Source organism: Corvus hawaiiensis, chromosome 5 (genome assembly GCF_020740725.1).
Source record: "Corvus hawaiiensis isolate bCorHaw1 chromosome 5, bCorHaw1.pri.cur, whole genome shotgun sequence".
Lineage (NCBI taxonomy): Eukaryota > Metazoa > Chordata > Aves > Passeriformes > Corvidae > Corvus > Corvus hawaiiensis.
In genome coordinates this window covers 32,485,510-32,557,598 of record NC_063217.1, presented here as the reverse complement: position 1 = coordinate 32,557,598, position 72,089 = coordinate 32,485,510, and the positions used below count along the sequence as shown (strand labels likewise).

General features: G+C 36.7%; 1 protein-coding gene across 1 annotated transcript; it reads right to left on the bottom strand.

Moving 5' to 3' along the window:
- Window positions 1-18,051: 18,051 nt before the first annotated feature.
- On the bottom strand, window positions 18,052-71,043 carry MTNR1A (melatonin receptor 1A). Its single transcript, XM_048304328.1, has 2 exons — window positions 70,591-71,043; window positions 18,052-19,255 (listed from the first exon to the last, which is right to left on the bottom strand). The coding sequence occupies exons 1-2, from the start codon at window positions 70,781-70,783 to the stop codon at window positions 18,387-18,389; spliced, it is 1,062 nt and encodes a 353-aa protein (XP_048160285.1). The 5' UTR covers window positions 70,784-71,043; the 3' UTR covers window positions 18,052-18,386.
- Between the last annotated feature and the right edge of the window lie 1,046 nt (window positions 71,044-72,089).

Genomic DNA, 72,089 nt, shown 5'->3' with positions numbered 1-72,089 from the left:
GAATGTTCCCCCCTTTCCTCCTTCTTCCCCCAGTTTTGTATGCTGGGCATGATGCCATATGGTCAGTTGGGGTCAGATGTCCTGGCTGTGTGCCCTTAAGACTCACAGTGCACCCCCAGCCTCCTCACTGGAGGGGTGAGGTGAGGAGCAGAAAAGGCCTTGACTTTGTGTAAGCACTGCTTAGTGAGAACAGAAACATCCATGTGTTATCTACACATTTTCCAGCATAAATCCAAAACATTGCTCATGCTAGCTACTATGGAGAAAATTAACTTAATACCAGACAAAACCACCAGAAGGCGATTGCCAAACTCATTTCCTACTTCTGTAGGAAACAGTTTCACTGGTGTGATTCTGGCAATCTGTTTTGGAAACTATCAGTCCGTCTGGCTTAACTGACACTGACAGAAGTGGCTTAGATAGCATTTCAAGACCATTAATTTGATATGGAAAACTGACATTTTGCAAATCACTTTTCCATATATCTGTTAATTCACTTGAGTATAGAATCTTGCCTCATCTTATATTTTCATACATTTTACATTTTTATCATCTAAAATGTACTGTGTGTTTCAGAGAGAGAGAGAGTGATAGACAGAGAAAGCAGTTCTTATATAACTCCTTCAGTCTTACTTAGATAAGACTGAAGGAAGCGTTATTGAGGAAAAAAGAGTTCAGGTTCTGGAGCCATACATTCTTGTGAGGTTATACCATTCATTACTTTAATGTAGTGATACATGGAAATGGTGCTTTCCTGGCATCTTAATTTTTTCCATCTCTTACATTCCATATCTTCCATTTCTGTCATGCTGGTGTATGGATCCTAAAGTATGATCACTCTGTAGTTAAACTGAGACTTTAATTCCAGTGAAGTTTTATGTGTTACACTTAGGCACAACTGGTATTCATCACAAACTATTCAGCAGACAAAGAGCTCAAAACATAAGTAACAAGTTTGCCTCAAGATCTACCTAATGAGGCAAATGTTATTTATTTTCTCCCAGAGACTGTTGTTGCAGTAGTCATTTGACATATGGAAACTGAATCTGAGCTGGCTTCATTGAGGTAAAATGCAGAACCCCCACAAGTGCAAGTCGCCATTACTTTTTTAATATCTGGGAAGGCTTCTGGGAATTAGACCAGGAAATCAGAGGCCAAATGTGTTGGTTCTTATTACACTGCAGGTGTAGAGAAGGTTAAAATCTAATGGTGATGAAGAAGAAAGAGGAGGCAAGGTGAAAACAACCTTCTAGAGTCTGAGAGGGAAGCTCAAAAACACTTTTGAAGAAGGCAAGAACATGAAAATAAAATCCTGCTTTAGAGTTGCAAGGGAAATGGACGATCAATTAACACTATGCAATTTGTATTTGGATTCTGCTGCCTGATTCGTAAATCATGTTTGCAGTGTGATTCTCCTCCTTTTGATGGAGAAATCAAAGCCTCTTTCATAACTCTAAGAGAGAAACATGGTGTTTCTCTTAAGCCAGGCTCACTGCTGGAAGCTGTGCAAAGAACTTGTCATAAAACTCTGTAACAAAGACATGACTGAATCACTAAACATATTAAAGAGCATGAGAAAACTCAGCATTCCTGGAAACAAATGATCTGTTTTCTATTATATCTATTTTTCATTAACTCCTAGTATATGATAAACAACCTTTTCCTTTAAGACAAGAAAGGCTCTATAAGTAGCTTTTTATTTCTAAACTATGACAGACAGAAAACATCCTACTGAGTATTGATTTTATTGGATGGCAGGACTAAAACCTACTTTCAGATAGAAGTAAGGAATGTGAGCTTGGAGTCACATGCAGGGGCTGTTTGACAGAATGACGCGATGGATACGTCCTTTGGTTGCTATGGTGATGGCTCATCTGCTTATATGTCCAAGAAGCAGGGCTTTTCATTATTTCCTCTAAGAAGAAAAACTGCTAACTCATAATAACAAAGCGATTTGTTTTTGCACTAAAGCATAGCTAATGCAAATACCATTGCTCAGTTTTAATTTGGACATGAAATTAATGTCCTAGAGCAAATAATGTGAACAAATAACTTTCCCACTCTCTACCTACTTACTCCCATAGAATTTTTCACCGCAGCAACTGTTTTCCTCTTCCCTGAACCTCCAATATATCTGCAACAAATTGGATTTCTGGAATAACTGACACGAGCTCCCAGAATACTGTGGTAACTTTAATAAATTTATTTCAAAGTAGGATTTAATTTTATATTTTTTACCCAAGCCATCCAGATGTTAGAGCTGAACAGATTCTACCAGCATTTTTTATCAATAGTTTCCTGAATATTTAAGTGAATTCTGTTCAGCTGTGGCTATACTCTATTTTTGTTTATTTTCTTCAAGTGCCCTCTGGCCTGTCTCTATTAGTGGGAATGTTTACAAGAAGCTCATACAAAAATGCATGGCTGAAGCTCCTGAAAATAGCATTTTTTTTAATGTACACAGGGAATATTTTTGTTAGGATTGCCTGCATTCACATTCCAGGATGAGCAACACCAAGATGTGACTAATCAGATAAATTTCATGTGTCAACCATAAGTAACTATTTGATATCACTTGATATCCTAACTATTCAATTTGAGATGCAACACTATTTTTCCTTAAGCAGTAAAAAAATCAGTAGAATATTAAACAAAAAAAAAAAGCCAAAGGAAATCAATCATGTTCTGTCTGCAAAAGTTCCAAATGAAAAATTAAATTCTCAGTTAAGATTATTTGCAGATACATCAGTCATGCCTTAATTAAATGTAGCTGTTGTTTCATTGTAGTAATCCTCATGCTGTTTCAGAAATCCAGCTAAAATAAATACCAAGAACAACATGATATGGAAAGCATTACAGAAATTACAGATATATCTGTGAGGCATTGAAGTCATCCTCTCATTCAACTCATTTAAAATCAGAATGCATGACCATGTTATTTTATCAAATGCAGTAAGGGGCTCTATGGCCTCCAAAATGTATTTTTGTAGGTTACAATATCAGTAATTGCAGCGTGACACTTATTTCCATGTGATACTTATTTCCAGATGTCCCTTTGATGAGTGTGCCAGATAGAAAAAACAAAAAATCTAAAAATATATTTTAGTTTCATGCAGCATCCAATCTGCAGGTACCTGTTGAAGAATAAGCCTGTTTGCTTTGAATTAAATGTGATATTTGTTTTGAAGAGTTTTTCCCCCAGACATATTGCATTACACAGTACATTTTAAATACCCTTGTTAGAGCAATGCATTTAGGGCTATACATTTTTAATAGCAACAGTCTTTCCTGATATAACAGGAATTACTTTTTTTAAGAGGAAAATAGAATGAATGAGTTTTCACAAATGCCTGTGAACATGAACCTCCAAATTATCATCTAAAGTCCAGAGATGCATCCTTATGTGTCTTCTATAGATGGTCCATTTTATTATAATGATGGTTCTGGGGTTGCAAAAAATGCAGCAACAGCTTTTTGCAAGTAGTAATGGTGATAATCTACACCAGGAAGCAAGGACCAAAATTTGCGGAAGCAACCAATTATGTTCTAGCAGAGCCATTCCCACTGTAAAACATTTGTACAAATTCTGTGACATGGTACTTTCTCTAAAGTGTTAGATAAGATCTCAATCTCTCTTCCTACTTTACAAATTATATTTGTATTATTTATAAATTAGTGTTTATAAATTTGGGTTTTGTTTTCATTAAAATTTTTTCACCCCAGATTTTTAAATGTTGGTATAAGGCTAATAATACAGGTATGCTGAGTGCATGTTTTCTTTTTTCTTTCCAGAAATAAAGCAGATTAGCCACAGGTAAACTAACCATCTGCTTTATGTTTGAGCAACTATTTCCCACACTGCAGTTCCTATAAACTCACCCATTTTAACTCCACACTAGCGAATAGCTAAACTGAAGTGAACAATTCTAAAGGCTAAAAGGTCCCTTGCTGTCCAATTGATCTGTCTCATACAGGTCTAGGACCTTGCCAGTACATTTCTCCAGTCCATATCCAGTTACCTTTGCATGTCATCACTCTCTGGCTACATTTCAGCTGTTAGTCTGGAAGCCGAGCTTCTGATCTGGCAAGGAAGTGCTCCTCACCACACAAGATACTGACACCCTCACCTTGGTGCTGATGTTAGCAGACACACACCAGGGACATGCTCTGTGGTGTCACTTCCCAGTGCTGAGAGATCTGTGCCTGGCTCCCAGCTGTGACGTTTCTGTTTCTAATCTAGCCTCAGATCCTGCTTTAGCCAAGGTGATGTTGATCACAGCTGGCTCATCAGAGTGCTTCTGGGCTGCAGCAGCAGGTGCTCTGCTTGGTCTGCCATGTTTTGCCTGGAAGAATATGCTGAACTTTAATTGAAAATTGCCTCCCTGTAACAGACATAACTTACCCATTTTTCTGTGATCCACATTCTTCTTAAGCACCCCCACACACCCAGCACTCCACAGAAAATATCTATAATTAAGATATTGCCTAGCCTGTGGCTTTGATCAAACTGAAACCCACTTCCCCTTTGGCCATGTTCTTCACTTGCTGCTTCTCTTCAGCAAGTGCTTGTGGATGCACACCATACTTTTCCTTTTGGGTAGAGTGCACCTGCTTTAGCAGTCTGCAAAACAACCTTGGCCAGGTTATTTTTAATATCCTGATAGACTCCTGCTGCATGCAAGCAGTGGCTGTACAAGACACCACACAGGAGCATTTTTCAGCCATCTTGATGACGGAAAAAGGCAAAGGTCTGGTGCAGAATCATGGCATTGCTAGCTGAAGCCCAGGTATTTGGGTGGATTGTGGAACCAGGCACCTGGAAATGGGGTGAGGTGATGATGTTCGAGGACAGCTACCCAGCAGCTGGATGCCAAGGAAGCCCTGGCCCCAAGCCCTCTGAGGGAAGACGTCTTGCTGTTCTAGTTACCACAGTGGCAGGGGATCCTGGTGGGTGGGACATTTCACCTGGCTTTTGGCTTGTGGAGGGAGTTGTGGAGGGAGTTGTAGCCACACAGCCAAGGTACCAACTTAGATAATGTTTACTTAGATAATGGCAAAAATTTATATTCTGCTGGGTAGAAACTGCTGTTAACCACCTACACAGTGACTGAATTTGGCCTCATCTGCTACCTCAGCATTGCTTTGGTATAAAAGCAGGGGATGTTTCAAGACAAAACAGTTGCAGAGCATTCCTTCCTACTGTGTTTTATTACAGTGCTTCCAGCAGTTTCTATGTGTGTTTCACCTTATGACTGAAAGTACAGCTATAAATAGGTTTCTGTGAGATCTTATCCAAGTTTGGTTCCTTGAGAGGGGCAAGCTCATCAAACCTTACTATTGTTATAAGTATCTCAAATCTGGAACCAAATGTATGCAGTTACAGGCAGACTGATGGTGGCAACATTTTCTGTGGCCTCTGAAAAGAGCTCTAGCAGTTTAGATAGCTGAGATCTTTCCAGTGCTCTTTTGAAATTAGCTCCCTGGAATTAAGAAAATATTATACAATTTAATTGCTATCCATTAGATAAAAGTGCATTCTGAAGTCAAAATAACTCATCCCTAGACTCAAATAGAGAGAGTTTTATTATTAATTCTGAGGAGCACATTTCATTTTTAAAGTGTCTCGTAGAAAACAAAACCTGAACTATTTACACTTTTTAAAGAATTTTACTTTTTGTTCAATGTATCTTTAAGAAAAAACAAAGTAATACATATGTTCATTATTTGAATTTAGCTAATTTTCTTATGGAATTTAAATCAGAAAATTTCAAACCTTGTGTTTAAAATTACCAAGTAATTTATCACAAAGATTTTTTACTATAACTCAAATAATCTTATATGACAACATTTCTTGTGTTACATTAAAAAGTAGAATAAAATACCAATCCAAACTGCATACACATTGTATTGTCCTCTGCATTCTAGTCTGTATGTCATACTGTGCTGGAAATATAAAGTGCTAGAATTGCACACTGGCCAAATACATTGAAATAAAATTAAGAAAAATCACTTGAATTGAAATAGGGAACAGAATGCAACTTACATGACAAGTTTATTATAATTGAGTCTCAAATGTAAATTTACAGAAATTTTATCAGCTCCAGTATGTAAAATTTCTCTTGGAGACATGTCTCTGCCCTTTTCTACCTTAGAAATACTCAAGTTATACAGGCTCTATAAAATCAAAGAAGGTTTTAAAAAATCATGTGTTTTCATGTAACCACAGTGGTGTTCCAGTAAGCCAAAATTTTTCACTACTCAAACACTTGACAAATCTATATCTCAGTTTTCACATAAATCAGCTGAGAATCCTGCATATTATTCTAACGACTCAGAAAATAAATAAAAAAATCATAGCTGATCTTGTGACCTGTTACAGTGTGACAGGAAGAGAGATCGTTAGTTATGTGCAAGGATAAGATTGCAAAAATTACAATTTTAGGCTAATAATGTTGAAATTTTTAATTTTCATTTATTTTATAAAGTTTTGAGTGAATGTTCGATAATTTATATGACATGTTTTGTGACATATTAACATTTTTTATGACATATTAACATCTTTTGGATAATACAGTCAAATGGATATTTCCAGGTTGATGCTTTAGTAAAAAAAAGTCATAGAATGGTATGTAAGCACCTTTGTTTGAGTATGCTGTGGAATTCATTGGTATGTTAGCAAAAAGAAAAAACAAACAAGAAAAAGGTTTTAGTTTCATACCAATAGGTCTAAGAAGCATTCTATTTGTGGGGTTGTTTTAGAAAAGTTTAACTTCCAAATGGGCACCAGATTAGTTACTCCTTGTACCTTGGATGTCTCCAGCCTTGATTAAGTTGATTTACAGTGCAAGAATCTTACTGAGTTTAGTGCTTACAGCATTGTGTGAGTAGATACACATTTACCAGGTACAAGAATGAGTGCACATGAGTCATATAATAATTTCATGTGCAGTTCCATTCTGGAGAGGCTGCACTTGAGGGCCATATGCCCGAACAATTTACTCAGCACATGGCTTACTCCCTTGTTATTTCTGGATAGGTCCTATGCAAGAGTTTGGAGGGTTCTCATCTGCAAGAGGCACAGGACACAATTATCCATGGGAATTTGAGTGGATAAAAGCAGTGTGTAGTGCTTCCCATGAAGGAAAAAAGAAGGCTAAGAAAATTATCTGAGAGTTTGCTTAAGGCTAGGAAAAAATTATACTACCTCATGAGTACAGGTAGCTGGATCTTAGTTCTCAAGAATTAACCAAAAATTGTATATCTTAGGCAGGTTACACTGCCCCCATAGCAGAATTAAGCTTTGTCAAAACCAGACTGAGCAAAATGATAATTTTTTTATTCATGAAGGCATCTTGACTTTGGTTTAATTTTTTTTGAATTCTTGCTTCAGTTCCTCTATTTTTAAAGCTATTTCTTTTAAATGTCTTTTTTTTTAGGATTGCAAAAGTTTATCCAATGATTTTTATGCATAATTGAAATGACTGTGCATTATTAGGCTAGTTTGGTTTTAATTTTCAAAACAATAATTTGGGGACAATTTAAAGGCAATCAAAATACTGAAAACTTTAGAAATAATTCCTAATCCTAAAATGGTTATGTAAGTACAGATGGAATTTGTCAAGAGTTGTATGCTGCTGTAAAATCCTGAATGATGCTATTAAACCAAATCCACAAGACTTACTTATTCTACTGGCACATATATCTTCTCTGCTGGCTACCACTAAGGACTCTTGCCTGAAGTACCCTTATGCTCCCACAGTCAGACCTCTGGGTTTGACTTGCAATAAATACTTCCTAAAAGGGAATTTAACCAGCTGTCCCTAGCTGCTGCTCTAGATTTGTAAAAAAGGTTGTACGGACATGTGCAAAAGGAGCGTTTCATCAGTATTTGCTCATCCAGATATGCACATGTGCTGGAAGTGATGTATAAGCTAGCTGAACTGAAGCCTTTCCTCCAGGTCTTCCAATTGGCATGCACTCATGATGCCCTGAAGGCCTTATAGGATCTATAGGATCAATAATCAAAATGAGTGAATTTTGTTGTACAATTGTCTCTATTTTAAGCATTAAAAGCATTTAGGGTGGGGGAAAAAAAGGATTAGAAAATTATCTAATGGAAAAAAAGCCCTGAATACTTGGAATAATTAGCATCTGTGTTAATTTTTTATGACAAAATGTTTTTGGAATATGTGTCATGTACCTGATCCTTAGGTCACCATTTCAGTAGTAGTACTAATTTTTTTTTTGTGTATTTTAATATATAAATTTTCATCAGTACTGAATAGCAATAAAAATATCAGTACAGATATTATACATGCAGTTCATTTACTGTGCTTTCTTCACACTGCCTGATCCTACCTAGGATTATTTGCAAATAATAGAGGAAAAGACTGGCAGAGTGGAGGTGTTAAGTAATAGTTGGGTGGTTTATCCACCCAACTATTCACAAGCTTTTTTTGCGTTCAAGTGATAAGGAATACTGAAGCTTATTGGATATTCTTGTGCTGTTGAGCATGGGAGAAGTACATGGAGACTGATTTTGCCAGTTTTCAAATATGTATCATACTATTCACCTTCTAATTTCCTCATGATTATGATATTTGGTGTTTTTCATTTACAGTTACAGGAGACTATCACTCATCTGAAAAATTCTGTCTTTTAAAGAAGGATTGAAGATATAAATATGGTTGCATTTTTAAGACATGAAAATGGAAGGCAAATTAAAGTACTTTATTATTATTTGAAATCACATTTTTGTTTGGTGCTATTCCTATTCCCAGGTTTTTGTGTGCTTGATTCATGGTTTGTGAAGGATTAGGGCTGGCAATTCCAACTTTCAAAGTGGTTTAGGGAAACAACTCCAGTCTATTTCTTTTAATTCTGAATAAGTCTAACTCCTATTCCAGAAAGAAAATCAAATTCATGGTGTGGACTTGAGTGGGGAGAATTTATCCTACTTTATTTGCAAGTAAAAGCATATATGTGTTTGATGGCTGGTTAAAGGAACGATTTGTGCTGCCTCTGTCATTTATTACAGAAGTATAGCCATGCTGGGAGTATAATTCCTGTTGCCATGGAGTAGCAATGCATATCAGTGTTAGACAAATTTTAGAGTATGAAACAAAAAATATACTGGGCTAGCTCTAAAACAGAGAAGGGACCTTTAAGCAGAAAGAATATAACTCAGTCTTGAATTTGCACAAAACTTACCTTTCTTTCACAGTGTGTCCTTTAAAAAAAGACAAATAGTGGTTTCCTGTTGATACATTTCATCTAAATGAGATCACAGTGTCCTCCAATTTTCCATAATAAAATTGAACTAGTATTGACTCTCATGACTGCATAAAATTCACTGGTAACACTTGAAAAGTTCAGATGTCCTGTTCAAAGACCAACCAATTCACACTGTCTCTACCTGCAAGATATGCTGACATAAATGTGAGAGAGAAAAATTGAACAAAAGGAATGGAGGTGTTTTAGTATAAATTACTTACATTCTATTTCAGTTTATCACCAGTTAAAATACTTGCTTTTTCAGAAGCAGAAAACTCAGAAAATTCTAGATTTCAATATCTGAAAACTAAAGAAAAATTACTGCCAATTAGATTCACTTTCTGTTGCTGCAAGCTTTGAAAATAAGAAAAAACTTCACAGTATCTAGCGGCACGACTCAGTTGAAATCCATTAATACCTTGATCCCTGGTATTAGTACTTGTGCTCTCTGTTGCCTAGGGAGGAAAAAATAAGGACTCGTGGGCAGTAAAATGAAGCAGTAATGGCTTTTACTAGCATGGTCTATGGCCACCAGAGCTTCATAAATACTGGCAAAACCTTTCAGAGGGGTTTCCCTCTTGCAGTACTTGTGTGTGGTGCTTCTGCCAGGACCAAGCCCAGCACAGCAAAGCATCACATCAGGAGGTATGACCCAGAGTGGGAAGTTTGCTCTGCCTGCAGAGTAGCCACTGTGGTGGTCACTTTGTGTGTTCCTGAGCTGGCAGAGACAAACATATAGAAAATCAGGCTAAGAGGGAAGGAAGACCCACTGCAGGGTGATTTAGAACAGAATAGCCATTCATTCACACACAGAGAGACGTGCAGAGTGAACTCCAGAATTCTCTGTTGGCATCTCCACCACCTAGAATACATGATGGTTAAATGAAATTAAATGAAAAGTAGGATAACAAGGGAAATGTAATCCAATGCTTCACTATAACTCAGTTTGTTGACATTTGGTGTTGACAAAACAAATGTAATACATATGATTTTCAAGGGCTTTAGTCATTCCCTGTGACTGTTACATTCCTTACTGAAGGCAAACTTAATTTTCATAGCTGCCTACAATTCTGTACGTGCAGCTGTATCCAAACATATTTGGAACGTATTACCAGTGTTCTCCTTGAACACTTTTTTTTTTCCTGAAACAGAAGGAAGAACTGAAACCAAGAATGTCATAGACAGATGGTAAAAAGCTGTTCTCAGTATCATGGAACACTGCACAAAAGTTGGGATGTTGAAGAATAAAACTAAAAAAAAAGTAACTGATGAGGCTGAAACTGAACCCCATTTTTAAGAATGCTATTATGTGGCTACAGACACTACTCTGAATTTCCTTATTTGTGTACTTTTGCAATGAAAGGAATGTTTTTCATTCCATCTGCCCACACTGGCATCATCCTGCCCTTAACGATGATTAGATGGTGAGTTGGCACTACCTAATATTCATCTTTAGATGTGACCCTGCACTGCAGTTATTTATGAGAACGTTCAACACTCTCTTGGCTCTTTTTCCTGAATAGACATACTCATCTATGAAAAACAGTGAATTTGTTTTGGGTTTTTTTGTTTGGTTGTTTGGTTTGGTTTGGTTTGGTTTGGTTTGGTTTTTTATTAGGGTATTGGTTTTTATATGCCAGCAATATCCTAAATAAGAAGAGTTGAATGAAATGAAATAATGAAAAATTATTTTTTGAAATTTATACTGAAGATTCGATCATAGTTTACTTCAAATTTCAATAGAAATGTTACATACGATGGATTCTGTCTTTTGATTACTGCTTTCCTGGACATCAGCTTGCTAGGAGTATGTGTCAAATGCAAAGGTCTGCATAGAAGGAGTAAACCGGAAACAATTTAAGAAAGAAGTAGGAGAGTCCTGTTTAGGACCAGCCTGACTGCCCAGTCCCGCTAACTGCAGACATCTGTGTAACAGGCCTTGAAGTCTGTTTAGGATGACAAAACCCCTACCCTCTGTCTTCATGTTTCATGGACCTTCCATTACAAAAAAATATCCCAATGAACATTTTGTTTCACATGCTGTTTCCCATAGGATGAGGGAGTGACAGTTTCACTACTCCTGTCAGATATGCTGTTAAGAATCACAAGAGAATCATAAGAATATTATAAACAAATTTACACAAACAGAAGCTGCACCCATGCTGGTCCTTTCATTCAGGCTTGGAAGTTTCTGTGGCTTTATAGCTTTACAGTTCCTTTATGGCTTCCTTATCTCAACAAATAGGAGCATAACAATACTCCAGAAGTACTGAGAAAGGGTGAGTGTTAAAAGAGGAGGAAGGGCTAGATGTTAGACGCTATGTATAAAACTATATTTCACATGAAGTGAAGTATATATACATGACCTGAATCTTGTAATAAATATTTTCTTTAATATTTAGATGGTTTGTACTTCAAGTGTTTATTTAATTGTAACTGAACTAGAAATAACTTGCACTTTTTAAGTAGACCAATAAAACATTAGTTAGACTAGCAGTAAAATCTTGGTTCATATATGACAGGCTCCCTTTTTCCCCTAACAGTCTTTTGATGGCAACATCAGGGGTGATTTCTTACTAACTGTTCCTTATTGCTGAGCTCTTCTTGAAAGAAGGTCTATTTTCTTTCTTTAAAATCTTGGTTAACAGACACTTAGTTTTTGTCAAATGCTTCAATACTGAATTTGATTTCCCTTCCTTACACAGCCCATAGGAGACTTCAGGTGCAACCCTTATTCTAGCGACTGTTTAATTCCTGCCTCTGCACAGAAGCTGGGTTCTTGACATGTGGAGAAAAAGATAGGGGAGAAATGGGATTAATGAGCACCTAAAAGAAAAATATAAAGGTTAAAAGGTTATAAATCAAAGTTTGTATTTAAAGATTAGAACCCCTTGGGGTTATTCACGCTATAAATTTTTATGCTTGTATTAAACCAGAGATTTTTCAGAGTGACTAGAACTGAAACTATTGTATTTAATTTGTCTGTAAGACAGTATTTAATTGATATCCTGCTAATTGATATCATGTTAAAAAACATGAGTGGTCATAATAGATCACAATAGGACAGGGACATTTCAGAGTCAAGAGCGCTATGGCATATGTTCACTGGTATGAACAGGTGGAAAAGGGACAGCCAAGCTGATAGCATGGTCAGAACCGAGGAAGGAAAACATGTTATCTGGGATTGAGAGGAGAAAGGATTATTTTTGGAAGGAGATGTATTTCTAGGAGTTGTCCTGAAAAATTGCATTTACATCAAAATTGGGTGGGAGAGATGACTGGTATAAACATAAATATTAATGAAACAGTTAGTATTTCTGCTTTCAAGCTAGGCAAAGTTTACGGTGAGAGAGATGTTGCATATTAATAAACTACCAGGAAAGACTAGAACAGAGTGAGCAAATTATTGACATATTAGCTTTTCAGACAGTCTGCAACAGAAGTTTGGGGATATGAGGGCTTTATAGCTAGTTTAATGTGCCTGTAGGAGCTATGTTTCTTTACGCTGGATGTAAACAACTATTTGAATGTAATATTTGGAGGACATATCTTTTTACATGACTTGAGATTTCTAAAGTGTGCATATATAATCCATAGATCTAAAAAATATTTTTATGTAACTTTTTAAATTATCGCGAAGGGCTTAGTGAATTTTTTCCATGTTAATTTTTAAGCATCTGATATTGTACCATTAAAAAGTGAGCAGAATCTTCTTTCTGTTAATCAGTGCAATTGTGTTTTTTGTACCTCTTTGGGGTTTGTGTAGGCAATGCTCTGTGCTCTGTGGCAGAACATTTCACAGCCTCAGTTGTGTGGAATAATACTTTGGTCTCAGACATACACCTGATAATATCATTGTATTTCTCTGACTTTTATAAATTAGCTGAATATTTTTACATATTGAAGAAGAGTATGGAGTATGTATTTAAGTCTAAAAGGTTTTAGAATCTGGAAACAAACGTGCAAAGTAAAATTCTTGTGATTAAATGAAATCCGTGTGCACACATGCAATATAAGCAGAAAGAAAAATGGCAAGTAGACTTCCTGTCTCTATATCTCTTAAGTTTGGTATAATTTTCTGCTAAATAGTTGCTACTTCTACAATTAAGAATGAAGCCACATAAAAGATTGCTGATTTTTTATCTTTACTTATAAAAATGACAAATCAGAGAGAGAGTTCCACTGGATGAGGGTAATTTTGCAGATCATTAGCAAGCAAATTCACATTCTACCACAACCTGTACATCTGACAGTTGAGGAATTTCAAATATATAAAATATATATTGCTTGTGTAATAGTGTAAAATAGCTAATTTTTAGATTTATGAACTCCAATGTACCAAAATCCTCAGCTGACATGAATCAGTGAAGCTATACTGGTTTATGTGAGATGAAACTCAGACACCGTGTCTCAAAGGCTGTTTGGGTATAACTTTTGTAATAATCTGTATATACTTTTATGAATAACATGGTTCCCAAATGTGCATACTTTGGTCAGTGTTTGGTAGTTTGGATGGTTTGAGTGATGAGTATTTTATTCAATTGGGAAAATATTTTCTATGACCATTATTAATAGATGTATTTCTTTGCTGAATTTACTTTTGTTTCTATTAAAAATTGTAAAGGCTATTGACTTATAGTGTGAGTCTTTTCCACCCTATTCACATTGCAATCTCTCAGACACATATTTGAGGTAGGAATAATATTTTTAATAAGTAAATTCATAAAACCACATAATGGAATTCTTATTACAGGCAAAAATTTGAGATACAGTACATGGGCTATAAACCAGGCCACTACTTGAATATTTTTTCTGCTAAGAAAGTTGGCTTTAGCATGTGTGATTTCCCAAGCCTCAGTGACAAAATCGCAGACATTTTCAGTTCTTAATTATTCATAAACCATATTAATGATACTTAGAAAGTGCAGTTATTAGAAAATAATTAAAGAATAACCATCTATATTACTACAGTTTGCAAACAAGTTATTAAAATAGAAGGTATTTTTGAAATTATATTTTAAATTGGATGACCACATATATTTATGTACTTGCGTGTTACATTTTAAGGATCTTTTTTTATTTTTTTTTTCAGTGTCATGTAATGAAAATAAAAGTTCCTTCAGTGTATCATAATTAATCAGATCTAATGTGATAACATTTCAAAAGTGATCAAGAAGAAGAAAAAGATATGATGATCATAGAAGGATGCACTATACACTGATACAGATTGTTCATGATAGTCTGTTTATTATGGATGATCTATATGTCTGCCTTCTAAAACAAATTAGAAGAAAATGAAGTAAAATCATTGCTACATATTATGTCTGTTGAAATAACATATGCTTGTTTCATATCTATGCACTTGTACTAGCTCAGTGGTAGAAGAAAATGTGCAAAGAGAAAATGTGCAAAGCTACTCCAAATGAAACTACATTGTTGCATACAGTTACAGTTTAAATACAATAATTACCCTGTTTGATATTAATATATTCATTAAGATTCTCTTTGCTGGTAAATATGTAATAATGCCAAGCTTCTTTGTAAGCGTGAGGTTTGCAGTTTAGATGACCACCAATAAAACTATCTATCTGTAAGGGTTCAAGGTGTGTTGATGAGATCCTATTTAGATTCTCAACATAATCAAGACTGTGATACAGGAAAGAAATTCTTGTAGGATAAGGTAGAGGTCCATAAGGCTGTAAGTCTTCAGTGTGTTGCATACAGGGAGGGGGACCAAGGTGTTTCACTGCTCCTTCACAGAGGTCCTTTGGCTTCACTGGGGCTCAGAGCAGAAATGGATAGGAAGTAGGAAAGGGATGGGCCTCTGCAGACGCGGCAGACTCCCAACACTTGCATTTTAGGAATAAATCTATCCAGGCCTGATGACTGCTATAGGACAAGTACACTAGCTACACCACCCAGATAGAACTCTTATAATGCAGTTGTGCTATGCTAACCTTTCAAACAGGGTAAAATTTAATGACTTGGAATAAAAGAAAACATGCCATGGCTCATCCACTTTCACAGAAGCAGCTAATTTCAGATGTTTCAAACTCCATCTCCTTAGAATGGATAGAAATCGTTATTATTTTCACCAATCATCTTTATGTTAACCATGAAGAGTCAGATCTTGTGAGGTGCTGACTTACATTGTCATTCTTATTGTCAGTGAGCAGCTGACAAGGCTGCTGATTGTCTTGCATGAATCACTTTGACTCTTTTGAAGCAATAGACTTGAATTAAAAGTAACCATTACTGCAGAGTTAAGAATCATTATTCTTCCACTTTTGCAATGAGTGGTTTTGCAATCCTTACCTAAAACATACTTCAGAATGGCAGTAAATGCAAAAGTAATCTCAAGAGGGCAGCAGATATTGCCCAGATTTTTCATCCATAGTAATTTAAACGAAATTATCAACTCTCCCCCCAAAGAAGAACAAGAGATACATTTCTTAAAATTATTGCTGTATTTAGCAGCTCATAACATCACCAACATGCACATTTCTGTGATTTAGATTTAATACAAATATTTCAAAATACAGATCTGAAAAATGCTCTCCATTTTTATTACAGGGCTATTCAATAAAATATATACCTTTGGTATAATATGTTCTGTTGTATATAGCAAACCATTTTCATTGTCATCAAAAATATATTTTCGCACTTGCGAATTACAGGGGACTTGAATTCCTCAGATAACCCATATATTCGATACAGTATCTTGAACCGGCTCATAAATATGTAGATGTGATACAGATGTACATTTTCTGTTAGAAATGGAAAGTGAAAGATCTTTGAGAATTCTAAACTTACTAATGGTTAAGCTACTTTAACTGTCTTTATGCTACTTTCATAGATATATAATAAGACATTATTTTCATTGAAAATATGCTTAAAATAAGGCAATTTTTGTGAGAATTTAAATCGTATTTTTTCTTGCATGAAAAATGCATTTACTTGTAAGGTGGTCATGCCTCCCTTGCTATTCTAAAATCACTACACACAAAGCAATAAAATTACAGAGCTAAGCATCCTCCAAGGATGAAATCACAGTGAAGAAAGCTGTGATATACTTTATGCTGTAAATCATGTTGTATCATATCATATGATGATACCACAATAGAAGAGAGCTGGTTATTTACACAGTGGTTCTGACTGGAAAATGTAAACAAAGATGAGTCAAGCACCTCAGCAATGCATTGACTTGCTAGTTCATATCCAAGGTTTTACAATGTTGTTCATTTAGTTCTGTTGTTATCTTGACATGAGGCACCTGTTTTTAAGGTAAGAAACTGGCCAGATGATGAAGTGTCAGTGAGGCTTTCAAGTAAATATGAATCCATTCCATTTTAGTTCATTAGTAAACCAAGAGTACAATAATCTATGAGCCAAGAAAGATGAAATGCTGTTAGATTTATGTGCACTGTAAGAAGTTCTATGACAGAATGACTGTTGTTTTCTAAGACATATAAGCTCAAGAAAATCTCCAGTACAGTAAATAATATTTTCAAATAACTGTTTAAGTAAAATTCACATTTTAACATAGACTAACAAAAGTTTGACATTTATTCAGAAGCTCCTAGTCCCACTGACATTGTTGCAATTGGCTTGGAAAAGCCCAAGTGTATTTGAACGTCACTGTAGGTATAAACAATTGAGCATTAAAAGGTATGAGAGTTCTTTCCAGAACTAAATGCTCTTTCCTTTTAAGGTCAATTTGAAGGTGACTTCTGTTGTTGTGAATTGCTTTTCTCCGCCAGAGGACTTCATTAGATAGATTCATTGTTGCAGGAGACAGCCTGTCTAGCTATTCTTCCTCACTTCACAGTGTACTTCCCCTCACTGAAGAGGTCCCTGCTGTCTGTGCAAAGTCCTGAGAATCACGTGTTCCTCTTTGTACCACTGTTACAAGTAGTATCTTCTCTTTTCTTTATTTAAAGGGGTCCAATTGTTCTAGGTTATTACACTGTGTTCATAGTTGTGGTAAACCCTAATTATTAATTTGAAAAATCTATCTGTGGCAGATTAAAAAATAACCACTAGTCTCAGGTTATTCTCAGGAGATTGGTTTCAGAAAGATGTTAAGTACTCATCCTGTATATATGTCTCATTTCCCAGGGTTTCATGGCCTTAAGATTCCACTAACCAGACAAAACTGTCATACTCAACTATTACTCCTATTAAATGCATTAATCTTCTCACAGAGATTAAGAATTCTGTCTTGTAAACAAGTGATATATAACAGTTCTTCCTCACTTATGTTTCTAGAAGGTATTTCCCCAGAAACTCCTTTGGGGCACTTCCTGATTTCAGGAGTTACCATCTCTTCCGAAATAATGGTCGTTTAAATTTCTCTTCCCAACCCTCCTACACCTCTTTTTCATGCTAAAATGGCTTGAGCTGATGAATCATGGTTCTTTACCTTCCTTGCTGTTTATCCTCCTGCCCTTGGAGCTTTGAAGATAATCATTCAGGCATGTTTCTTCTCCTAAAAGCTATTTTAAAATTGAGAAGTCAATTGAGAATGTCATTCCTAGGAGGGCTGGTGAGGTTTAATATCCAAAAAAATTATATTCATGTCCATGTTAGTAGCAAAGAAATATAGATAGAAGTACTTATCAAAAATCCTAATGAACTTTCAATTACCTTGATTTTTCACTTCACATCTCCTAATATATTACATAAAGGTCTGATTTCATCTTTTAAAAGAAGTTTTCAGAGGTTTTAGAATCAGGACCATAACCTGGCCCAGAAAAAGTATGTGGAAAGTGGCAGGAATAGTTTTATGATTTGTTTTACTGCACCAGGCAATATGGATACTTCTGATTCAATCTCTTTCTAGGTATTTATCTCCACCTAAAAAAATAAACTAGTCATTTATAACTTTTTATTCCCTCAAGGATATCATTATGTCATTATACAAGGGATATACCATTGTATTATAGGATCTGTATGTCAAGGCTCTGTAACAAGGTCCCAAATACCATGCAATGAATTTGATCAAAGTGCTTTCAGTGTAGAAGTTATATTTTACTATGATATTTAACAGGAGAGCTAAAAAAACGGACGCTTTATTTGGATGCTGTTGAGTGGTAATAGTAGGAGTCCCATTTTCAGACAGAGTCCACCTTCACTTGATTGTTGTTTGTAATCAATGGAGAAGGTTTACTTCTCATTCTGTCTCCTGCATCATTAGAACTATCCTGGAAAAAAACTTTTGCTGTACAGAAAGTGACAATAATTCTCTTGTATTCTCTTCTGAAGTTCTGGTTCAGGAGTCCATATACTATAGCATTAAGGCAGCTGTTGAAATATGCCATGTAATAACTAGATACAAACAACCACTCTGGAATCCTAGGGATTACAGTTTTTGGGTTGACAGCCACAGCAAGGCCTATAAAGTTCAAAGGAGCCCAGCAGACTGCAAACAGTACAAACACCACAAACATGGTTACAAAGTTTCTGAAGTCGTGTGGTTTCAGCCTAGGGTTGTTAACTGGTTTAACCCTTCGCCTTACCTGAATAACGAGGATCCATATTCGCAAGTAACAGAAAGTAACTATGGCTATGGGAAGCAGGAAGTGGAAAAACACAACTGCTATAGTATATGCTGAGCTCACAGACTGTGCAAATGTACATGAGTAAATCCTGGGGTCATACTGTAGCGATCCCACAAACAGGTTGGGCACGATAGCAACAAATGTTAGGACCCATATAAGAACAATATAGCACAATGAATTCTTGTCGCTGTACAGCTTGTCGTATTTGAGACTGTGGCAGATATAGCAGTACCGATTGATAGCGATGCCTGTAATATTGAAGATTGATCCAATGACACTTAGGCCCATCAAGAAGCCACTAATCTGGCAGTGTAGGTATCCCAGTTTCCATCCGTTGTGAAACACAGATGTGAGGACCAGTGGATAAGGGTAGATAGCTACTATCAAGTCTGCAACTGCCAGGCTTACAACAAACACATTTCCTGTAAAATAAATATAAAAAGGCAAGTATTAGTTTTTCTTTTGCTTTTTTCTCTCATTTCTGCTCTCGATATATTAATGAGCAGCCTCAGTGGAACAATTTAAATGTAATTAGTTTCTACTTTCTAGCTCAAAATTCATTGTCATATATCAGAAATAAGACACTCATTTTTAGTTTAAAAAGGTAGCTTAACTTAAAGATGCACCTTTTGAAGATAAACTGTCTTTAAGCTTAATTACCATGACGTATTATTTTTATCATGTCATTTATTTGGATTCTTTCAATCACGCAGACTTAGAATTCATATAAAATTAAAATATTCAGAACTGTAAGGCTTGCTTTGGTTTTAAATAGTCTCTCTTGAAAAATCAGCAGAAATAATATTTCTACTAGATTTCCAAATTCACATTTATCTTCTTTAAATTTCTTTCATTACATTAGCCGTTAACTTTTTCAGTCCTGAAATTAAAATCTCTTTTCTCCCATTTATATTTCAAGCTCCCATGACTTTAATATGACTTTTACTTTACTCTCCTTGAATCTGCTAGCAAGTACTTCTAAAAGTCTAGTTGAACAGAGACTTAGTTGTCTTTCCTGAAGACAGGCTCTTCAGTAAAAGAAAAGATGCTGGGCAAGCAATTACCTAGACAGTTCCCAGACAGTACTGATGCTCCATTTTTCTCTGCCTCCAAACTGGAAAATTAAGCAATGAAACATTCTGCTGCTTCCTTTTTTAACAAAGGGAGATGATATTCTTAAAAGACAATGGAATCCATCATGTTTATAATTCATTTTTTGAGAAGAGATTATATTTTCTTTTTTTGGTTGCTTAAATGATAACCTTAAATGAGGCATCTGAATGCCTCCCAACCCTTCTAATTTCTAAGAAGCTCACAAGAAACATTGATGTCACTTTTATTCATATCTTTAAAATAACTATTACATGTCAAGCTCTAGTTATTCATGTCCATAAGTACAGAAAGCTGTAAATGTTATCTATACACGTTTGTAGGTGTACAAATGCATAGATACATAGGCATTTGTGTGTTTGAGATTCTGCTTTGGAATTCTGAGATTATTCATGGAAGGTGAAATGCAAGCTTCTATTGCAACCTGTAATAAAATATATTATTATCTTTAGATGGTGTACAATTTCATTATTAATCCAAGGCACACTTGGTGAATTGTTTTATGCATTTATTTTGAGCATACAAAGTACAAACACGTAATAACAGGTTAGTAGGAAAGGCAAAAGTATCTGTGGACCAACAGGGTATTTTAGCTGCTAAAACTTTCAAAATTATTTTTTTAATATATTATTTCAAATATCTTAAAATGTATAGTCTCTTACCAATCTTAGGCTTTAAATGTCCAGTTAGAAATGTTCAATCTGCAAATACTGACAGAGGAAAACATAGACATTATCTTTCTCCGGATGCTACCTACACTGTTGTGTTTAAATTTTGATACATGCACAAAGTACCACATTTGATGTTTATACTAATGGCAGCTGGAACAAATGGCCTTAATTAAAAGACTGCTGCACTAGTTATCAGAGGCTTTGTATATGGATTTATAAATAACTTTCTTGTGATAGTGTCTGTAGTGGTTTCGTCTTGTACTGGGGATTCACTGCCAGACTGAAATATGCTTATCCTGAAGCCTTTGGCAGAACTCCAGATCATTTCAGCACAAACATCAGAGCTCCTTTAAGCAGAAGATGACACAGAAAAAAAGCACTGCTTTCAGATTCTATCCTTGATGTAGTGGCAACTGATACAAGAACAAGAGACTGTATGGAACTTAGAGCTCTTTGTTTATGTGATGAATCAAGAAGAGGAAAGTAAATGAAAAGGTGCTGTTGGCAGGTTTTTTCCCCTGTCCAGAATATTGCAGGATTGATGAAATGGTAACATACAAACTCCAGACACTTATTAAAATGTAATACTTGGAAGAATTCTATTTATATTGGCTTATTAACTTACTGCTTAGCTGGAGACTGTCCATCCTAAATTTCTTTCTCTGCTATCCACTAAAACTTCTGCTGCCGCTCATCATTATTATTGCTAATATTGTCATGATTTACCCACTTTAGCCAAATAATAAGGAAAAAAATTAAAAGGGTTTTTTCTCTTTTAAAAGGTGTCGTATTGAAAGGTGACAGATGGCATATATTTATCTGAATCATTTTAGCTTTGGAAAAAAATGAGTCTAGGAAGAGTAGGCACTCTGTCTCTGAATCAATCAAATTTCAGGCTTCCATAAACTCATGCATCATGGTTGCTCCAGCTTTTTTCAATTGGCTGCTGTAGAGTGACAAACTGAAAGTCTTGGAAACACAAGCTGTTTCATGTGAAAATTGGAGGCTAGCAGGAGGCTAGCAGGATATCCTAGTAGCCTGTCTTAAAAAAAAAAAAAGAAGAAAGCATGAGTTTGGAAATCAAGTCCCAAGCTGCCAGCTCATGGTTAGCATGTCAGCTGAATGAATAAAGCGTTGGGGCTGGAAGCTGCTCGGAAACCAGATACCTGTTTGCAGAGAGGACTCTTAATTTGCCTTTCAGGAAGGGTTATCTTAAAACTTGAGTTCAGATACATTTTGCTTATAAGGACGGAAATTTTCTTGCTAAGACAGAATAGAAAATTCAAGTAAAAAAATTTTTGGCATTAGTATGTTTGTTGTATATTTTGAGGTTTGTTGTTTCAGACCCTGAAGCTGGATCTGAAATGAAGTTGAGCTTTCATATGTTATATAATAAACAATTTTAAAAAATGATCCTAGCTTTAGGTACCACAATCACTGGCAAATATTGCTAATTTAAGAAATTCCTATATTTTAATGGCATATGGTGAAATTAAACACTTATGTTTGTAGAACACTTTCTATTTTAGAGGTGAGTACCATAAAAATATATATAGGAAGGGGTTAATTTTTTATCTTCAAAGTTAAGTTTGAACAGAATGCTATAAATGAAGCCTGAAGCTCTATACTGAAACTTTAAAAAGGCCACAAAATCAAAATCTTGAATAATCTTCCTTGAAGAAAAAGTATTCATCCTCCTTAGAGAGTAAGATCACGTTACTGTGAAAAAATGTGATTTTTGTACCTAAAGAATACATTATTATGCATTAACACCAGCTGGCTGAACTGAGAAGGCAGAGGTTGAATTTCTTGACTTTGACATAAGCCAAATAAGCTTTAATAAATTTAAGCAAATGTTGTGCAATGGATGTATGTGGAAGAAAGATAATCTACTGGTAACCAACTTGAGCAGGTTATGTTTTTAGATGCTGTCTAAAGCAATGTTCCACTAAATATTTTCACCACCCTTACTGGAAAAGAAGCCTTTCTGCTCAGTAAAGACATAACAATATCAAATCTACCTGCTGAATATAAAGCTGCATTAAAGCAACAGAAAATGAAAAAGTGTTTTCCCAGACAATATGACTTTTCCAAGAGCACAATACAACATTAACTGAGTGTAAAAATTGTGACCCTGACAGATAATTAAAATAAATCCTTATGAGATTGCCAAGATATCAAAATGAATACAAGAGCCTCAATAAGAACTACATGATGTAGTTGTATCAGTAGCAACCTGTATTTGCAGAGCATATACAAATTACTGTGTGGGTTGTTATTCCCTAGATTTAGTGCTAAGTATGTCTTGAATGATAATTAGAAAGTTTCCAGAAATTTCTAGCAACTTAAATATGTGCAGAATATTAATGGAAAAAGATTAAAGTTACATAGACTAGGTGGTGCTGAATGCCTGCCATAGACTTAGAATGGAGGGCTGAACACTTTGCCAGCAGGTCAAAAATGACTAATTCTTCTGAAAATTTTTGGAGAACTGAGGGAAATGTGGTCTACAGCATTCTTTTCTTGAGTGTTAAGACTGTGAAGTACTTTTACTCTCCTGAAATGTTTAGTCTGGGTAAAATAACCTACTGTAAAAGAGGGAAGCAGCTTATGTATGGAACAAAAAACCAGTGTTTTAAAGCATTAGGGGAATTCCAGCTAGAATATTTGGTACTCAGAAAATCTGAGTGAATTTTAGAGATCTCATATTGCTGGCAGGATCAGTAAGGCTACTTTTTCTCCTCCTTTTTTTCCCAAGATACTCTATACCTTTTAATACTGGCTGCCAAGTCACTATTTTGTTCACCTATTTCAAAGCTTTTCCTGCATAAATAATGCTTTGGCTTCTTACAACAAATGCTTTCCACAAGCCATCGTGTTTTCATCACACAGCTATATTTTGAAACACATACCATCACATTTCCATTAGTGCTTCAGACTGGAACAATTTTAGGTAAGGGAGGTTTAGTCTTTATGCTAAATGGAGTTGCTTTATCTTTTATAGATAAGACTAAACAGTATGTGCAGCAGTCATTGAAGTCACATACAAGGATTTTGTTTCAGTGGCCATTGACTCAGACCTCTAATGGCAACTTGCTGAGTATATCTTTAAAGGAAGAGGATTGTGTAATTGGTCCAACGTTGCTAATTTTTACAAGAACAAACCTAGTTTCTAATGATCAGATGCATTCATTCTTATCTACTGTCTTTTCACTACTTGTAAGATACTGCCAGATATGTTAACAGTCATTTCCAATTGTCTCATAGCTAGCCTTAATTAACAGGATGCTTTCCTATAAATGAATCATGTTTTGTAGACATCAAGCGGTATTTAAATATCATACTGCCAAGTTTGTTATGTACACAGATTTTATACATCTAATGGAACAAAAAAATTTATTTACTCTTTTAAGCACTGGTTTCTGATCATTCTAATTTTTCTACTGATTTTCCTCAAGGATAGCTTACAGAATTTTTTGGCATTATGAAATCTTTCTGATTAATCTAGCCCTTGATAAGGATGTTAATTTGAGAGTTTATGCTCCTAGCTGAAAACAAGAGTATGACAGGTGCTCACCAGTGAATGCCTTCAGCATCAGAAACTTTAAATGTGATACCTCATAACTGGGTACAGCATCAGAGAGATGAACTTCTTCCTTAGAAAGGCATTTTGTCAGGCCTCTGCTTATTTAATGATGTTTCTATGCATAAAATGGTGTCCCAATGACAAATACTAAAGCTAGATTTGTTTCATATTCCATGAACATTTTTGCTCTGAATGTTGCTCCATTAGCACCAATATTTCACTTGTAAAACATCATAAACAACTACAAAATCAAGGAGTGAAAGCTGTTTTTGTGAGTACCTAATACAAATTTAATAAAATTTTCTTGTACGTGTATCCAGAGACAGATCTTAGCTCTACTCAGTGTTTCTTCTACCTGGGAGATTAACAATGTTTCAAGAAAAAGATAATTTCATAATTTTTCTAGCATTAAATTAATATTGGAAAGTTGCTGTACGTAGCAGCGCAGTTTGGGTTTCCCTGGAGGTCATGCACAACAAAAATTGCTAAATTAAAATAGTTGTAACTGGGGACAATAGCCATGGCTTCTTAGGCAAAATCCCAAAGTCAAGTAAGGTTACCTAGCATGCAGGCAGCCCCAGCTTCACTGAAGAAAGATTTGAAATGTCTAAGAAACTAACAGTCCTTGCAGCTCAGCATCAAAATGGCCCAAAACAGCTGAGCAAAAATGTAGGAATAAATATTACATAAGCTCTAGTTACTCCTGGGAGCTTCATTCACTTTACATATCATAGTATCAACTCCTCTAGATCTGAAAAGTCTATTTTTAAACTAAAGGCACTATTTATAAACCTGTCCTGACTCAAGAAGTCCATGTGCACATTAAATTTGAATACCATGATGGGACTCTGGGTTTTGGTTCTCATTAGCAAGTTAACCCTGATGTTGCTGGTGGTGATGCAGGGAAATGTGAATGGTTTAAAGCCCATAGTCAACCTTTTAGCTTTAAGCATACGTAAGAAAACCTTTCTCTTTCCTTTTAAGCTGAGAAAAGACCTTGTATTACTTTGTCATTTTCATAAAACCTCATTCAAATGTACACTTCTGTCACATCATAAAAGGGACTTTCAGACCTTCTATCATCTAGTTGGGACACTAATGAAACCAACAGGGCAATTAAAGACATTGCCACTGCCTATAGAATTAATGATGATAGGCAGGTAGCTTGTTAACACTGAGGAGAGTATTAAATATTTGAGGTTTAAAATCATTTACAATCTTACTAAAATAGAAATACTTAGTGTCAGGTAAGTTCAGATACCAAAATGACCTATGTAACCTCAACATTTAACTCCAGTTAATGGAAATTCAGGGTCCTGAATCTTACAGGTCTGGACAGCTGGAGAACTACATAACAGTATATCAGAGAGATATTGAAGAATAGATTTGTTAAAGAGCTATCAGAATAATGCATATTGTAATGTTTTGTTTCACTGTGCTGAAAGTTGAAGAAAAATTTACATAATCAGCACAGCATAAATGAAAGATTACTGATGCATTCAGAAAAGAAAATGCTATACTGTATTTAGATTAATCATCACAGAGAATCTCCCAGTGAAGCTGCAGCAACAAATAAATTTGAAATGCCTATGCCATCTTCTGGCCAAGAAAATCAGATGCATGAAAGAGTAATTGGCAGAAAATGGCAGTGGCAAATTATGTAGTATTCAGAACAAAGGAATGGTTGGGTATCAGGTCCAAGTTGACTGTTGCCAAAGAGTATGAAGATAAGATTGAGTAGTTTTCAGATATCCCAAACAACATGCCATTTTCTGTGGTTTTATCACCTACCATCTTTTTCTGCATTCCTATGTGAGTGAGAAAGCTACTGCTCTCCTTCTTACAGTCTAAAAATATTTGTTGGTGCTATTTTTGGCTATTCAGTCCTGAGAGGAAAGTGGAGTTTACTGTCAAGCACAGAAGGGAATTGAATCCATATGCTGGATAAGTGCTACAGACTTGGGGATGTTCCTTGCCTCTGGCAGTTTTGTATGACATGCCAGGGCTGCTTTGAAAATCTCTCTTATATTGGACCTCTCACATGAGAGGCATACTTAGTTTGTACTATGCAGCAGATTTAGGAGGTGCATGGGATATTGAGTATCTCAGTACTGAAAAGACTGAGGTATGTCTGGGTATGCCAAGAAGAGTAGCACTATCTACTGGATGAATTTACCTGACATGAAATATAAAGCACCTGAGGAAAGCAGCACTAAGGAAAAGGCCTAGACAACCATTGCTCATTTAGGCACCTAACAGGACTAGACAGGAGTTGACATTGACTGAAGATCTTTTGTGAAACTGAACTTAAAAAAATCTAAAAGTGGTCAGGGTTTGGGTCTTTTTTAACAACTTTTAGGAAATGCCATTTTAAAAAGTACTTTAAATAGCTCCCAGAGCTACAGTGCACCTCAGGATACTCTCATCTTTCTGTTACATTATGCAGTGGCATGAAATATTTTGCTTTGAGATTTTACATAGTAGGTTCATGTCCAAGATATTTTGCTTTAGAAGCAGCAGCAAATTGAACAAGACTTCTGTTCTTTTACAGAAATGTCTAAAATTTTATTGCAGCTAATACATATTTACTTTGGTAACAAGATTGTATTAAACTGGCACTGTCACGAGGCTTTATAGTTTTAAAATATAGAAATAAAAGATAAAAGTGACTCTTGTTGCCCAGCCAAGAGTGAACTAAGGCATAACATAAAATATCAAGAAGGCTTGTACAGACATTGAAGTGAATCAACAAATCCTGTTGTCTTGCAGGTGAAAGTTAGAGAGCAAGGCAGGCAGATGGTGGATGTCTTAAGTTCTGTGACCCTGGTTTTGGCTCTGGTATCTGCCTGGCCTGTTCTTTCTACAGTTCACTGGATGGGTGTGTTTTCAAGGTCAGAACATCTATCCCCTTTGAATATCAGCTTCTTCGATCATGATGACAATATTTCAGGGATCAAATAGATTTGCCTGAATAACTTATCCACTTTTACAGAAGGGAATTATATTACCACTTCTGACTTGATCTTTTCTATCTCTAATTTCTATGATTCATTTGGGAGGAAAAAAATCCTGTGGACAGCCTGTTCTCCAACAAGGTATTGCCTAGATGTTACAGAACACTGAGGTTCAGCAAGCTGTATGAAACCGATTAGAATAACAATACTGCTGATGTCAGAGGATCACGCTACTGAACTGCATCACAGTAAAATCAGTGTAAGAATTCTCTCTCTCCTTCAACTGTATTTGCACTATAGACTGGAAATATATGGAAAGGCAAAACCTATACTGTTCACAGTAATATCAGAGCTCAGATAAATAAAACTAGTAATACAGTTTGAAAGTTGGAAAAGGCAGAGATGGATGCTTATGAGATATAATTATGTTTTGTGTCTGTACAAAATCTCACAGATCTGTCAGGACTGATGCTAGAAAATGTGAAGATGCAGTCAATTCCCTTACAAATTCTAATGTGTATTTTGAGAAAACAAGTAGGAGAAAACAGGAGAGTGAAATTGCAACCACATAACTGACAGGAGAGCCTGACAGGAAAGGCTTCTATACTGGATAAAACATTGCAAACACAAAATCACTTTCCTGAATCTCTTTGAAAGTCACACTTTTATGTAACAGGATTTTGTGGCTGAATTTGTCCAGAATTATTCATGGGATGAAAAAGAAGTTAAAAAACTCTCAAGAGGACAAAAGATTTCATTTTCTTTCTGTTATGACTAATAACTGTGTAGCTGGTCATTCAGCCAATCCCATAGCTAACTAGAGTTCTCAGTAGACAGCAAAGCTAGTTAAATGAGTTCGTAAAATAGTCTTCCCAGTTCTTTTGCTTAAAATCAGCTGTGGTAAGACACCTGCCAAGAAAGTGGAAAATAGCATTATAGAAAAAATCAATTATATGTAGTTACACACGTGTGTTTACTCTCCCCTCCTCTATCCATTCTCTATTTCTCTATTCTTCCTTTTTTCCCTTTTCATATTTATTCCATCACCATGTTTTTTCTCTGCTCACTGACTTACAACCCAAAATATTTTGTTTCTGACAGAAGCCTTTTTCCTCCATGTTTTCCCCTCTTTTCCCTTCTTTTTCGTTGCCCCAAGTTCCTTAGAAAAGGTGAGAAGACACAGATGATTATCATATTCATTCCCACCTTATCAGTTTGATGATTTTTAGAGTGTATTCCACTGTGTCATTATCACAGACCCAGATGACTTCAATTCATCCTCCCTTTCTTTCAGTTCTTCATTTTCTCTATTGTGCTACAGCAAAAGTCAAGTTGAATGGACCCCTATAAGGGTGAGGCAAGTGAAATGGTATTAAGTATCATGGGGAATTCATCAGAATAAATGCTATTTTAATTGCAATATTAGTGGGGTTTGTTTATGAAAGTAACCGATGGTATCAGGAATTCTTACTCTTCTACATGATCAGAAATGCATTACCACTGGAAACTGAAGGATGGGCAAACAAGTGGAACTTCCATATGCATGGCAGCAAGGTGAAGGATCTTAATACCCATCTCCTCTACTGTTTGTCTTTTTCTCTTTATGATGGACAATCGAATCAAGGAAACAGGGTATGGGAAAAAACTCTCGATTGAAATAGAGTGAAGACCCCAAGATGTGTAGTTCCTTCCTTCTGTAAAAAGATTTAAAAACCTTGTGACATTTGCTCCAGCTATTGGACCAAAATAAACTCTTCCAGCCCAATGCTAGACACCTACATTTTCCTCCTTTTCCTATTGTTTGTATATGTCCACAGCCTGCCAGGAGAATCCTTTACTTAACACATTATTTTGTTATTTGATGGGTACCCACACCAACTGCAGGGTTCTGCACCATCCACAGTGGGGTAAAAATAAGGTAAGAAATACAACTTAAATATAAACTGGTCACGCTGAGTGTCAGGCAAATTCAAAATATGACAAAACAACAATTTAGGTTTCAGACAACTTTCTTAGAGCAGATATTCTGGATTGTTGCAGCAAGCAAATAAAATGATAGCCCTGGCAATTCAAATCTGTCAAAAGCTTAGAGGAGTATATTTTTGTCCCTTGTATTATTCAAAATAAAATGGATTTAGATATAGGATAGATTTATAAGAAATTAAGGAAGGTTATTCATTATTGCCCTGATTCATTAATCATAATTTTTTAGCTCCTGTACAGTATAATTGACTCAGAAAAAATATTCGTTTGCTTATATGTGTACTTTAAAATATGTTGCTCGTTAAACCTACAGTAGAAACTTTGTATTAGAGGAGAAAGAATGAAACACTACCTTAAGTAAAATTTATATCAAAAATGTTGCAGGAAACATACACTTTATCTGCACCTAAACCCCCTTGTTTTTGTTTTTGGTTTTTTTTTTAACCTAAAGATCTAACTTCTAGTCCACTAATACAACTGAAATAGATATGAAAAAATAAAATTCTCAGTATTCTAATGTTATCTTCATTGCTAGTAGCAACAGTCTATAAAGAATTTAAGATAAAGTTTAACACTTATGACATTTGAACGAACATGAAAATATTTTCATTTATTCTAAGGCTCCCTGGGATTCTTATCTTTGTACAATTTAGTTTCTTCATTACAAAAGCAACTGTCAGAACAGACTAAACAGCAGGGACAAGCTGACCATAGATTTTAAAGAACTTTAAAAAATAATCTTAAGTAATTTCTCCTGTAATTCTTCAAACAAATAAAGATGTGAACGTTTTTTCAGTATTTCTTCTAGACAGCCTAAGTTAGACACTGTGACTTCACTGCAGGCAAAAAGACGAAGCTATCCTAAATTCATGCCAATGCCTTTACAGTATACAATGATGCAAAAAGTACTGATGCTCATGTACATCACCTAGTTATTTTGCAACTGGATGCACTATTATACTTGCAGGCAATTAATATATCTCCACTTAAATTTTAACTGAATGATCTATTTTTTGCTATTGGTCTGAATGATAAAACTTCCATGGAAGTTGGCACTGGGTTGACCAGGTCTCTAGAAGTCATAATAAGGAGACCTCATCTATTGCTTTTTTCTTTGGTTTTGGTTATTTTTTCCCTGCATGATGGGTTTTCTCATACAGCACAGAATAAAATTTTCTATTCAAGTAGTAATTATTTCAGAGAAAACTAGTTAGAGAAATAGTGAGGTATGATTGCCCTTTGACATCACAGAGGATTTCATGTGTTTCCAACCTGTACCTTACATAAGTGAGGTGAACTTGAAGGATTTTTCTTCTCTTTAGCAACTACTGGCATAGAAGTCCCAAATTTTTCAATATCCTTTTGATTATTTAATTAGAAAATACATTACTTTTACATTTAATGCTTATTAGAAATGAAATGGGGTTTGGATTTCTGCCTTTTATCTTAAGAGTATTAAATGAAGTTCTTTATTGAGAGGTCCCTTACATGGAGACACATAATTCAGCATACAGATGAATTTGCCAAACCACTGAATCCTTAGAAGAAGGCTTTTGAAAAGGAAAAAAATGGCTAAAATAATGATTCAGCTAACTCCACTGACAAGTTGAAGTAGTGTAAGTGAGCAGGCAAGTGGGTCATTGTATTGAATATTTCTCATAATTATATAATTGAATTGTTATTCCTCTCCATGTTGTTTTAGTTATTTGCCTGTTCTCTGGGGTTTACTTTCATGAAGAGTGGTGTAGAATTTCTCAGAAAGCATTTTTTTAAATTGCTTAAGATTAAACTGCTTGTTTATCAGTGAATGTAGTCAAAAAACTATGAGTCGATGGCACTAGCTAATATGAAAGAAATATATAAATGGCGTTGACTTTCAGAACCTACATATGTCTTCAGAACTTATCACTCAGTGTTCTGACTTAACGTGTTGCACAAGACGGTCCAGTCCAATGACACAAAACTGCTGAAACCTACACTTGCAGTCAAAAGTATTGGATTTTGAATTATAGTAATTTCAGTGTGGGTGCATTTAAAAGCTGTGTTATGATAGCTCATCTGAGCTATGTGTACCTATTGATTTTTGTTATGACTCAGAAATATCCTAACTGCACTTTGAGAAACAAAACACAATTTGTAAAATTAAGTTCAATGCCTCCAGTGTAAAAATGTGAATCCTTTCACTGTGTGAAAATAAAATAAATCTGGAAAACTATACCACCATTATAATGTTAATCTCATCATTTTATGTATATAATATCTTGGCTGTGGAGCTCCTTTCCTTTTTTAATGCCTTTTTTTTTGTCTTATACTCCTTTCTATCTTTGTTTAAATGTTAGCAAGAATCTTAAATAAAAAAAAAGCTTTTAAGCAAGCTGAAAAGCTATATATAGACAGCTAAAGATAGTATCCTTTTAAATATTCAGTAAAAACGTTTCCAGTTCTCCCTCTGAACCTTACTGTTCAGTTCTTCATCTTTTTTTAGGCACAAGCTTTTTATGTGCCAACATACTTCATTATTTAACAAAATTTAGCAAACCAGAAGTCAACACTACTACTTATGAAACTAAAAATAAGAAACTTAAAGAAATGTAGGATAACTATCTCAATGAATATTAATAAAAAGTATTTCTATGTTGAAAGGATGCCAAAAAGTAGAGGTTCTGTACAATAAGTGTATGTCAAAGATGCCATCTACTTTTCTTGTGTTACAAAACCTGACATGAAGTTTATTGTGAAGAAGAATGGTAAGGAAGCCTTAGCTTCAGACAGCACTGAACAGTAGTTCTTTATTTCATGCATTTCTTTTCTTTGTTCTATTAGGGAATAATCATCTCATTTTTTAAATAATATCTTTGTAAAACATTCTACAGGTGACCGCATGCTAAAAAAAATGGTGGAGAGGGGAAAGCGTCTTTCACATCTCATCTAAAACCTCCTAGATTTTCTTTAGTTTCAGAAAGATTGGTATTTAGCTTTGTAGGTGAAGATTTGTTCAAAATTTTTGAAAGACAGCTCGAGCTCCTCAGAGAACCACTTTAGCTGTTTCCATGTACGAGCACAAAAAATGTCTGCTTTAGCACATTAATGTATTTTTTAAACTAATAGCAGAAGGGCTTCCCCTAAAGTTCTGAAAAGTCTTCACTCAAGACGAACAGCATTCATTCGTGTTGTGTAAAACTGGTCAGTTCATAAATCAGAAGTTAATTATTTTGGTAACAGGCAAAAAATCTCCTTCTAAATACTTTATTGAAATCGTGTATGTCAGTTGAAACCACTGTTGGGCAATAATAGAATTTATTGGCATTATAGTCACTTCCTGATAGACTTGAATTCATATTTTAGGAAAGTCAAAGTGGATTTTTTGTTTATAAATTCCAGTATCTGGAATAGGACTGTGTCAGTTCTTTACAGTATTTTTAGATATATTTTATTAACAAGCTTGCTTCCTGTAAGTTTGTGTGGAAGGGTGTTGATCTCATCAGAGCTTTAAAACAGATCAATCAACCTTCTTACAGTGAACTCAAGGAAGAAAACCATGTAAGTCCAAGAACAGTAAAAACAAACCAGTTTCTCCCTGCATTTTTTTTTGCATTTCTAAGCACCTCCTTTCTTCCAGGATTGATTTCCATCAGTTCTGTACTTTAATGGTCTCCTGTGGTCCTCTTCTCATTTCTTAGGCCTGATGTGTTTTCTGTTCTTCTCAGCCGTCTCAGTTCCTGCTGTAGCTGGAAGCTCTCTTCTTGATGCCTTCCTGTGCCTGATCCTCCTGTTGGCTGGTGTTTGCTTTTATTGACCCTGCTCAGCTGCTTCTGAGGAGGAGTCACTTCCCCTTTCTTCTGGGAGGTAAACCTCACTCACATAAGCCTTTACGAACAAAATGTGGCAAGCAGAGTGAGGAAAAAGGTAACAAATGACCTTATTCAGACTTAAGGGAGAGAAGAACAGTAGTTAAACTTTTCATTCTAAAGACAGTCCCTGAAAATGTCTCCTGCAAGGCTGCAAGGAATTAAAAATCTATGCCAAACTACTAAATCAAACAAACGAACAAACACATCCAACACATCCATTCTTCCAGCGTGAGAAAAGTACTTAGTTATACGAGATTTTCGGTAGAGGTATAAAAGTGAGAAGATGGGAAAAGCAGGACCAGTATGAAAGGAGCAAACCAAGTATTGTTTAGCTTATCCATCAATGCTTTGAATGAAGGGGCAGATGCCTCCTCGGCAAGTTCAGTGAACACAAAGCTGGGAGGAGTGGCTGATAACCCAGAGTGCTGTGCAGCCCTTCAGAAGGACCTTGACAGCTTGGAGAGATGGGCAGAGAAATGGATGTATTTTTGATAGGATGATGGGGAGAGACTTGCTCCACTTCCCTTCTGCTCCAGGGAACTGCGTTTTGGAAAGTCCCTCCACAGCTGAAGTACAAGAGCAGCCAGGTTCACTGTGAAATGCAGCCTCTCATGCTTGGATTCTAGCATATCTCAACAGTAAAATGGTTGTTAAACAAGTGTTCCTGCAATTAGTTAGTATTGCAATTGTGATTTTTACCATAAACTGCAGAAATATAATTTCTATGTCCTTTAATAATTACAAAATTTTATTATTTTTGAGTAATTAATATCCTGTGCATTTTAACCTATTTTTTCTCACTCAGATCACAGAATCACAGAATCATCAAGGCTGGAAGAGACCTTCAAAATCAACTACTCCAATCATCAACCCAGCACCCCTAAACTGTATCCCCAAGTGCCACATCCAGATGTCTTTTGAATACTTCCAGAGATGGTGACTCCACCACCTCCCTGGGTAACTTACTCCAATACCCAACCTCTCTATCAGTGGTTTGGTTTTTTTTCTAATATGTAATCTGAACCTACCCTGCATGGCTTAATGCCAATTCCTCTCATCCTTTCACTTGAGACAAATCAGAACTGATCAACCCCCACTTCACTCTTTTCAGTAGTTGTAGAGAGCAGTGAAGGTGCTCCTGAGCCTTCTTTTCTCCAGACTAAACAATCCCAGTTCCTTCAGCCTCTCCTATAAGACTTGTACCTCAGCCCTTCCACAGCTCTGTTGCCCTTCTCTGGACTGGCTCCAGCACCTCCATGTGTTTCTTGCAGTGTGTGGCCCAAAACGAAATGCAAGATTCAAGGTGCAGCCTCACCAGTGCTGAGTACAGGGGGACAATCCCTTTCCTAGTCCTGCTGGCCACACTGTTGCTGATAGAGGCCAGGATACCATTGGCCATGGCCACCTGGACACACAGCTAGCTCATGTTCAGCTGGCTCATATTCAGCACCCACTAATGGGGCACCTCCACTGGTAGGGTCACTTACCAGCTGTGTCAGGCAGTTCTACACTCTCCAGGAACCTTCTAGATTGCCTCCTCTCTGCTGTGCTGCATTTCCAGCTGCATTTCCATCTGGCAAGTTGAAGTCCCCCAAAAGATATAAGTAAAACAAATACAGGCTATACAAGGCTAGAAACAATCTTAACTATATGGTGGGAAAAAAGTAGGGACTGCAATGCATTTGTGTCTCTATAAATAGGGAAGATTATTTGAAATCACTGTTGCCTCTAGTTCATAATAAAAATTTAGATGTTGATGTAAATTTGACTACAGTCCATTCAAGATTTAAGGTTTAAAAATATGTGATACATGGCTTCAAACTACAAATCACCCTCACATCCATTTCAGTTAATTGTACAAATATAGAGTATTGGGTTTAAAGTATTAAATGAGTGCATTAGTATTTTATAATTTATAAGCATATTGTTCATGCATAAAATGATTTACTGAGCACACATTATTATATAGTGATCTTTTAGGGCTCCCTACAGAACCTTGCTCACTGAGATTATTGAATTTCATGGAAATGAGAAGAAATCCGAATCCCCAAAAGAACCAATGACAGAAATCTAGCAGAATTATCAAACCACAATGAATACGTCCTGTATTGTATACTACTCATGCTTACTGTTATTGCACACAGTCAAGCCCTTCAAGGAACACATGTGGAAATTTCCATTAGCAGCTATTACTGCATGTTATTATTTTAGTCTTTTCATTCCCCCCCCCCCCCCCCCGAAAAAATAACTAGAGTGTGGTGATATCAAAGCAATTATTTTCTAGAAGAAAATCCTGAGAAGCAATAAAAATATTTTTTTTTAAAATCAAATCCATAAAAAGTAGCATCAATATAAAATGTTTAATGGGGGCTTAGTAGACTGGGTTTTTATTTTAACATAGTACCTTTTGTGTTTCTATGTACTAATTCATTATGATTCAGTTTCCAAAATAAGAAAAACAGGCATAACCTATTTCCTTGTAAAGTTAACTATTCTGAAGATTGAATTCATTTCTTTGCACTTAAGTGTGTTTGAGAATGAATAAAAGTGCCCCAATAGATTCATTCATATAAGGCTCTGAATAATCTTTTGAAGTAAATTCAAGGGTAAAAAACCAGATATCTCAATGCTTTGGTTTTCATGACAAAGATTATAGAAAAGAAAATAATGCTTTTTATAGAAAGCAGAAATATTTCACTATCTGGGCTGAACTTTGTATGCAGAAATAAATTAAAATTTTGTGTGAAAAACACTCATACAGAATACCAGAGAAATGAATTATGGAGACACGTCCCTCAGTCTGCAAGATTTTTCAGAGAAAAAATTGTTAATTATGTTCTTATTTTAAGTGTCTTTTAGGCTGATGGGTGATGCTTTTCCTTGCTTTACTATAGGATCAGTGTTTGCTGTATAGCCTTACCTTCGTTTTCCGAGCAAAGGGATTATTTTTTAAAAATCTCATGTTTATGAGGCTGGATCAAGAGTTTAATTTTAAAAACCCTAGCACTTAGTACAGACAACTTTGTGTGTTATAGATTTTGCTAAAAGGTCAGAAAAGCAAAATTTCTATTTTCAAAAGAATGGCTGCATTCATTAGGATAGGGCTGTAACTAATTCTGGGCTTCCAGTAATCTTAAGAGAGCTACAGTGTGGTCATGTCCAGCCTGACCTGAGCCAGCAGAAGATATTGAACATATGTCACTTCTACTGACAGTAAATTGATGGATCACTTCCAAAATTATACTGGCTTTTATTATTATTATTATTATTATGCTTACTTCTCTGTTCTTTGATTTTTTTGTCCCCTTCTTTTTCCCACAGTTTGAAGCACAAATAGTGGAGGTTATGGTAACTCTAAATGACAAGCACTGCTTTCAGTGCATGGATGCTCCAAAAACAAAAGGAATGAGGCATTTGGAGATAATTTAATCAAATTAGGACCAATCCTTTTGCTTCTTTTCTTTCTCATAAAGATATATTGATGTTGGATGGCATATGGGGAAAGACAGCCTCTGAAGAAAAATGTTTCATATTCCCTAGTCTAGGAGATATATGAAAGAATATCACACTTAGTGATGGACAGCTTTTTGTCCAGAATTTTTATGTCACTAAGTGAATAAAAAATTGGTGCCTTTGCCAGTGGCAAGTGTAAACTGAAGTGAATTTGAATTTTTTTCTTATATAGCTGCTGGAAAACTTCAGAAATTATAATTTAAGTACCCTAGCCTGGTGATCTTGACATTACAAACACATGGCAATGTCTCATGGAGGTTGTACTAGAATGTCTCTTAAAAAATATCAGAACCATTAAATATTTGAAAGAATGAAAAAAAAAATGCTAATGTCCTTTATCAAAACTTTACCACTAAGCCTACTTTCAATCTTTCAGGTAATTTTTTATTCCACCTGGCAAATACATTTTTTGTCATTAAATGTTGGTGCAGTCACTGAAGTTAACAAATCTGTCAAGTCTGGCATTTTCTCTTGCAAAGTTAACTGTTCTGGGAATAGAATTTTCTTATTTGCTCTCAGCTGTGTTGTGTTTAAGAATGAATGCAAGTTACACATTAGATTTAGTAGCCTGAATGAATCTTCCAGTTATAACCCTGTATTCCTTTGGCAAAGGCCAGCTATAAAAGAACATAAAAAGTGAAAGAGCCATTGTTTGTGCTAATATGCATTCATCCTACCATCTCTAAAAAGGGTAACTGCAATGATCATTGTAAGAAAAGTACTGCAACTGGGTATGTGTTCACCTTCTGGTAAATGGAAGACAAAGTGCAGTGACTGTTACGCACCATTTCTCTGTATTTTCTTGTGATTGTATTGTATTTCAGGTCTGAATATGTTTGCTCAAGTTAATTGACATAATCACAGCAACTTTGAGGAAACCGTGCAGGGTTACAGGCACTGAGAATAAATCTATTTAGTGGTTTCTCAAATTTAAAGTCATATACCTTTGACAATGTGTCCTTATCAGGCCTAAAATCAATCATTACTATTCTCATATAGGATTTCAAAAAAACCCCAATTTTATTATATTAAAATCTATCCAATTATTTCAGCATAATGCCTTGGTAAAAATAGAAACTCTTACTAAAAGTGATGTTCATATCCTTAACAAGTTTTGTTTCTAACTTTTGTTTAATAAAAAACCTCAGTTTTAACATCAAATAGCAGGAGCATTTTTAGATCTGTGCATGTCACCTTTTCAGAAAGCTGAGAGAATATAAATAATCCACTGGTTCTATGGCCTGTTTCTCATCTGTACTGCTCTTTGTATGTGCAGACAGGGCGAGAATGTTCTTTAAATCACCTCATCCATCATGATGCAGGATATCCACATTTCTGGCTTTTTGGTCATTTAGGAACAACATGCACAAACGAAAAAAGGACTAAAAAATGAAGTATGTGTAATTCTAAATTCATAATGACATATGCTATCTACTGTAATAAGTATAACCTCAGAAGTTACAATGTTTACCACAGGAACAACTTTCTGTTCTATAACCTGAACAGATATACATTTTATGAAACATTGGGCTTTAAGAGGTGTATTTATTTATGATATTCACAAATCCCATGCTAGTGGGAGACATAGCAGCTCAGCATATATGAAATTTCTGGGAAGTTGTTTGAGCTACAGGTTTGGGAAATAATAATTTTTAATTATTCCCTACACGTATAAAAATACTACAGTATTTCAGGGGATATTGCAATTGTCACCCATTGGAATTCTGTTCATTAGCAACATTTTATTTTGGTTCAGATCTCACTCTGTACATTTAAATTAAAATAATTTTGCAAAAGCAATAGTTTATAATTTTGGGAAAAATCTTTATTTTCTTAGCTATTATTGCTAATCCTTAATATTTTTCTTGGTAGATGACTGTGAACTTGAACAGAGCTATACACTGAAAATAACAAACAGCCCTTATAGTCAGCTAAATCAGAATCACTCAGTGTAAGAAGATCTGCATAGAAGGAAAAGGTAAGTTCTTCAGAGCCCTGAACGCATGTCTATGAACCAATATGCCTAAATATTTGATACAGACAGGGATCAGACTTGGAGGAAATTTACCTAAGCTTCTAAACACTTTCCTTCTCCATTAAGCTAGAAAGTATACAGATAAAAGCTTTGGCTCAGGTCCAGATGATATCTGTATGCAACAGAAGACTCTGGAATCAGTCACATCCAAGCAGACTAGCTTCTCAAGATCCTCAGTTTTTCTGAGACAAAATTATCAAATCAATCTGAATTTGCATATTGGGCACCATAATTCCACCCACTGACTTTTTGAGAGCTATGATCATACGACTATGTGAAAAACTCTGCAAAGACCCAGCCAAAGCCATCGCTCGGAATATGTTTGTTTAATTAAAGGATGCCATTAATCCAGTGAATAATGTTTCCATAGAGAAGATTTCTGTTGCTTCATGAAGTTTAAATTTACATTTGAAATATGTTTTAAAAAATATTTTAGATAGCTTTCAAGTGTGGATTAAAATATAATGGGAGAATCATATCCTAGGTACTTTTTTCATGCAATAAACTACACATGGTATTTACATGCCTGTCAAGCTCCACTCATTTCAAATGAGATTAAAAACCAGCTCTCAAAATTCAATACTCAAAGAAAAGTCAAGTATAAATTAGTAATGACGTCTTTAAAAATTTTTTTTTGGAAAAAGAGATGGGTGTCCAAGTTGAAGTCAAGAATCTTTTCTGAGCCAATAATCTAAATTTAGCATTTCACAACTGCATCCGTGAATTAGTCCACAAAAATATTTTAGTAAAGTAGTAACTTAATGACTTGAACACAGGGCAGCTCTCTCATAATGCTTGCATCTGTAATCTAAATGCAGTCCATCTTCAAAAGTTAATCAGTACTGGATTGATGACTACAATGGCTGCTTCACTTCTGTTGATTTGAAGTCTGGTGGACAGCAAGCTCAGCATGAGTGAACAGTTTGCTGCTGCACCAGAGAAAGCCAAAAGGATGCTGGGTAGCACCAATGAGACTATCACCAGCAGGGAGAGAGAAGTCATTATGCCACTCTGCTCAGTGCTTGTCAGGCCACACCTGACAAAATCTGTTCAGTTTGGTCCCCACTTTACAAAAAAGGTGTGTACAGGCTGGAGAGAGTCCACAGAAGGGCCACAAAGATGACCAAATGACTGGAAGGCTGTGAGGAAAGCCTGAGGGGATTGGGTTTGTTCAGCCTTCAGAGAAGAAGGCTTGGAAAGACCTTATCACTATGTTCCTGTATTTAAAGGCTAAAGATAACTCCCTTTTTACAAGGAGTCACATGGAAAATATGAGGGGTGATGGGTACAACTTACTCCTGGGAAGATTCCAAGAGTTTTCACAATAAGAACGATCTGCCTTGGAATAATCTCCCCAGGGAAGTGTGGGATTCCCCAACACTGGACATTTTTAAGATTCAGCTGCATATGGTGCTGAGACATCTTGCTGAGACTGTGTTTTTACCATGCTCTTGCCAATAAAGTTTAATCCCCCTTGAGGTCCTTTCCAACCTACTATTCTACGATTCTGTGAAAATATCTCAGTTAGGAGAATATGCAGAAGTAAGTAACTGGACATTTCTGATTTTTTTATAAGAGAAATGATTACTGGATAAGTAATCAGCTGATCAAGCAGTCTTCCCTTTCAAAACAAAAATTTAACTTATGTACAAACTGCTTTTTTTAAGAAAAAAAAATTACTATGGAAAGCTCTTTAGTAATATTCCAAAACTGATCAAATAAGTATACAGGCTAGCAACCCAACACATGGCAGTACTGCATCTCTACTGCCACTTTTTAAACTAGGATATTATGAAAGCTGTCTGTAATATTTGACAGTGGTCTATTCTAAGGAGCAAACAAACATGCTTCCTGCACTGTGAGCTGCAGTGGAAAGATAGCTCTACACATATAAAAGAAGTACTTTCCAACCTACTTGCTAGTCAAGACGCAGATATGAGTTTGATTCTTACTACTCTGTGGGGAACAGGCTAGAACAGAGTCTGCAGTCAGTTTAGCTGCATCTGAAATGGCCCTAATGTACAACACAGACCTCAGAAAGGACCATGCAGCTGCACTAGGAATATGCATAATGTAGACTTTAAATTTGTTCATACAGAACTGTTTGTGTGGGCTGGTTACACAGCCAACACATACCATTTGAAGAGTGGGTTTAGTAATGATTTGACAGTAGAGACAACAGGGATAAGAAGCTGCAGCAGATTCAATCATAGCCTTTTTTAATAACTTTAGTTCAGATTTTGAAAGCTGCATTTAATCTTTAGACGCACATTTTTTACCAATTTTAACTGGAATTGGCCATCTAGCAGCTTGAGGTGGCTTTACAAATATTACCCACGAATTACTATTCTACTCTATCAGCAGCTTGTGCTAAAATGTCTTAGTTGTTAAACTAGGCACAATCCTGGAGCTGTTGGGTTAGAACTAAAATGACAATACAAGAGAAAATAGAGGAGAAAATATTTTCCATCTACATGAAGACAGAAAAATAGAACATTTCTGGATTTTTTTTCATATTTTATACCTACTGAAAATCTTTTGCTGTACATAATATTTTTCATTATGATGAAAAAACAGGAGGAGGAAAAATTCATTGACAAATACATTTCCTAGCAGAAAGATCAATCTTGTATTCTAAATATTAGGAAATCCTTTTTTAGGTAAAATCTTTAAATATTATAAAACCTCAAAAAAAAAAATGCTTTAAAGTCATTCCTGTCTGGACGTTCCCTTTTCTCATGTTTGAAACTTTTCAATCAAATTTGAAAGAGGGTCTCTAAGACATTTATGCAAAGTTTCTACAAGGCCCTAGTTCTCAAGCACATCTTCAGCCACCCTGTTACCTGCCAGAAGGATAATACAGAAGGATTTAAGCAACCTTGGTTTATGGAGAGCACTGAAGACAACATCCTGGCACAGGTAATTGAGGAGCCAACAAGTAAGGTGCTACACTGGACCTGGTACTTATGAACAAGGAAGAACTTGCGAGGAACTTGAAAGTCAGAGACAGCCTTGGCTGCAGTGAACATGAAATGATGGAGTTCAGGATGCTAAGAGAAAAAGTTAGCAAAACAAAAGCAGGATCACAGCCCTACATTTCAACCTTTTCAGAGGATATGGCCCTGGATAGCAGAATGGTCCAGGAGAGCTGGCTGATATTTGAGGACTATGTATATATTTCACACTGCTGCAACAGGAAAGAAAAGAACACTGTTGAGGCAACATGAAGAAACTACGACTATGCCAGATCTTTCATTTTGGCTTTTTGTACTAATTCTCAGCTACTGTGCTGCTAATTCTCTCAGTAACATTTTGTGCCACTAAGGATTACCTGTAGCACTACGAAACAGGAGGACTGACACTGAGTACAGCAGGCTAATCCATTTTAGATTGCACATAATCTTTGATAGTAGATTAACAAAATATATTGTCCTGTTTCTTCTAGATTACACATAAATGTTTCTAGTGATTAAGAACTGGCATAGCTTAGAGCCCAGTACCAAAAGCTTTATTGGTTATGATTTCAATACTGGAAAAACACTGCATTTGCAATTGACAGAGTCTCTACAAAATAGGTGGAGACAAAAAATTAGGTGTCGCAGAACAAAATGAAATTTTTGCTGAATATATACAGTCTTTTCAATAGGGAGCTCTCTTTATTCCCTCCTAGGATAATTTAAAAACTTCTATGTATAGTTTTGCAACTATAGGAGAAAAATCTTGTCTTTATATATATGTAAAAATCATGCTTATATACACATATATTGTATTATAGACAGGTACATGATGCCAAATTGTCACTGGTATAAATATAGAACAAGAAATAAAATGGAGGTAGCTGTGATAGATGCCTCTAGGAGTATCAGAGAAGTTTAAGTTTATATCAAGTTAGTTTATGGCAGAAGCCTGACTCTGTTACAAACCAAGTTGATTTTTTAGGTGCATTTTCTTGATCAAGACTCATAGTATAGCCGAAGTTGTTGACTAATAATGTTAGAAAACAATGCGATAGGATAGTAGAAAATTAAGCTATTTGACATAATCAGAAATCTCAGTGACAACTCTCATTCTTTAGGGATATATTTTCTCCTTGTTGAACATACATCAGTCTCATTGATACTAGCAGGAGTGATTTAAGCTTGTTTAAAACTGAAGATGACATTCAATAACTACATCAGCAATGGATATGTGTTCAGATAATCTAATTACTCATTTTGGAAATCACACTTGCATCTGGAAATTGTTTCAGCCTTGTTAAGTAGTCACATTTGCTATACATTGCGAATGAAGCTGTTCAAAACATGTGAAGTGCTCCCTTTTATATATCATTCCATTAGGGATGTTTTACTTTTCTGTATGTGTTGCTTTGGTTTATCTAATTAATTGCACATTTTGATTAAAAATAAAACACTTAATTTGAGAGAGGCACTGGAATTTTGAAAAATTGCTAACAGAATTTTCAGAAAAATCTCTCTAAATTTACATTTGTAAAAGAATAAAAGTATTAAATCTTCCCAGTTATTTAAATTAGCTATATGGTATCCTCTCTAAACTCTGTATTTGGCTGTCTCTCTATAAAATTATCTGCTTCCAGATGACTAAACCAACAAGCCTGGTTTTAGAGCTCTTTTCCTTCATGTTCAGATGTATTTAGACTTTAGAATATAATCTCATCACAAATTTGGGGACTCCTGATAAACAACAAACAACCCAAATAATTTTGGAGAAAGGTGTCAGTCTTTTGCTTGTTATGATCATCTTTTTCTACCTTCATGACCCCCAAAGGTACTTGCAGCCTTGTTTTCTCACCTGACAAATGAGTATCAAACAGAAGTTCATATCATTCTTTACTTGTCAATTCATCTTTTGTCACCTAGTAGAACTAGCACAGCATCATTTCTCACTGTACTGTAGCACTCAGACAAGGGGTAACCAATTATATTGAGTAATTCTCCTGGCTGACTATTCTATTTATCCTTCCTCCCTTTTACTCTGTTTCTTGCATCTGTCAGTATGAAAACAGAACAACCTGCATCTGTGCCCTATGTGGGCATCTCTGCCCTAGACCTTCTGCTGAAACTAACCTGCTTGTAGTCAGCAAGGGAAGTAAGGTAAGAGATGTCTTCATAGTTCCATAAAAGCTCCTGGTCTGAGCTTCTAAAATGGACCTCAGGGACTTGGATGCCCAGACCTCACTCAGGTTCAGAGGGAACCAGAAATCTAGTATCTCTGGGCTTCTTTGAGAATCTCAATTGCATTCGTCAGCAGTACAACCAGCAGGCTGTATTAAGGAGTTGTAACAGAAACAACCATAGAGAAAGAAAGCAGGTAACAACCCACTGGTTTTAATACTGTCCTATAATGCCATATGCCCTGTAGTACTAAAGATATTCCAGCATCTAGGTTAGAATACTTTTTGGCTTAGTTTGTGGAGCACACTTGCACACATCTGTTGTTCTCCCTGTTACCCATCACTGTTTAATATTTCTGCTTTCTGTGCCTGTCTGGGGGAAAACACTACTGAATTTTCTAAAATCTCCTGATTATTTCCATTAAAATGTGTTTTTATATATATTTGAATATAAATATTCAAAGTATTTGGATTTTGCAAAGGTCTAAGTATTCCAAATTTCCTTTTTTTTTTTTTTTTTTTTTTTTTGTAGTAAAGCAGAACATAGTGTGGAGTTCAAGAAAAAAAACCTGTCACACTTGCTTTAAGAAACACAATCACAAACTCGTGAAAATTAGGATATATTTCATAGAAAAGAAAAAAAATGCAGTTTCTGCGAATGAACATGTTCACAAGAACTTATGAGTAGATAGGAATTAAATGAACCAGCTACCATCACCTGGACAAAGTTGTTACGTCGTAATTAAAATACATTGTATATTTATGGATTTTCATACTCTGTAAGGATTAAATAATCACACGGAATCACATCTTGATACCAGCTGACTATTTAGTAAAGAATACTGTTATGAATTTCATGTCTGAATGCTAATTCAGTGAATCAATAACAATATGAATACAGTATAATTAATCATTTCCTGCGACAGCTAGGAAATCTATAAGAAATGTATTAGACTGCATTCTTATTCTGAGAAGTGATGCATAAAATGGAATACATTACAGTTTAGTTTCCATCTTAATGGCCTTAAAACATGAAACATTTTTCCCCTCTAGTGTCTGGTAGTGGAAATGACAACGGGTTGAATGCATTTTTTAATTAAAAAAAAGGTATATTTTTTAACTTATACCTTTTTCTTTTTTAAATATGACCATGTTAAAGTCTAAGCTAATGCATTATTTTGAAATTATTTTCTAATGAAGAATTAATATCAGACCCAACTCATACTGAATTTTTTACTAAAGAAAGTTTTATTTTTGATGTCAAAGGGCTTTTAATTCCGTATTAAAATAAGAAAGTGGGGAAAAGATATATCTTCAGAAACTTCAGATTAAAGTCACACCATAGTACTGAGTTAAAAGCAATTCAACAGATGTTCATTGGAACTTATATTGATAATGTGGATCTTTAACTTTTGGAAAAGCTCTAAATCTTCAGATGTATCATCATAATCTTCACTACAAAGTAATAGTTTCTGGGAATAGCTAGCATCTTTTAACTTTCAGTCAGAGCCTGATCTGCCCCATCCAAGTTTGCCTCTATAGGTTTTATATATTTAACACAATGAAGTCATAGATTTATCTTGGCACTTACTAGAGCAGCCAAATTCAAGAAATTGAGAAGAGCAATTCAAGGTGACTGCCATCTGTACCCATCACCTGGGAGCCCTATAGAGTCAACAGAGAAAAACAGGCACATGGTCTAGGGACTTAAAGCAGATGTTTTACATGTGGCCTTTTCCTGTCTGTGTTGGGTGCTTTGGGGAGCAGAGAAAAACATTAACTGCTACTTGCAGTGTCACTGTAGTGACCAGACTTTCTCACAGGCCTGAGAGTCCATTCTCTGAATGCACCCAGCAAGTGGCAAATATTATTAATTCAGACTAAGCAATGGAATGTTTCTAATTTTCTGCACTGAGTGTACATTCCTACAGGGTTTACAAACTATTGTACAATTAAGATAAAAGCCTTTGTGTGTACATGGGACTTATATGAATTTTGCTGCTTTTTCTCAGCTCTCATTAGAGGAGTCTACATTTGGAAGTCTGTCTGTTTTCTACAGGCATTATTTTAGTGAAATTTATCCCTTTGGACAAAATTTAACTCAGATAACTAAATTTCTGTAACTTTTTCAAATGGGTGTTAATGGCAGATTTTGAACATTGTTTCTCTTACTGGGTTTTTGGAGTTGGGTTTTGAGATTTTTGTTCCTTTGTTTATTTCTGTGTTGGTTTATTATTTTTTTTCCTAAAGATCTGCTGACTGTCAAAGAGAGACAGCTAACTCCTGCATACCCAGATTCCAGAGGTGAAAAATAAGAAGGACAGCTTCAATTATTTTGTTTTCTAATCAAGTTGAAAAAAAAAAAAGAGGCAAAGAGAAGTAAGAAGTTGTGTCTTTCTTGTCTTTGTCCCTCTGTACCTCTGCTCCAACTTGCATAGACATGTATTCACTGTTTTGGCTTCTGGTGTCTTCATAATGATGTTCCATATTGCTGTGTATTAACTGAGAAAAATGGAACTTCATACCTTTCAATGAAACCTCTCACGTTGTTCCTTCTCCGTTATAATTAATAGGCCTCCCTCTTCCTCTCAGTGATTCACATACACTGTATGTTTATAAGAATGAGTAGTTATCCCAGTAACCAAACTGAAACCCAGAAATAGTTACTAGGGGAAGGGAGCAAACAGCAACCAGATGTTTGATTAATGAGAAAATTACGGCTCTCAGAAAATTCATAATAGTGCTCATTATTATCAACCTTCTGTATGGCACTCTTATGAAGAGTTGAGACTTTGTGAAAAAACTTGATGGGACATTCTGTCTCAGCTGACCAGCTTTCTTGAGGCATTTCCATTGATTTTATAGATGTCTCTGACACTGTTCTCGTAACTGAGGTACTTTGATTGATTCTTTACAGCAAATTTGGTTGGTACTTTAATCTGTAGACATTTTGGTGTCTAGTTCTTTGATGCAACACAGGGAATATATCCCCTGTTCAGGAAACTAAGCATTTTTTGCCTAGGAAATATTCATGGAGGAGAAAGAACTCCTGCATATGACAGATCATTTTATTCTGACACTCCTATGAAGTCTACAAGAAAAGGTGAAAAATTTTTATAGGAATTTTATTTATAAACTTAAATACAATACTGAAGTCCATTATTGTTTAAAGTATTTAGCATTCCAACATAAGAATGAAATCAAATAGCTCATTAAAGAAGATGCTGGTCATCCTCATGGAGACATTCTTACAAAAGTAAGTCACGCTTAACAAAAATGAAAAAATTGCATTCCAAAAGAAGAAAGTTTCAACGCCCTGTAGCAATCTCAGAAAAATATGCAATTGGTACATGAAGTAATTAATGTCTCTTACGGGACTTCCAAATTGAAAGATACTGTAACTTATTATTTTTAGCGTACTTAATTAACGATAAATTCCCTACAGGGGAAAGAGAGTTCTAAACAGCTTGATGGAATAATATTGCGTGATTTTTATTGTAGTATCTACCCACTGCCAGAATCACTGCTAACAAAGTACTTTACTTCCAAAATCTCGAGAAGAAAAAATTCTTACCAAGTGTGGGTGAGCTGTAAAAATCTGACATTTGTTGAACCTTTGGCTAAATGGTGCCAAAGGAAGTATAAATCAAATATTTTGCCTAAAATGGCTCTTTAACAAAATTCCTCAGAGTTTACTGTAGATGAATTAACAAACGGTTGGTTGCAGAGGGAGTTCTCTGTAGATGGCATGCTAATGAATTCTGACAGGCTGAATGGTGCAAAGATAATGGGCTGAGCTGTCTACTGACTGTAAAGCAGAAGCTGATTAAGGTTAAGACTTCAGGAAAATACGCCCCAAAAAATGGATCAAAAGCAACAATTTGAGTTAGGGGCTGAGCTGCAGGGGTTAATTTTGTCTATTAATGATTGATGTGTTAGTCAAATTCAAGCATCTGAAGTTTTACACCGGTGTCCTGACTTGCTGCGTAATTCATGATTGTTTTAATATTGCCATTCACTCTTCCTTTCCAAATATGAAGGGTCAACCAGCACTTACTTCATCATCTTAATACTGCCCTTGAAATAAATTCAGATTCAATTAGATATAGAGAGTTATTATTTCATAATTTAATGGGAAAGTTTTTCAAAAGAGAATACCTGAAATTATATTTCAGAAGATGAAACAAGATTAAATAATGTTAGAAATATCTACCAAGGAATTGTTACACAGTTTTTCTTCCAGAAGAACTGTCATTAAAATCATGGCTGAAAAAATGAGTACTTTATGTAAGAAAGGGGGCAAGATATATGTGAAAAGGTTGGAAGACTTTTTTCAAGCCTATAATCAGTAAAAAAATATGTAGTACTTGTTAGGTTAAAAAAAAGTTCTGATTCTACAGATATTAATTTGCTTACCTTATGCCAAAAACATTAACTAATCTCTCAGAAATCAGCAACAGAAGAAACAGCCCTTTCTATCCTCAGCAGAATGAAAAGCAATCAAAAATATGGTTTTTTTTCCCCTCTTCTGTAATTTTTTTAGATGTTGCCTGCAAAAAGCACACTGAACTGTTCTAGACAGTGACTTGTGTAATCATCCAAGGTTGGATCCTCTTATCTTTCTCAAGTATCAACAGACCAAGGTGCTTTTCTTGGACATTATTACAAAGACTAAATAAATTCTACAAACCTAAACCAGGAAAAAGGAAACAGAATCTGAAAGTGAATTTGGCAACATATCAAGCTTACTAAGCCTTCATAATTAGGCTCTGAGAAAACTGAAGGAGTAATGGATCATTAACATCGGTAGGGTGCTGGAAAAAACTTTCAGGGGAAAAAAAACCAAACTAAACTTCAGCAAGAAGATAAAGATTGTTTTCAACACATAAGTATGGAAACTTCATTGTTAAACCATATCTTCCTGCTTTCAAGCTATAGAAAAAAAACCCTTATTATTTTAATTTAAAAAAAAAGTAATAATATTAAAAGTATTTTTTCTTTTTTATAATCATGAAATTATAATCTATATTGAAGCACAAAAACATAATATAATTTGAAATTAAAGACTTTGCCTTCAAAAACTTTAAACACTTCAACATGTACAGCATTTTTTTGTCATAAACCTCAATAAGATGATTCACAGGACCCAAAGTCCAAGATCCCTAATTGGTCAAAATCTTTCGAGAATTTTCTTCATAAAGCCTTGGGTGAAGGATAAAGGGCAAGTGAATATTTCTCATGTTATTGGAAAAATGATTATGTATTTTTAATCTCTGTATGCCTCACAGACATGTGAAAAAGATAGAGATTGATGGTGATACTTTTGAGTTCTCTTCATCAATTTCATATGTCATTAGAAGCAGGAAGAGAAACGACTCTGAAGAGAATTAGAAAGTAGTTCCTGTATGCATAGATGTAAACTCCGTTTTTACTCCATAACTTTGCAGCACAGAATTAAGCAGGAAGATTCTAAAATCCAGTAATGAATTGACTGAGGAGATGCTTTTTCAGGGTCATGTTAGTAGAGCTGATCCTGTGTTAGGTAGGATAAGAGGCAGACTGACTCCTTGAAATTTTTACAACAGCTGTTTTCTCTCATCCCTACAGAATTTGACATATCCAGTATTTTGGCAGCTACTAATGCTACTTTCTACATTCCCCAAAGACTAAACGGTCGAAGAGAGACAGAGTGGAACAAATCAAAATTTCAAACTACAAAAAAAAAATTGTTAATACATATGTATTTTAGGTACCCAAATGTCTTAAAATATCTTTTTAAGGTCATGTTTATACATTGCATTCAGTATTCAAAAGCCATTGTAATGTCATAGATCATTTCTCAGCCACTGCTATCTGCCAGGCAGAAATCAGACAGCAATCACTGTGGCTATATAATTCCTAAACTGTTGAAAATACTGCTGTGAGACATTTTTCCATTCTGGATAACCAAAATGCAGATGGAGTCTAAAGAGACTTTCTGCTTCATGCAGTTGTTAATGATATTATTCACAAAGCATATACATCAGGCAGATTGGCTTGACAGTCCTTGAGGTAGCAACCTCATCTTGTTTCTAAAGAGAAATGATGTTCCCTTATGCCAGTCAAGCTCTTTGAAATTTTGGGAGAAAAAAATTCTGCAGAATGTGTCATTTAGCTTAAAAGATATGATTAGGGAAAGGAATCACTGACACAAAACGTTCAACTTATTTTCTTGCTGGAAATGGTCAAATACGTCATTTGTGAACCATCCCTTTGCCTTTAGAAACCAGAAAAACCCTGGCTGCTTCATCACATTCATAAGAACTTTTTCATATGAAAAATATTTGAAAGATAAGGTAAAATGTAAAATCACCTAAGAAATAACTTAAAAACAACAAAAACATATACCAGAAAATTCAGCTGAAATTTCTTTCTGAACTTTGGACTGCAATTGATGTGCACAGCTTTAGCCTTTCAGTATTCAAGAAACAGCATCACAAACTTTATTTTGATGAAAAGCAGCTGCCTTTATTAATATGACTTTTGTGACAATTCAAGCAGCTAAGGATAAGCCAAAGGGGAATGCAGTGTGTTGGAATAAATTTTGATTTTAGATAAATCCATGGATTTGAGTGACTGGAGCATGGGCAGAGGAGGCATGTAGATACAGTGACATAAGAAATCTTTCAGTTACTATTGCTAGAAAACATGTCTTAGGAACTTCATTTTGAATACTTTGTTTACCAGAAGAAGAGTCGAGTCATTTGAGCAGAAAGTGCCTTGAGTATCTGGATGGAAAACAAAATACTTCTGCCTCTTCTTCTCAAGTATAACTGGCACTGAAGCTATTTTTTCTCCCTAGATATTTAATACATCAATCATGATCTCCTTTTGTGTAGGTGCTGCAATAAGATGAAGACAGAACTATCTGAAGTAACTGAAATATTCTTGGGACTTGTTGCAAATTTAGTGTCAGCACTGTGTTTGTTTACATTTGAATCTTAAGTTCAGTTTAGACAAGAAAGAAAAAAAGAAAAAAAACCCCCAAATCTTCATAATGCCTTTCAGTTCCAGACACTTCAGTAGTGACATACATAGCTAAGTGCTGCAAAAGTATTTCAACATATGTTAGCTTCAGGGATAAGCATTGTTTGACTGGGGCATTCATATCCTTAAGATGCTTATGGGTTTAAATGGAACTGCCCTGAAAAATAATGCTGTTTGAAAAAAACCCCAAACCACAATGATGCGTCAGTGACCACCTTCCTCCTTCTTCACTTGTACAAAAAATGTGAAAAAAAAAACCAAAACCCAGAAACTTCATGTGAGTCCTCTGTGAGGTGACTATATTCGAAAGATAGCAGGAACTGAATTTCTAAAAAAGTCCTTACAGCTGTAAGGACTGTAAACTGCAAAGCCTTGCCTATCTATCCAGGTTTTTCTGAAGAGGACAGAATGAACTGTTTCCCAGTCAGTAGCTCCCAAAACACAAATCTTTTATCTCAAGGAGAGAAAAAGAAAATCGATAATAGTTACAGATCTTCACAACTCTATGCTTGCCCATAACAGTACAGGAGGGTTGTACACTGTACACTCTTCAGCTGGAAAGTTTTATCTCAAGAATGCTTCTCTGAGTCCAACTTTCCTGTTGTTTTCTCTACTCCAAAGTTGGGGTAGAGAAGCTGGTACTTGCTTTCCACCTCTCAGATTTCTGAACTTCAGTCTTGGTGCGTCAATAACTTTGAACTGGGGAGAATTACTTGAGGGTGTTGGTTGGCACAAAGCTCAACATGACCCAGAAATGAGCACCTGCAACCCAAAAAGCCAGTCGTGTCCTGGGCTGCATCCAAAGCAGCATGGCCAGCAGGGCAAGGGCAGGGATTCTGTCACTCTGCTCTGGTGAGACCCTACCTGCAGTGCTGCACCCAGCTCTGGGATACCCAACGTAAGAACAATATGGACCTGTTGGAGCAGGTCCAAAGGAGGGCCACAAAGCTGATCAGAGGACTGGAGCACCTCTCCTATGCAGTCAGGCTGAAAGAGCTGGAGCTGTTCAGCCTGGAGAAGAGAAGAGTCTGGGGAGACCTTAGAGCAGCCTTCCAGTACCTAAAGCTGAGGACACTAACGATGTGGTTTTTTCATTTAAAGCAGATTAAGGAGGAAACTACCAAACTCCCTAGTGGCACAGACACCCTACTTTCACACAACAAAATGTGGGCAATACCACTGCTATTAAAATCTACTGTGAGAATCTCAGTTCAAGGTAAAAAACCCAAAGCAGCTGAATTCAAGGGAGCAGATGGCTCTGGATTTTCATTCAGTAGATGAAATATAAACTGAAAAGAACAGTTTGAAATACTCAGTCCATCTGAAATTAGGCTGGAAGATAAATACATCAGTAGGTGTATTCTTACATACAGAGAGGGCAGAAAATCTGCAGCCAAAGCTATGCAGAAGTTAATTAAAAACTAAATTATTATTGTAAGGGGTGCTGCTCTGGGCAATACAGAAGATATCACGTAACAGGGATGTATCTCCCTTAGTATATGGTATACACAGTATATAAACACTAAACAGTCTTTCACTGTCACATGTCTTGCCCAACCATAATAAAAGTTATAGCTCTGACACACATCTGGAATGAATGCTCAGAAGAGAATTCTGGAATACTGCTTTGATCAGACTTCAAATAATAAACAATTGCACAAACCAAGTTCATAATGGCTTAATTGTAACCATTTTAAGAGGGAACTCTTTTTTTGGTGCTTTTGCAATGTTTACTAAGTAGAAGCTCAATCCATGATGAGCAGTATACATAAAAGCATGAAATTGGTAATATTATTCCTACCGCTGTGTAATTTAATTTCTGTTGTCATAAACATAAGTCTTTCATCTTTTTCCTATGGTTAGGAAAATACTTCTCAAAGTGGTAGATAAGGCTTGTGGAAATGAAAAAAAGACTGTTTTCATATTTGTATTTTCCCCTTAAAATGGTCACAATGGTTTCAATTCTTAATTGCTCATTATAAACAGAGGGACCATTGCAATGCTTTTTAGAAAATTTCTGTTTACAGTTTACAGCTGTACTAAAAAAATCTTTGAGTCATGCTGGTGGCTTGATTTGTGGTTTACTCAGTGACCGCAGTTTTCCTACTTATTTTCTTCAAGGACAAGATTTTTCAGGAGTCTTCTCTGATTAACTTAGCTTTTATGAGAGAGAACATTTGGCTGCTAGTACCAGACTAATGTTTTAATGTAAAAATCTTGTTAATTCTCTGATGATAATACTTCTAAGTCAAAGTCACTCATTAGCCCTTAACATCAACGTGATAAACATCAGTGTCAGCAGAACAGAAACTTTCTAGAAAGTTCTGATATCTGCAATTTAAGTGGCAAAGACCATAGCTATAGTAGCAAACAGTATTAGCTTTTCTTGTAGTGATTTTAAAGCTATGCCAAGCCTATATTCTATGACTACTTTATGGCTGTCAGTAGAATTTTCACACATGCATAGTCACCATTGACTGGTATTTCACCTTGTTTACAAGGACATAAACAATTTTATTAGAAGTTTAAAAATTCACAAGCTAAAGGAGACCTGTAAAATTTACTGTAAATCTATTCACCGATATCCTGCAGTCTTCTGAACACGATCACTGGACATGCTGGTCTTAAGAGAAAAAAGACAAAACTGCCTGTAAATAAGCAGCACTGTAGGTTTCCCAGCAAGTACAGAAGACTGGTTTTTTTGGACAATTTAAAATGATGCTAACTTCATTGATGGGAGCAATGTAGCAAGGAGTGATTTGCACCTCAAGCCCATCTCCTGCTTGTGGCAGAGTACAGTATCTCCTGTGAAGTTTCTGACTTCAACAGTATGGAAAGCTACGGAAGTGTGGTGGAAGAGAGGAAATTTACTCCACCTAGTAAAATTAAGACTTCAGGACCAGCTCTGTGAAGAATATCACAAGCTTTAGGTACTGATGCAAAAAGTGACAGGAAATACATCCTGGGACATCTTAGACATTACTTGAATTGTCATTTGAGTAAAAATGTCTAAAAGCTCTATTTTCATTAAAGATAGGAAATCTGAGTCAGAAAAGTCAATTAAACAGCATGGCTAAAGGGGCTGACAAAAAGCTAAAAGAATTTGCATGACCTTTGGAACTTGTATCACTAGGAATGATCTTCATGATGTACCTAGATCAAGAGAGACAAATGGACATAAGAGTTTTAAATGGTAATATATGAAAATGCTGGAAATTAAGACATTTTAAAGGAAGGTCACTATATCCAATACCTGTAACCCAGTAACAAATATTTAGCTACAGTTGTACTGAAAAGGCTGTGCTGTAGTTGAACCAAGGATCAGCTGAATCACAGTCTCATGAAGTCCCCTATTGTTGCCATCTAATTGATGCTTCTCAAAATGATACATTTTGGAATAATCCCAGAAAAAAAATTAAGCAAACACCCCCAAATGTTTATCTTCATTCTATCACCTCACCCAGAAAGAGCTGTGCAACTTAAGTAGGAAACTGTGTCAGTACATGATCATGAAAAAACATTTAATTACATAGATAACTCCATTTTTTGAAGGTGTATTAGACATATTCATTGAGTAAAACACTTCTGTTTTTATAAAAAAGGATATTTGAGGAAAAACTGAAGTGTTTCAAAGTTATTCATACATCGTACAAGGTGCATTTACAGAATCTCACAAGCTGCACAAAAATTGTTTAAAAACATACGGGACAATAAAGACCGATTTGCATACTGACAGACTCAAAACACTAACGAAAGAGCAGGGAGAGTACAAAACTTGAAAATCAGAAATTAATATGTGCAATGATACATCACAGAATATACTGAGCTGGAAGGGACCCACAATGATCATTGAGTCCAACTCCTGGCCCCGCACAGGACAACAGTCTGCACAACTCTATGTAAAGCCTCAGGTTTTGAAGTAAAGGGTCACAAATGTAGGAAATAAAATCACAGTTTGTCATATTCAGAACAGGTGACTTACCCCAAACACAAATTCAGAAATCTCTACCTCAGCTCTAAAGTACTACAGAATAATAACACAGAAACCTTGGAATTCAGAGACACTTAGTATCCTTCACAGTACTTAGAGATTCTCTCAAGCTTTTTAAAGTGACTGAAGTTAACACACTGCATTATTATGGATACTCACAGAGATAATAGGTCTCACACAGGTAAGATAGTCTGACACTGTGCTTTAAGATGTGAAAGGATCCAGAAAGCTTTAGGTGAGATGACCTCAGTGGAAGCAACAGTCCAGAATAAGGATACATCTTAATAGTTTCTCTCAAAAAGTTTTACAGTGCCACTAAAGTTGAAAATCTTTGCTATACCTAAATATGCTAAACTAGGCATGGTCAGAATATGCATCCATCACTCAAATAAAGCTCATTATGCAGAACCTGAAATTCTTTGAGGGGCTGTGGGCATTCCTGAGTATCGTATAATTATATTTTAAAGGAGCATATGAATAACATAGAAGTTTTAGGAAAATGGATTTTGGCCAATAAATTCACAAATACACCTAGAAATGGAAGAACCATAATTAGTGTGAATTTGACATGACAAAGGTTAATAGGACAGCCCTAAGGAACCCTCCCAACTACAATTCGTATTGATCCTGAAAATCCTAACACAGCTATTAAGAAATAAGAAGAGTCTATACACATAACTTAAGCAACATTTAAGATCAGATAATCAAACGTGATGAAAACAAATTAACTGTTCTGAAAAAAGGATATTTACAAAAAAAAGACACTGCTAAACAGTGCATGCTAGACAGAATTAAAATTTTTTTCTTATTCTTTTTGGGGATAAAATAAACAGTGAACTAGTGCAACACACTGACAAAAGAACTAAAGAGACTAATTCAGGGACATTACAGGCATCCATGCAATAGCTAAAGACATGATACAAATTCAGAGAGAATATGAGGAGACACTGAAGAAAGCAAATGACAGAAAGTAGAAAGATGGATCAGATAACATTGGGGATTTAATAAAAGAAATTAAAAGCACTACCTAGATGTTCTTTCTATGAAAAACCAAGTTGGAAGAAAAGCTGCAGTTATAGTCTAATACAAGGCTTCTTTATGGCACAGAGGTGCTGTCAATGATTCTTTATCTTAAATAACTGCAGAAAGTATCTTTGGTTGTCATACTGAGACAAAAGACTGTCCCAGAATGCAGCTGGGAAATGTTCATGAGAACATAAAGTACTGGAACAAGTAGAATTCAGTAGCAGAACTATAATGCTACATACAAGCCAGTATCACCCAAACAATGAAGACCAAAAATGGCTTAGAAACTGGGATTTTACAATATTACAACAGTAGATGTAACAGGAGACAGACAGTTGTAAAATAAGAATGAAACTGATTTTCAGCTGATAAGAAATTACTTAGCATTTCATATGCCTCAAAAACAAAGTCAACAAACATATAAACAATATGGGTCCAAATAAAACAGACTGATGTCAATTCCAGGTGGTATTTAATTTTCCTGGAAAATGCTTCCCAAGCTATGTTGAGCATTACTTCAGCCAAAAATTGCTCATAAAGTCATATTCTTATTTCAGTTTGTATAGAAGGAAATTAGGAGGTCATTCTAGTCCTTTTTCTTCTTCAAATACACGACTAACTCTGCCTACGACTTTCCTATACATAACTGCCTGTTTATCTTAAATCAGCATGTAATCTAATATCTTTCATTTTCTGGACTAATATTTTACACTGTTCAAGTCGCATTGAAAAAGTACAACAGACTCGTACAGAACTTTAGAGGCTCTGAAAACTAAGCAAGCGTAAGATCCTTTGGCATTGGTGGCATCTTCAGTTCTAGAGCCAAAGGCATAAAGTCCAATTAGGCTTGGACAGAATAGACTCTAGGGAATACACAGGACCTTAAATGAGAGTCACTACTTTTAACTACTGCTGAGTCCAGATTTTCTAATACAAGAATTCTGAAAAAAAATCATATGGTTGGAATATTTTGTTCCACACTTAGAAAGGCCTTACTCCTATTATTTCATTACATACTTCTGTCACCTTTTTTTTTGGTGTCAGTAGTTTGCACAATGCATACACTGCTACTGCTTGAAGGACTTTACGGTGTATCAGGGAAATCAGTTTATACCCACACAATAATTAACTGCATCAGTAAAAGTCACTAGTGACAGAAAAGAACATGCAGTGAATTTTTTTTCTGGATTCCCAAAACTAGCAAATGGGAATTTCAGGTTCAGAATTATTCTGCCATTTGCTTCACTTCACTGAGATTAATTTCAAAATTCCTGTTAATTCCTTTCTCCACAGCCCCTCCTCTCTGAAGAGTGAGAGTACACCATGAAATTTTGAAGGCAATGCTGATTCACTAAAATAAGCCATCTGTCTGGACAATTAACAAAGCAGTAGGTACTGGTTTAAACAGCTTAACTCCAAGCAGACTGTATTGTCCAGTGGCCATAATCCAAATGAAAAGCTGAACAGCAAGAATCAACACTTGTCAGTAAAAGCTAAATGCTACATTTCAGATTGTTCAATTTTTTTCCCCCCTACTTACCGTAAAATTCCAATCTTTCAAAATTGTTTTGACTGAAGTTGCATTGTTGCTGTATTTTCTTCCAGATACTACCAGTAGTAGTCATTAACTGGAATGCTATCAAGCCTATCTGTACATGTAGAAAAGACTTCACAGCTGAACATTCCTGGTGTTTCACAATGATTTGTAAACTGAAGGGATTTGATGTAGATGCAGAATATATGAGGTGATAAAGTGTAATTTTTAAAGTCATCGTTTCCTAAATGTAATCACAGTTTAAAATGAAACGGGGTTTGATATAGAAACACATGTAGGAAAAAAATTGTCTAGAGACTCCAAAAAGCAAGATCTATGAGAGGATCAAATGAAATGTAATTAATTATAAGCTTTGGCTGGGAACAAATATGGAAAAACATTCATGACAGATAGAAGTACAAAAGGAAGGACAGTCCTAAAAGCAAAAATCTCAGGGAGAACAAGAGAGGGGTCACACATATGCAAGTGCTCAGAAATTTAGCATTCAACATATGGACAGAGATTGAAAGATAAAGGTCACATCTGAACTTTGAGTATGGATATGGAGTCAATGAAGTCTACAGAGGACTGGGAAGATGGTTCTGGAGGACAGTAGGGAAAAGGGCAACTGATGCCCTTTTATTAGAATTTCAATAGAAGGTGTTTCAAGTCTGCTCTTCCAAAGGAATAAAAATAACAGCATTGGAGAGACTGCTGCCATTTGTTGTTGAAGAGCTGGAAAAACAACTTAAAGCTGCTTAACACTAGAGAAATAAAGGGGAAGAGAAAATGACAAAATTAACTATGTCAACTCGTACATATTATATAGAACTTTAGGGCATGCTGGATAACGTACTGTTTTGTTTTAGTTATGAGCAACAAAATGTTTCATATCCCTGTCAGACAATTATCAGGTACAAGAATTGAATCAAATGGGTTCCCTTAATAGTGCAATCTAAGATGATCAGAAACCTGGTGGAAGCAAGATGTTGTGAACAAAAGAGAAATCCCTTCTGGAAAGCCTCTTTGTAACAAGGTTTATGATTGGCATCTAGTTCCATGCGCACCCATTTCACAGATGATGCAGAGGTATCCTTGAGCAGATGTACTGTTCTGCATGGTGGCTGAGAATAATTTCAAATTGGAGCTAAAAACTAAGTTGATTAATTAAGTTCAGGGCAAATAAGTCAGGGTACTTAACTATATCAATACTTGTCAGCTATACTTATCAAGTGACACTAGCAGCAAAAAACTTGTCCTGAAATATTCTGTACGCTGATTTCTTTTCCAGAAGCAAGAGGAATTAAAGAAAGCAAGAAAGAACAGCACCATTTTGAGGCTGCTAGCTGAATGACACCCTGTGGACTGAAATCACCTCGAATGAATCAGTTTGCAGTGAGTCCCCTTCTGTTCATCATGAACACGGCAATTACTGCATTACGGTAATCACTGGGTGTGGGGTGGGGCTTCTAATCCTGAGAGCTCTCTGTTAAGACAGAGAGACTCCAGCCCCAAGAAGTCATACAGGTGCACAGGCAGAGGGTAGTACCTTACTTCTAGTAACCAACTCCATAATTACGCCTGTGAGAAGAAGGTTTAGGATTACAGAGTAATAAGTGCCCTACTATAGCTGACATAGTAATCTAATTTTTCCAGTTACACTGCATTCCTAATTTGCCAGATTACATGACTCTTTTCTTACCTCAGTATAGGCTCAGCACTTCTGAATATAGAAGACACAAAAGAATTTTACTTTACAGATGATCATTAGACAGTCGCTTTATTTCCAGTGTACTAAAGAGTCAACATTCTGTGTTTTTATAGAAAGTATTTGATCACATACCGGATTTGCACTTATCAAATGAATATGCAGAATTGTTCCAACAAAATAAATTCTTAAAATAATGCTGGTAAATATTTCTTCAGAATGGGTATTAGCTTACATGAAACATACTGGAGCTGCTTCACAGTGTTACTACTGAAAATTTCATTAACTTCATTGTAATACCTGTATAAGAAAGCAGACCAAAGAACAACACAAGCAAATCCATGTTTTGGAGATTTATTTGCAAGACAAGCAATTTCTTGTTTTTGAGTAAAGTAAGCAAACATTCTGTCCAGTCATCACAGAGAACAATCAGCAATTCAAAACACAGAAAGAGGTGAAATCTCTGTGAAATTTGAATATGATCAAGAAATTTTTCTGACTAAATATGGGGACAGGAAATAATATGAATATCTAAATATAAGCAAAAAGACTTTGAAAACAATTCACTGCTTTGGTGATAGTTATGGCTGCACTAGAAAGACGTGCTCAGGCAGCTTTACCCCAGGAAGCATTCTGGCAGCAAAGTAATAGCTTGAGAAAAGTAAAAGAAAACACCCACTAGAAAAGCTTGCAATGAGATGTATCACTCTTGTGACAGATGGGATATCCCAGTACAAAACAAGCACCAATAACAAGCAGATTGCAAATTCTACACCCACTAGGTTACTTAAACTTATCGTGTACACTTCATTTTTTTTTTCCATTCATACTTCTGCACGCCCATGTTTGTCAGATTCAGCCACATCTTTAGGTCACGTTGCAGGTAACAATAGCTGCAAGAGGTATTAACAAGGCACAAGTGCGAGCCTTGCACAACTGTATAATCTTCCCTAGATTGTCACAAATTATGCATAAGAAATTCTTACCAGGAATAATAACAAAAGCAGCGCTTTGTTTAAAATACTAGTATTCATAATGCCCCTAAGAATAGGGCAGCATCTTAGAATTCTGTTTTTACAGAGTGTATACATACCAGTTTTGACAGAATGTGTGTAAAGGATCCCATGAGAGAGAGACCCAAGTCAATAACTCTAAAACAAGAGCCTTTCAGAAAAAACCCGACATCCACACTCAAAACATAGGGAAAAAACAAGCCAAAGAAAAACAAAACAAAAAATTCAGCAGCAAATAATTTAGGAAGAAAAGTGCAAAATTTTTCTTCAATACAGGAGATATGCCATCCTCAGCATAATACCCAATGGGTATGGATCATCCAAAGAAAAAGTACAAATGTATGATGAGCAGAAGCACAACAAATTCATAGGAACGTGCAGAAGTAAATGAAGAAAAGTGGGCATATTAGGTAAATACAAAATATTTTTGGGGATTGCCTACAAGCAAGACAAGTATTGTGCCACAAAAATTATGAAAATCAAGGCAATTTCCCACCAACCAACAAAATGTTCGTAGTTGAGAATATCATAAGGCACTGCAGTAGTGGGATGCACTGGATGGGCAAGAGAAAAAGGAATCAGAAGAGCTGCAAAAAAATGGTAGTATGTACACAAATTTGTAAGTGAGGACACAAAAGAAACGCCAATTATTTGCCAAAAAAATTGTTCAAAAACCTTTGCTGCAAGAGCAAGAAAATCTGACTGCATTTTGAGCTCTACATTAGATATTTAATATATGCTAAGACACAAATTGCTGTCTTCTCCATACTTACTAGTATAAAGAGGAGATGAAAAGCACTTTTACTGAGCTTGATGAGGACTACGTTGTTAACTGTAGCCCTGAAAGTTTGCATCCAGAATAGTTAGAATGAGCTTGGCCAATGAAGGTTATGTGTACACAACACTCACCAATACAAAAATTCCTGTGGAAGCTGTCTCAATAAGCACAAATTACAAGAACAGCGAAATTCTTCTAATTTATCCTAAGAACTAAAGCCAGCACCTGTGTCTAGGTGGAGGAAAGTAAGGAAAGATCACTGTCCTCCCTTCCCTCAGGAATGCTGAATATTCTTCTCCTGTGTATGAGAGATTGTAATTTCTGGAGTTCAAAAACAATACACAAAAATATGAGTTACGATGTGGCAGCAGATGCTGCATTACAGAAAAAAAAAAAAAGGTTAAATGAAAAGGTCCTTTCTGCAAAAACCACCAAATCAGAGCACATGTTTCTGGATGTATCTATATCTGTAAATTCAAGAACCCAAACTACACAAAACTAAGCAACCTTTGGTTTGAATGACTTCTGCAACATGGTAAAAACCAGTAAGATTTACATATGCTTTAATATAAATGTGGTTCTGTACACACCCAAGAAAAGACACAGCCAATGCTATGAAAATCCTTAGTGACAGGTGTTGGAATGTGTTACCTCATCAGGAACAGAGAGTAAGATGGGTTTATAAGCTCTGCAGAGATTCTCAACAGTACAGTTCTTCAGACAAGGAAAAAAAAAAACCCAACAAAGGAGAACTGAAAAATTAGTGGTCACAGACAGTCAGACTGAGAAATTTCCAAAGGAACATCATACACATATAAGACAATATAATTCACAACAGAACCACCCATCTGTAGAGTGAGGCAGCAAAACCCCAATTTACTCTGATTAATGAACATAATAAAGAATAATGAGTTCCTAGAAAGTAGAAGAAGACAAATATATCAAGAACATATGTGATTGGAGCAGAAAACTCTAGTACAAGCTAACTGTCCTTGACCCAAGTAACAATTCCCATTTGTAACCCTACAAAGGACAGCACTGCAGTAGCAATCCTTGGTGGTCTCTTGTGTTTTCTTTATTCCCAAGTGTGTTCTTGAAGCATCAATTTTCAGACTTAATAGCTTGCATACATACTCCACATGAAATTGTAAGTGGCTTCCTACAGTGCACCCACCCCAGGATATATAGGTCAGGCACTTATGACCTTACCTGTACTCAGCTTTCTTACAAGACTATCCACGATCCAACAAAAATCCTATTCTCAGTCCAGTTACAGAAGATTTCTCTGCTTACCACACTTTGGGTTTAAGGCTGTGAGCAGCAGCCTTCTTACTCCCTGGCAAGTATTGCAGACATAAAAATGGAAGCAAGACAGGCACTGACCTTGATAAGAGATTTGCTATTGATTTCAGTAAAACCACTTTTAGGGAAGTTATTTCCAGAGATCAGGCATACTCCTAGAGGTGGTGCTCTCTTGCAAAGGGCAAAGGTTATTTTGTAGAAAGACTAACAGAATTTGATACCAACCTGTCTTTGACTAACAAAACAACAGCCAAGAGGTGATACTTTTATTCTCATTACAGGAATAGAGAGGTGCTAAGTAATGCTATGTAATATTAGTACAACAGCAAAAGCATATAAACTGACAGGAAATATTTTTAGGCAGTGAGAATCATAGAATGGGTTGGGTTGGAAGGGACCTGAAAGACCATCTAGTTCCAATCCCCTGCTATGGGCAGGAACAGCCTCCACTACACCAGATTGCTCAAACCATCATCCAACTTGGCCTTGAACACTTGAACAAGGAATGTGACATCCACAACCTCACTGAGCCACCTTCCAGTGTCTCAACAATCTTCTTCAGCTGGAGTAAGGAAATAGGTGATTCCAAAAGGACTTCTATGAACACCTACAACACCTGAAAGCTGTATTTGATGATTGAAAAATGTCCCATTCAATCCTGTGCTCTAAGTAAGAACTAATTCGGTAACAGATTCAGGGAAGGTTCAGAGTTGCAATACAGAATAATGGGAATGTGGGGAAGAACCTGGTTTTAAAAAGTAGATTAAAATTATGTGAACCTGCATGATAGTTGCAGCCCGTTGCAGTACTCCAATTACAGAAGGCAGATCTCAGCATTACACAGTCAGAGATAATCTGGAGACATCTTTAATGTAAATAATTACTATAACTAAGACAGAGCATATTAATGAAAATACACAAACTTATTTAGAGACCATTAATTCTTCATCCAAAATGAAACAAAATGCAACTGAGGTAAATGATTCATTTGCATTTATGCAAACTTTGGTTCTTCATAATATGCAAGTCTCATATTTTAAAAGTATTCCTAACAAAAATGTCACACCCTAACTGTATTGGGCTCTTTTACCTGTGAAAATGAAAACACTTTCTTCTCCCAAATACACACAGGGAGATGAATGTGTCCTTAAAAGTCAAGTTAGACTAAAGAGTAGAAAACTCTTCATCAGTCATTCTGGAAAACAGAAACATAAAATGAAACCTGTAGTCACTACTGAGAAAAAAAAACTCATGATTTTTTGCGGAATGTGAAGATGTGGAGAAACTTCTGCATGGTGTGACTGGATACCAATTTTCAAAGCTGATCCCTGTACCCATGCCCATTCACCACCTTGGTTCATCTCTACAGAGCTGGGCACTTTGGCTAAACAACAAAGTTCTGGCAGCTGCACCATAACCACAATAGGCTTATACTTGACTAAAAAAGAAGTCACATTACTGATTGACCTCAATACCAAGCATGGAGCTGACCTCTGTCAGCACAGGGGCAAACCACCTCTGCTTGGTAACCTCTCCCTGAAGACAAATTAGTTTTGCTAACCTTGCATCTGCAGCCAAAAAAACCCCACAAACAAACCAACGACCCCAAGGTGATATGATATCAATAGACCTTATATTTCAGCACCACATGTAGAATATCATGTACACATCATTCTGAATGGGGTTTCTGTAGGCCTAAATGAAAAAAGTACATACCCAGTCCAACTTACACAATAAAGGTAGCTGAACAGTCAGTTTAAAGGTGTAAACTGAAAAATATAATTAATCTGAAACTAACCATAAACCCTTCCAGCTGATTAGTATGTATTTGTCTAGAGACAAATTTTATTTTCAGTGCTTGGTCACACATGTGTTTAAAATCAGCTGCTTCTATTTTCTCTCATTTTAGAGAACAGGGGTTCTTATGATAGGGTAGAGAGTCCAAATGAAACACTGAAGGACTATTTTGAAATTCTATCAATGGAAAAGATGAGTTCTCCACCATCAAGAAAACCCAACCCACCACCCTGCCCAAAACTAAAACAACCAAATTTAAGTCCTCAACTCAAGCATGGATTCTCTGATGTAATCAAGAACTGAGTTTTTACAAAGACCAGTAGTCTAATACCTATTCGTCAAAAACTGATATTTTTGAAGAATACATATAAAAACATATAACTGTATGACCTGGTAGTCTATTAGGAAATTTATGAAATGAAAAGAACGAGCTCAAAATCTTTTACTGCTGGTGTTAGGTGTTTCGTCAAGGAAGGGGTAAAAAGTTGCCTCCTCATTAAAAAAAACTATAGAACATGAAACTTTTTACACATACTGGTCAGTTATCACCACAAAGCTACTTAGTGACTTCTGCAGCTTCTATCTAAACACTATAAATAGCTTTGCTGATTACTTTCAGTTGCCACTCTAGTTGAAAAAAAAAAAATTATCAAGAAGCTTGCAGCATGCTTCTCATCTGAATTAAAGGGCACTGGTAAAATTCAATTGCATATTTTATCCATTCCTAAAAAATAAGTAAGAAGTTAATCAGACCTTTATTCTGTCATTTAAAGTAGAAACCTTGATTATCCCACCAGTGACTTCAGGAGGGCTAGATTGGAAAGAACACTTGTTTAGTAGTAGAATTTGTATCATAGTCCCAAGCATTACTTAACTACACACATTAAATACATGTTCATTTGTTCATTCAATAAGCAAACACTTTTTGCTTTGTTAACAATTTGTGTTCTGTTATCCTGTGGAATTCTAAGTAAGACCTGTCCTCCTGAAACAGAGGTCTGTAATTTTTTTCTCAGGAGTGGAAATATGGAATTTAAGGCAGCACACAGATGTGACTAGAAGAAAAACTGCTAACAGCAAGGGGGACAAGTTCTTATTGACGTTGCAAAACTAAACTGTGATGTATAGCATTGAATTGACACTGCAAAGTTTTTACTGCCCTAGGAAAGCAAGCCTCACCAGAGAAACAGAACAGACACTGTCACATCAGCAGTGGATGCCTACTCTTGGTAGCATTTTCTGTCACTAACCTAAACTTGCTGATGATGTCTGAATGCTGGAAAGACATCAATTATCTATGTTATGAAAGAAAAGTAGATAGCATAAAAAGAAATAGGAAAGAGATAAGAATAGAAGCAAATCAGAAATTGTTAATGAGAAAATTAAAGATGCAAAGAAACTTTTTGCATAAAGAGAAAACCCCTCAAAAATAACCTAAATGAGACAGCAAATAGTAGAGCATATAAGTACCATTGCCCACTGGCAGCTAACTAGAAAAAGCAATGTCTCTAAAAACTTCAAAATGCAGAATCTTGCAAAAAGAATAAATACCCGAGCTTGACAAATTCATTAGTAAGAATAAGTTATTAATTATTTGAAATACTCACCTCTACTTTTGGTCACTAGCAGCACAGCCCTATTTAAACAAGACTTTGAAGCAAACCTCTGATTCAGTAAAATATTCAATCAAAACCAGTCTGAGGAACAACTTTATTGAAACTGTATTTTTTTATGCTCAGTTCTGCTCAACAATTTGCAAAGTTCAGCATCTCCTCTAGACATTTTCCCTTCTCCCAAACAGCTTACCATTTTTAATACTGGAAGTTATTAATTTCTGAAATAATGTTCATTGCCATCAACATCTCAGTTTTTATCAGAACCCTGAATTTGTGCTATAACTTGATCTTCTAAATTCTCTTCCTTGAGTCAAGTATTTCTCGGGCTACCATGTCTCTCAGGGCACAAAACGAAGTCCAAGGATCACCTGTGACAAAAAGAATGATTTCATTAGTCTCAATTCACAACAAGAGTTTCATTTATTAGATAAAACAATCTTTACTAGAGCATTTAACATTATAATTTTAAAACTAAAAAACAAAACATCATCAAGAACAATATTTTTCTGAAAAGGCTGATGATATCTCCAATCTGATTATCAAAAGATAGCTCCATCCTTATTTTTAAAATTTTTATTCTAGAGAATGCATTAAGAGAGGAGCACTCTTGAACTAGATTCTTACACTGCTCAAATCAAAACCCAGGGCCAGCTTGAAAAGCCTCCAAAGTTAAATTCTTACTGATAGATTCCCATCCCTAATTCTGCAATGGCTGCACTATTTAGCAAAGAAAAAAAAAAATCTGAAGTGTTGCAACATCCCTATTGCAACACATGGCTGAGGAACATGAAGTAGCTGTGTTCCTTAGTTCTTTCAAAAGCAACTTCATTGATCTTAGAGATTTTAAAGCGTTTACCCTCAAGTTCATTTTATTCTTTTGAGCACTCACAGTGCTGTCTTCACAGAACTCTGGGGATCTAAAACATGTGAGGCAGATTGAGCATACAAACATTGGGGTTTTTTCCCTTTTTCATTGCCATCCCATTCTGAAAAGTAGTTACCACACATAGGTAAGTTTAAGCATGTGTGCAGTCCTAGTGAAGTTAACTGGATCTTGCTGCTCAGGGCCCTGGGGCCTCAGCTATGTCAAACTTCCTCTCTGCCTTCTTCACCAGTAACAAAACAAAGTTTTAGCAACAAAACATTTGGGCCAAGGACATGGAAAACTAGAAAAAAAGTACAAAAACCCAAATACACCTAACACAGAACAGAGATTGGTGAGAAAAGGGTTAATGCAGCTTTCTGCCCTGATTTTGTAGGTGCTAGTTACCAGCTTGGCACCACTTCCTGGATTATCCCAACCCGTATCAGGTGTTAGCAGACAGGACAGGCATACAGGAGTGAGGGTGAGACTGCTGAGCCTCCCTTCTTGCCTGCTGGAGGCTTCCCTTCCCACACAGGACTCTGTTGGAGGGGGAGTCAGGGAACCTTTGACCTCAGCACACAAAGCACCCAGAAAAAAAGCAACCCCCCAGGCCAAGGGAACAGTTTCAAAAGGAAGAGAAAGAAGAGCAAGAGGTGTACTACCATTCAAGAAAACTTTCTTCATTGACCTTAAGAATGGTCCAGTCCTGCAATTACTGAGTACCCAAATCCACCTTCACCAAAAGAACAGGTGTAAGCTGACATTTTGATGTCACTACCAGAAAACTACTCTCCATAGTCAAAGACTTAGAACTGCTTCCTCACCTTGTTCTTGATGCATTGTTTTTCTTGGTGTGGGTAACATCAAAGGCATAAGGATACCACCAATCACCAAATTTGTGTGCAGTATTACGTAAATCACTTGAATGATCTCCTCGGTTTTCTGAGATGTTCTGATTTGATGTTGACAGTTTCAAGTAAAAATTCCACTTGTTGCTAAAAGTACCAACAGTTTTTAAATACACATTCCCTAAGGCTAGTTACTGCATCTTCCCAGGGTGGACCTGTTGAATGACCTTATTTCTGATCTATGAATATCAGTAATTGTAAATGAGACAAGGATTTACACAAAACTTCTTTTTAAAGTGTTCTATTCTCATTCCTTTTAAAAATCAGTTATTAAAGGCGGCACATCAGTTTAAGTTGAAGCTGCATGAATATGCTATCAAGATATGGTCATTAAAATCCTTATGCCTTGAATGTTTCCCTTGAATTTTGTTTCAAAGTCAAAAGATTACAGATATCATAAACCAAATTCAGTCTTTGTGTAGGTCAGCTTTCAATTGCAGCTGCTCCCATCAGGACTGAATTGGTGTCAGGCACCTCTTGGATTACAAAGCCACCATAAAAGAAATAACAGACCAGAACTATGAAACTTATTACAAGTCAAGTACATTAAATAAAAGAGGATCCTACCAGTTGCATCATCAGCTTCTGTGTCTAGAAGAGCATCTATTGAAGCCATGCTTGTGCCTATGAAGGAGTCTGTAGTATCAGACACTCCTCGCTTGCTGAGACAAACTTCGAGTTACTGACTCCTCTGCTTTGATCAGTGTCTTTTACTAACCTTCTGACTGTCAGGAAGGTTACACCACTTGTTGAGAAGGTTTTTCTAGGCCTTCCTACTATTCCCCAATGCACTTTTTAAATCATAAGTCCACAGGTTCAATTTGTAGTATCTTCCAATAAATATGTATATAATAGAGAGTAGGACAGAGATGCAAGATGTTTTCCCCCACCAAATCCACCTTTTTGTGAAAGGGTTATATACTCCTTATTTCTGTTAGTCCTCTCTTGCCAAGAGGGAAGAAAATCTTCAGTGAGATACATTTTCTTCAGGAGGCATCTTCTGTTCCTCCCTGACCTTTTTCCAGTGGAATTTTCATCCTGTGTCCTTTTTCCTCAATAAATGTGCCAGCAAGACTTAATTAACGTAAGTTGTTGCAAAAGCAGAAGTTTCTTTCTTATTACATTTCTGTAAAAAGTCATAACTGCCTTTGGCATTACCATGTTACAAATTAATTGTATGTATAAATCATATTGTTTTCAATGTGATCTCTTCCTGAATAATCCAAATTAGGATAAACAAGACTTGGGAGACTTCAGTCTTCAAACTTACAGGTATTAGGCCAGGTTCTTCTAAATATGTATGCTCTGTTATAAATTTATTTGCCTGGGTAACCCCTTCCTAATTGAAGGCCCAATTTAACAGTAGTGCTCACATAAGTAAAGTTATGCCCAGGCTTAGGTTTTTGCAGGATTGGTCAAGAACACTTAGAAGACCTTTTTAAAACTTGTGTTATTTCCAAAGATTCCTTTAATCCATGTACCAAACGCCCCTATATTTTAAAGAAAAAAACCCCAAACTTAAGAACTTTAAAAGCTTGCTCCTATTTTTTCCCTAAATTGAGACTATAAACTATTTACGATCTTGTACCAAGTATCTACTTGTTTTAATTAATCCTTAATTTCAGAGGGTCAATCAGTATCTAGTTCACGTTCCAGTCTCAAAGACTTTATGTTCAGAAGAATGCTCTATTCTCCTAGCTGTTGCCAGTTTATTGCAGTTCTTAACAGTCACTATGACAGAAAAGGCAAGAACAAGAAATGCAGTAAGAGTGAGCAAGTGAGCACGTGTTGAGATTCAGGAGGGATTACACGATATCTACAGCAGAGAGTATGCACACACACAGAGCCCAAGGATTCAGTTACATCTCCAGAAAACAGATACCACGTTTATTTCGGACTTCACCAGACTTGTCTGTATTGCAAATTCCCCACAGAAGTGCTAAAGTACAGAATTACTAATTAAGGAGGAGGAGAATATCACCCATTTCCCTAGAGTAACTCCAGTAATATGCTTGTCTTAACCCTTTCTCCCTCCATCTAAAAATCTTCCGGGGAAGAAGGGTAGTCAAGTCCTGACGTGGACTTCTGGAGTTGGAATCTCCTCTCAATTATATGCTACTGCACGTGTTACAATGCCAGCTCCAGTGAATGAAGTTTCTGCCAATGAAAGCAGGAAGATAATACTGCCTTTAGAATTTACATCAGTGGCAATCATAGGGAGGAAAAAATTAAAATCTGTTACTCTTCATTTTGATCTTGTGTGAGGCATTCCACTATGGCTGAAAAAAACCTGAAACTTGAATTACCTGAATTAACCTTAGAAAGATAAGCATGCCACTGTTTGCCAGAGTCCAATACTAGACACCTTTCTTAGTCTAGCTCAGAGCAAAGCCCAGGCTCAAGTTCCCCCTCAGATGAATTTTAAACCACTAACTAATGAACTTAGTGCAGTAACAATGAGAACCCCGACAGCTCCATTGTGAAAAAAACAAGCTTCTCAGTTGTCATGGGAGTGAAATTCTGCTTTCATTACCAGTGCAGCTCTCTTCACATGCTCCTGTATTTTTTTCAATGAAAGATGCATAGGGTTTGGAGTGCACAGATTTGGTACACGTGCACAGCAGCTGGTCTGACATGATAAAGCAGAATGAATCTGAAGAAGTTCCTGCCTGTCTGACCAATAATCCATGAACTAAGAGGGATTTACTCAATAGACCAGCACAGATTCCATCCTGTCAAAATTAGAGATGTTTTTTTTTAAAAAGTGCCTAAAGCCGTTTTCTGTTAGATATTTTCCATTCCCCAAACACCTAGACAGCAAGTAGGAGGTGAACAAAGGTGGGGGGGAGGGAATTGTCTGAATCCTGCAATGTTTATAACTTCGTATTCGCTTGATTTGAAGCTCCAACCATAGAATATGTTACTGGAGACATTTCTGTAACTTAAAGAAAATCAATCAGAAGAAGAGCATCCAGCATGCACAGACACACACTGTATGCCAAGGCAGCATTCCCGGTACCGTGTCTAAATTTCATTCTTAAATACGACTTACTTGCCATTCTCTTTTGCTAGGTGGGAACTGCCGAGCGCTAAAAATAACACCAGGATTTGGTGGCGGGAGCTAAAAATACCCTTTCCCGCTCGATTACCGACTCGGCAGGAAAGACGGAGCTCTTGGCATCTGTCACAGTCTATAACCGCCAGCTGGGGATGGAGGCAAAGAGCCCAACCCCGGAGTTGCGCGCCCGGGGAAAGTTTTACGGGCAGACGAAGAGGCCACGGGGCTGCATCCCGGGGCCACGGGACCCCCACCCACCCCAGCCCGGGCGGCGCCCCCGGGCCTCCCCGCCGCCCCTTACCCGCGTTTCGCAGCTTCTTGTTGCGGTAGACGGAGAGGATGACCAGGAGGTTGCCCAGCAGGTCCACCACGATGGTGAAGATGAGGATGGCGGCCAAAGCGGAGGTCACCCAGGGCTGGCGGCGAGGGGCGCCCTCGGCCGGCGGGTCCCGCGGGAGGACGGAGCTGTTCAGCTCGCTCTCGTTCACTCTCATCCTGCCGCCGCCTCCCAGGGCACAACCGGGTACCGGCGGAGGGGGTGCGCCCGCCAGCGCTGCCTCCCGCGGGGGCAGGGCAGGGCAGGGCAGGTCGGGACGCGGGTCGCGGCCGCCCTGTGCCGGTGGGCTGCCCGCCCTAGGGCGGAGCGGGGCTGGCGGGAGCGGGCGCACCTCCCATGGCGGCCGCCGCCACTGCAGGCAGGAAGTTTCCCCGAAGCGTGCATGTGCCGAGCGGGACACTTTTATAGCCCGCCCGCGCCGCCGCCCCGCCCGCCGCCACCGCTGCCGCCAGGTGACACCGACCGCCCCCGCGCCGGCACGTGCGCGGCCCGGGCTCCAGCGGCTGCCGCGCGGCGCCACAGCGCCCCCCCGCGGGCCCCCGCCGCCCCATTCACGCCGCGCTCCGCTTCCCCATTCATGCTCCCGGCCGCTCATTCAGCGCCGGCCGCTCCATTCACCGGCGGAGGCGCGGCAGGGATCGACGGGGGTTGCTGTCTGCGGTTGGGTGGTTTGCAGCGCTCGGCGCTATTTTTAGCTCTCTTGGTTAACGCCGGCTCTTAATTAGGAGCGCGCCGAACTCCCTTCCCCTCCTCCCCCTCCTTTATTTAACATCGCACCCGCACGGTAACGTGAGCGCGGCGAGAAACCTCCCATTGGGGAGCGGGTCGGGGCTGCTATAAAAAGCTCCTCGCGAAGTAGGCTGGCTGTCTGGGCGGGGGGGGGCGGCGGGGGGCGTCTGAGGACCCGCGTCCCGGGAGCACCACGTGCCGCCGCAGCGAGGGGGCGGCGGGGGGGACATGCACCACCTCGGCACCCCCCCCTTCCTCCCCTGCAGCCCTTCTTCCTCCCCCGCACCCTCGGCAGCGGGGACGATCTGCACAGGGAAGACAGAGAGAAAGGTAGCGGGGATGCCCTGTGCCACCCCTATGAGCCCGGTGAAGTCTGGCTCCCCTCTTCCCCAAAAGCAGCACTTGCTTCAAAGAAAGGAAGGAACAGGGAGCCATAGCCCAGCCGTAAGGAGGACCCAGCTGACTAAACAGGCTATCCCCTCACCCCCTCGTGCGGTGGGCGCTCTGCTAAATAAATTTTAAAAAGAAAAAACAAAAAAAGGCACTTTCTTCTGACTGAGTCTTCTCGCTTGCATGATATAGAGCTGTTGAAAATCTCTGAGCAAACTGGGCTTGGGGGATCAGTCTCCCATTCAGGGTAACGGGCTGCCAGCGCGGATGGCAGTGCGCGCTGCTCTCCGCTGTGCTCAGGACTGGGCGCGGTGCTGGCGGCCAGGCGCCGCTCAGGGACGGCC

Coding starts and splice junctions, on each gene's coding strand:
- MTNR1A (XM_048304328.1), bottom strand. CDS start 70,783: ATGAGAGTGAACGAGAGCGAGCTGAACAGCTCCGTCCTCCCGCGGGAC. Junction 19,256..70,590: donor CAAGAAGCTGCGAAACGCGG/GTAAGGGGCGGC, acceptor TTTATTTTACAG/GAAATGTGTTTGTTGTAAGC.